Consider the following 72089-nt stretch of genomic DNA (forward strand, 5'->3'; position numbering starts at 1 on the left):
GTCGTGCTAATCTGATTTAAGTGATCTTGAAAAAGTCCATTCAGTACATTCCAAGGAAGTAACTTCGCGTTGTTAGGGAATATATCCTGTCCGTTCGACTTCGTAGCTCGAGCTGCACGATTCCGTGGCCCGCGAACCACGCGCGCTTTTCTTCGTCGGCCCTCACACCAATCACCATCACGCCACATTTCACTTTCGGCCCCACACGCCGATCATCATCACCGGGAGTCCGCGCACTTCAAATTCGGCACCGCACGCCGAACGACATGACGCCGACGCTCGTTCACCGTCCTCTTACCAAAGTATTCACAATAAACACAAAACAATATCCCCACGTTTTTAATTGTGCAGATGCTTCTTTAGGATTAATATGTGATGGCAAGAATGACAACCATAGATGACAACGTTCCAAGATGTCAGCGTTCTTGTGGTTAGCGGTCTCGGGGCCCAGCTTTTCCCCTATAGTCAGTGTATTAACTCTATGTCCGGGGAATGACGGCGACGGCGATTGCAAAAATCAGCCGAGAGTGTCCATATAATTGCTATCGCAATAAAAAGAAGGCAGCTTTCGCTTGCGAGTCGTCTTGGGTGAATGCAGAAGGGACCCTGTGAGTTTTTTTCTCCTCCTCCGAAGGAATCAACGCTAGTAGATGAGAAAGAAAGCTAGCTAATGAAAGTGGGGCTCGAGGCGTGAGAGCTGCGCGCTCACGTCGTCCTCGCGTAAGCGTGAAGCTATGGGTGATAAAGAAGAGGTGTAAAGAGGTGTTCAAGATGATGGTTATGAAAACATTTTATTGGAAGGGAAAAGGAATTAGTGGAAGGGCGGTCGGATCCTCATTCCGGGATTCGGTTGGCTCAAGGCCGCCGCCCTAGCTTTTTACGCGAGGGCTTGGTGGTCCTCGATGGTCGAGCTGAACAGGACTGCCTCCCATTTTTCCCACGTTGTCGGCTCTTTAGTGTATGAGGCATTACTAGCCGCTGCAAAAAAAAAACAGTTAAAAAAGTTCATCTGTGTAATTGCGTAATGTGTCTCACTGGTACGTATCAAAACTTGCCACATTCGTTCTTACGTGCCATCGTAGCACGCAGAACCAGTGGTGATGTAAAAAAAAAAAACTGAAAACAAGGCCGATGAATAAGCTTTAATGAATGCGCAATAGTTTTCGCCTTGAGTGTTCTTAGCGTTAGTTGCTGGACCCCAGAGATTTTCGAAACTGTGTTATAACTAGAGTGTACTTTAACTGTGTAGACACCCCTGGAGGAATATCGCCGTCGGCGTCGCTAGCGTCGCTGTGTCTCGCGATGATGATGATAGTGATGCTCCAAGAAATACTGGGTTTATCCACTCGGGAGAATTCGGCAAAAATTGGACGGTTATAACTCTGATTTTAAAGATATCAATTATATACTAAAACTGATTACGTCGATTAAAACGAATAGTTCTTAATGAACTATATTCGTTCGCAATCGTGACCTTGCAGGCATGTGACATGCCTTACAAGGTCACGATATGTGCACAACTACTAAACTTACACACAGTGACATCGATCCACCTGTAGTACTATAAAGCTAGGCTCAAAGCGGAAAATCCGGCACTGGCTGCTATTCGCTGACTGCTTCGCGTGAAACCGATTCCCACAACGTGTGGGATCTGCCGGAATTTTTATTCTCAGGTTGTAACCGACTATAGTTGCATCGTCACTGTGAGCAATGTTCGTAGCGTCACACGAACGTTTTCTAAACACAGAATCCCAGGTAGTCGAAATTATCCGGAACTCTCCGCTCTATGACGTCTGTCGTAGTCTGAGCTTCTTTGGGACGTTTGAGCTCCGTAAGATATAACCAACCATTTCTTTTCCTATGGGGCTTTAGCCGCAACAAGTGGTAAGGTACTCCTTCGAAAATTGTTTTTCATTAATAACGACTACATTGGCGTGTAGCTCATGGTCCGACGTAATAGTTGGCGGTTAGAGCAGAGATTCAAGCTTTATCGCCAAGTAGTGCACGCTACGGTTCGATGATGTGCATATATGATAAGTAGTGTTCGTCGGCGTATTCGAGCAACGCTTGACTATAGATTGCGTAGTAAATGTGTCAAGCGGGCAGCCAACACTGCAACCACAACTGGCGTTGCCCCGACGTGACCAAGAGCGTCCGCAGAACTTTTTGCATTGAGGTGCATCCGCAGAGGGGGGATGGGGGGGGGGGTAATTTAGCACTGGCAGCCTTTCTTTCACTGCCGTGACATGACAGGCAGATCAGTCGATAGCTTGTAACGTGCGAAATTGAATGGTAATTCTGAAGGCCAGAACCTGAGTGTGCTAATCGAGCTGTGTAGCTTATTGCTGCAGCATAGAAAAATGTTAGCCGCAATTCCCCCCCTTGTACCTCCCACCGGACGCCCATGGACATGACGCTTGTGTAGGGTCTTTTTGCCAAGAATTTTGAAGCAGTACCGTGGCGCTGTGGTAGAATACCTGACTGTCATGCAGAATGCCTGAGTCTCGAGTTGTGATTCTTACTTTTGCCTTCCATCGGGATTTTCCACTCGACAACACTGTCAATGCCGGCACCGGAGTTTCTGCGACACGAGCTCCTTAACACTTTCGCTTTAAGATTTCCGGTATATTCTCGCTGTTCCTGGGTTGATATATGCCGTGATCACCTGTGGCGCGTACCCCTATACCAAGGGCCGTGTTACGCGGGTATGTGCCACACGTGACTGGTTTATTTTTTTTATTTGTATATACTGGAGGCCTTTCACGGCCCATGCAGGAATGGGTACATGGATACGTGAAAAAAAAAAAAACGTACATTGTCAAAAATTCATGGTGCAAATTCTATACACTGTATGAGGTTCATGAATGAGTCAATGGTGGTACAACACACAATATCATTAGGTAAGGTATTCCAGAGGGAGATAGCCGACGGGAAATGTGCGCGTGTATATGTGCGCGTGTATACATACACATGCAAAAATTAAAAAAAAATTCGGGGAAATTTTATCAGATATAGTGTGGCATCATTGCTAAGCCAAATGTCATATTTTAGGCACAGGGGCGTCACCAGAATTTTTTTTCTGGAGGGGGGAGGGGGCTTAGACCCCCCCACCCACCTCTGGTTGCGCCAGCTGGTGTTTTGCTATCTCAGGTAAGGCCTCACCGTCTCCACTATATTACGCCCGAGAACCTCGATCATTGCAGCGCGTAAATACCATTGTTAAAGCATTCCACTCGCAGCGTACGCGTTTTATATCCTTTTGCACGATTATGCAATTTTGTAAGGAAAAATAATTACTGACGACTGCAATACTGCCTAATGCGAATTCTGAGCGCAGCTGTTTAGGTGTTTTGATTTTGCAATAGGCTGAGGCGCGACTGCCTCGGTCACCGGGAGAGCGCGGATGGCAGCGCGTGTGCGCTTTCCACAACAGCCGCCGCAGACAGGCCTCCGTTCATGCAGCGCTTTATTTCCATATGTGGTATCGGAGGACGCCCTCGCCGGATACCTTAGTGATTACGTCATCAGCGACCGCACGACGGCTCGCACGCTCGCACTACTGTGGCGCCGCGGGTGGCGGCCGCGGAACCCGTCGTCTCACCAGTCGTTCCCTCCTCCTCGCGTTCTCCTCACTATCGCCGTCTTTCATCCTCCGCGTTCGCTCTCTTTCGTCCTCGTTCACCCTGCCGGTTACGACGACGCCAACGCCGCTCAACGCAGGAACGGGCGCCTAAGAGCTGCGCTCTAAAACTTGTTTATTATGGACGAACTTTTGCCCGGAAAACTAGATGCAAAATCTAAAAGTCCGCTGGAGCGTTCCACACAGAAAGCGACCCTTCGACCAACGCACGTATTCTCGCAAGCCTCGCAGGTCAACCCGCTTTCTCGTGCCCGTGCGCAAGAGGAGGATTTTTTAGAAACCCCTCCTTGGTTGGAAAGGATGATTAAAAAAAAAAACCTTCTTTGTTGGAAAAAAGCTCGTTGAACATACAAAGCACAAAAAATGGAATGAATCGAGTTCAGCAAAAAAAAAAAAAAAGTACTCGCAGGATCCCCTACGCATTCGCCTCGGGTGGCTCGAAGGCGAAAACTTCCGGTGTGGCCGAGGAGTCTTCTTTTTTCTTTCTTTTAAAGTGAATTCTTTTTTAAAACCTCCGTGGGAGCAGGTATATTACCGGGCACTTTATATTCCGCTAACTTCACTTTTTCGTTTTCTTTCTTTTTTTTTTGTAACGCTAATGCCGCAATGACGAATCGTATCTTCAAACAGAGATCTAAGGCTTTCGTCCTAAAAAAAAAAGGAAACAAGGAAACTAACATTGCAGGTCAGCACCATATGCATTAAAGAAATACTTGTCAGGACACGAAATGCAACCTCGATATAACTGCTATTTCATAAGAGAAAAACAAATAAGATATCCTAAAAAGAGTCATAGCAAGGCGGGAGATGCACTAGCTAGCAATCCCAAGGTTCTAATAGCAGGTCACATCATACATGTGAAACACTAACATGTCAGTGCTAACATGAATGCATAGGCCGGCGCACGGGGTGAGGCAGGAGGGAGGGACCAATGACAGGCCCTCATGATAAACACGTCATCGCATCATTTTCATTTGGGCGAAGTTTCACCGCAGAGCCCTCCACCGGCCTCTTCACCCCACCCCCCTCCGGTAGCACGCCTAAGGTCTTTGATAGCTGTCATACGGATCGAGCGGGATGTTATAAAGACGAGCTGTTTTTTTGCTCTTTTTTGTTTAACGGTTCTTGACAAAACCAGCACCTCCGGGCCTCTTCTATTACGCACGATCGATGCAACGTCCTCTGACCTCACCCTTAGGCTGGGCGTGAAATACCGAAAGGAAGTACACGGTCAATTTGCACGGCGCGTGCGATACGGCCGACTGGACAGAAGGAAAAGAAAGAAAAAAGGAAAAAAGAAACGACGGGCGAGGCGCAGTGCGCGGAACAACCGCGCGTACGACTTCCGCCATACGCAAGGACCACAAACAACGTCGACGCTGCGTTGGCTGCGTACCGGACACCGTGACATCGTGATTCCGCTCTCTCTCTATCTCTCATACATACACACACACACACACGCGCGCGCGCACACAAATACGGTTCCGCAACAGCGCTGCTAGAGCGGCCGCCTTTGAATGAAACGACGGACCGTGCAGCAGGATGCCGGCAAAATAAAAAAAAATAGTGAAAGAAACAAAGCCCGCAGCGAACGCATCGCCGCGTCTCGCGCATCCATACCTCTCCAAAACCGCTCCAACCGCCAACCCAAAAATGGCGAGGGGAAGAAGGAAGGAGAGACGATGCTCTTCACAGCACAAACTGGTAAGCCAGCAGCGCGAAGAGTCGCGCCAACTTTATTTTTCCTCGCGTAAGCGCACGAAGTAGAGAACAAAAGATCACGCCAGAAAGGGGGGGGGGTGCCTCTCGTTTCAAGCAAGGTCAACTTCACTCCGGTGGCGGCCATATTTTCCCCTCTCACCCGCGAAACCGGACAGCGACGTTAAAGCGACGTCTAGCCCTGGCCGGTCGGCCGTACACGGCTTTGTAGAAATTTTGGTCCAGTTGCGTGCGTTTTTCTGTTTTTGTGTTCGCTCTGCACGCAAGAAAAGTTGCGTGTTTGTGTCACGCGTCCGTGTGTCACGCGGCGAGACAGCGACGACCATGCACGTGGAGTTGACAAAGCGCAACAGGTGAGTTTGTTGTGGATTTCTTCGAGCGTAACGACGCGGTACGTGGTACAGCCAGCCGTGCGCAGAAAAGCTGCGCGATCTCGAAACGTCTCAAACATTACGATGGAGCGCCAGCGCGCCAACCTATCTGCTGCAGCTAAATCTATGTGACAGCTATGTGACCCTGGCCGCTGCAGCGGTTTCTGACAGTTACGGACAGTTAGCTTCAAAAGTTTGTGGACCGCGAGACGCGAGAAAATGCCCGAATATTCCTCGCTGCTTCGGCAGGCAGCCTCGAATTTAGATTTCCGCAGCCCGTTCTAAAACGCGCTGACAGCATGTACTGTGCAGTTCGACCGATTGCACGCGCAATCCTGCAGTGGTATGTAAACTTAGTCGCCGACCGTCGCTCGCGTTGCAGAGTTAGCCTTGTGTGTTTTGTATGCTGGTAAATTGGGCAAATCGCGTGTTTGGCGAGTGAGAAAGAAAGAGAGGGGGAGCGTCAGGTCTTTGTCAACGCACACACTTTATACTGGTCTGCCTGGAATGTAAATTTCGTTATCGGTTTTAAAACAATGCATCGTGGCGAAAGCATGTCTAGAAGGAAACTAATTTCTCGACAAACGAGCCGCGACGGGTGCTCTTCCTGCCGTCTGCTACGCTATTTTACACGAAAACGAGTGGGAAAAAAAAAAAAAAAACGCGACGAAATCAACGTAACGCCATGAAAAAAAATATTGTTTAAAAGTAGCGCGTACGTCAGTGTTGACAAATTGGTATTTCTGCTTTAATTTGTTAGCAAATTTCGCCTAGGCAAGTGGTATGACATTATAGAAAGTCGATCGTCATACATTAATTGCGTACTGAGTGCTAAAGTAAGTTGACCTTTTTCCCACCCTTTTTTCGATTAACGTATCGAGGATTAATTTGTTATGGGCGGGTAAGCGCTAAAGGTCCTTCACTCGCCCACGTTGTATTGCTCTAGTAGCCGCCCACAATTTTGTTTTCTTTCTTTTTCTTCCGACTGCGAGAGGTACCGCCTTCGATTCGGCTGCAGCTTTTTTAATTACGGCTCACATAGTGTGGCTGCTTAGAAAAAGACGAAGATGTGAGACATCGGGAGCGCTGGTATAGCGAGGCCGTTCTGGGTTGCTTCATTTTACGGTATGATATTCGCTTTATACATGTGTTTCGTACGATATCTATGATTCGGTCTGATCTACGCCTGTGATTCCAATTAACGGCGTACAGCACATCTATATGATATGCTATATACATATCCTCCGTGTTATCGTGGCATTGCGCTGCGCGATATGTAATTATCGGGATCATTAATTAATGGAGCGGCAGTGTTCGTAAACGTTTATCACCCGCTATATGTGTGCGATATGTCAAGGCCATGCGCAGATTGCGCATTTCCTCCACATGACGTGTCTTTCCTAAACCAGTCAAGCCGTGCAGCTCTTATCAGATAAGCACACGCTGCGCCTAGTGTCAAAGTTCCGTTTGTGGTGTAAACAGAACGCGCGGATTGCGCTGGCAGAAGAGCTCAGTGTTTCACCGCGGCCACGGTGGACCGCGGCGTACGCATGCGACTGGCGTGCCTGCCTGGCTACGTTTGCAACGCGGTTTCTGGTTTTTGAGAGTTTTGTGTTTATCGCTCGCAGGTGGAGGCGTGACGCGCACAGCGGCGTCAGGTTGGACCCATGACCGACGAACGGGGCGAATTTGTCGAGTGGCGTTTCTGGCGCTTCCCACCGCCCAACGCCAGCCACCAGCGTTTCGGCGACGAGATCGCGAAGTTCGCAGCGGCCGCGGCTATCCCTTCACGTGCTGCTGGAACTGCGACCGTCGCCGGAAAAGCAGCCGTCGCTTGCGGGCAGCGAGACCGTGCGGCGGCGAAATGTAGTACGTCGTCGCCGCGGTGCTCGGTTTTCCTCGAGAAGCGACCGGCAGCCGTCTCCGTCCAAGATGAAAGCAGCAACAACCATAAGCATCCAGAAGAAAAGGCCGGCATTGCGCCGCCATCAGAACCCGACGCAACCTCCCTCGGAGCAGACGACGCCGCCAAAGCAGACGACACGTCAGTCGTCGTCACAACGGATTCGTTCCAGTCGAAGCGTAGCCACGGCGCGAGCCAACGAGACCCCGCGCCGGTGGTCTCGGTGGCCAGCGATTGGCGGAGGATCGCTAAGCCTAACCGCGTAGGTCGTCTGCTGCGAGACGCCGCCTCGGCAGCAGGTGATGCGTCGGCCGCCGAAGGCGGCGGCTGCGGTCGTGACGACGTCGCACCGTCGATCCCCTTGAAAGCGGCAGCTGCCGCGCCCGTGGGAGACGCCATGGGCAACAAGTCGAGCAGTAGCACCAGCGCCGAGAAGAGAGCCAAGGGCTCGAGCGACTGCTTGTCGGCCGAGACGCCCAAAGGTAGTCCCGGGTTGTTTCGGTTGGGCCGCGACGTCGTCAGGGGGAAGGTACGCAAGACTCCGCAGCCTGCGAGAAAGGCGGCCGCAGCCGCCGCTCAAGAAGACGACTTCGCCGTAGCTCAGGGAAAATGTCAAGGCACCGAATCTCACGTGGTTGTTGCGAGTGCGAACGGCACCCCGAAGAAGAGGAGCGAATCGAGTCCGGAGAGCTCGGTCTCGGGATCGGTCTACGTCGACACGGTCTCGCACCTGGCGGAGTCCGAAGACGGCGTGGTGGTCGCTGGTGATGCGTCGACCTCCAGAACGGCGGTGTCCGAGAGCGTCGAAGTCGTCGGGACGCCGACGACTCCGCCCCAGCGGTCTCCGAGCAACGCGAGCGATACGACCGTGTTCGGGGATGAAGTCGCACCAGACTTCGTCTTTCCGCGACCTCAGACCCCGCCTTCTTCGGCGCCCGTCACCACGAATGGCGCGGCGGCAGCGGTTACCGGCGGCGGCGGTCTACCGTCGTACAGGGCCTCCGGACTGCGCGTGCGGTCTCACAGTGAAGCCGACTCCACGACGCTCCTCTACTCGCGCGCACCGTCGTGCACGAGTCTGGGTCGCGGCGACGCCAACAAAGCGACCGTCGGCAGCGACAGCACGGCGGCGGGCTACGCCGCGCCCACTTTCACGTTGACGCAGCACCGCAAGGTTGTTCTTCCCAAATTCTCGGCGCCCTCGAGCGCGCTGTCTTCGGCTGCGGCAGCGGTCAGCGAAGAAAGTGGCGACGCCAAGCCCGGTAGTGCCCAAGTTTCCAGTGCCGCGGGTGGTGGTGGTGGACGTCGGCATTCGGCGTACGATGACGCGCCCCCTCTGGCCGGTAACGTGCTTCGTAAGGTCGCCTCCCTGACGCTGGAGCGAGCCGCCATCGAGGCCAAAGTGAACCGGCCCAAAGTGGTTCCCGAAAAGCTCGACTTCAGCATTTACGAAAAATTCGAAGGTATATATATACCTGCGCCCCCTTATTGGCCTGATTGCTTTTTGTGTCCGTTATACTTGCAGCCCCTTGTCTTGGCTGGCTAAAATGCATTTGAAATGCAGAGTGTGCTAATTGTTTAACGAGTGCCATTGGTGTTTGCGTCCTTAATAGCTCGTTGTGAAGGGCATTTGCATGAAAAACCAGTAATACGAAAGAAAGAAAACATGAGACAAGTCGACGTGAACAGCGTGTAAAACACACAAGGACGAGTAACCGACGAGGACTAGCGTTGTCCTCGTCAGTTACTCGTCCTTGTGTGTTTCACGCACTGTTCACGTCGCCGTGGAATACCAACTAGCCCAGTCACATACCTTGCATGAGACAAGTGCAGACTATCAACTGGAAATGTGCGCTTGTCTCGTGTTCTTTTTCTCTCATGTCCCGGGTTTTTTTGCGCAAATGCCCTTCACAATGGATTACCAACTCATCCAACGCTCTGTGCTGTAATAGCTTGCTTGCAAACTGCATTGTGTGTGTGGCACAGGTCATGCATATCATTGGGAACATGTAGGCACGTGCCTGATGCATAACTGAAAATACTGTGTGCACCGTAATTGAGAAAGCGGGAGCAACTTGTAGCAGTAGGCCGATTTCCTCGTACAGCTGTATTCACACGACAGAGCAAATCATGAGCCAAGCTCTCGGATAATGCATTGTGCAATCGTACATTACTCGTTCCTAGCAGCGCTCTTTAAGTCTGGGCAAGATGACATACACAAATCGGAGTTTGTATCTTCGGCAAGGAATGCAAAAATCCTGGTGTCGAAATGTAGTTCCTCTCTCTCTCCTGCTGTGTACGCTTGCTGTGGAGCAATCCGAATCGCGTTGCACGTCATGAGACTCATTCATTTACAATCAGGTCCGTTGTGCGAGTGCAGTCCAAGTCGCACTTGTCTAGAGCAGTCCAGTGCTGGCCCCATCCACAGCTGCAGCCTCGCGTTAGCTACAAGATTCTATTCATTCTTGAATTATAGCATCAGGACCTAGCATGCAATATGACTATGTTTGGTATGAGTACAGCGTCGGCCTCTGAATATTTTTGTTAAAAAAAAAAACGGTGGCTGAAGCAGCTGACTGGCTGCTCTAGACAAGTGTCATTCAGGCTGTACAACTTACAACACGCCAAACCGGATGCATGTGTTAGGCTCTGGCGATGACTGGTTGGTGGCGCACACTGTACCTTCAGTTATGCTCCAGCGCATAACACATTCCTGTTAACTTGCGAGCTCTGTACAAATGTCAAATCTGCCTAGAGCTCTCGAGCACTGCTTCATAGTGCAAAGATATGGATAGATATTACCGAAGATGTTAGCCTGGCTTGCAGCTGCACGTGTCGGGGGATGACTATGGTATATACAGTACTCGCCGATTGAAACACAAAAATTTATGGCTAAGTAATGCACATCCTTTTGTTTCTAGCATCTACAGTTTGTGTTGCATCGGCGTAATTTCGACTCTGACACAACATTACCTTCAGCGGTCGGATATGCAGCGACATGATGCGGTGACCACAAGCAGTTACTCATAGCAGTCGTTATAACAAAAAAACTGTGTTGTGTTTCAATCCGTGAGTACTGTTCAGTCATGGTTCAGTCATGCACACATACAAAATAGTAATTCGTAATGCTTTGTTCAGGTGTGTTGCTCTTATGAGCACCACCAGCAGCAGCATGATATAACAATAACTTAACAGTGTCTGAATGCAAGCCACTTGGTATTTATCCATAGGGAAAACGGTGCAAAATGAAGCAAGGACAAGTAGACACAGGACTAGTGCTGTCCACTGCTAGTCTTGTGTCTACTTCTCAAAGTTTCCCTTTGCGCTCTTTTTCCTATGCATAGCACTAATGCTACAGCGGTTAAAGACTCAAAACTGTGGGACCCATGTGTGTGGTTGTGGCATTTGTTTGAGAGCTGAAGACACCACAACGTTTTCTCTCAAACTAGCCAGCAGGCCTGCTTTTTGATCTGATTGCACCATGGCAAAGCACTTGACAGCTGGATAGACAGTGTAGATGTCCATTTGCTTCAACACACAGAGCGTCCTCAAGTGTGTTCAGTCATGGGTGAGAAAGAATAAACAATGCGTGTTCACTCATGACTAGAGCCCTTAACTTAACGCAGTGGAAAATTTCAAATTCTGCAAATGCAGACAGAGGAATCTGCAAAAATCTGCTACTACATTGAACAGACATCAGGTACAGTAATCACGGATTGAAATAGGACAATTTAGGGCTAAGTAATGCAAATGTTTTAGTTTCTACAGTCCTCAGTTCGGGTCATATCGGCGCAATTTCGACTCGAACCTATAGATGAGAGCCAACGTTATCTTGAGACCTGATTCGTTGCGACATGATGTGGTTATCTTGAGCAGTTGCACATACAAGTCGTTATACTAAAAATATTTGATATCTCACTTGAATCTGTGCTTGCTGTACATGTAACCTTTTATTTATTAAACACCTTGAGTCTCCATACATGCTTACATTAAATTAAAACTGAAGGAAACTGCTGTGGCTGAGCATCAGGTGATGCGACTTCTTCACTAAGATAAGGATGCTTGTAGGACATACTGTCACCGAATGAACGGTCTTTCTGCGTCAACAGAATTGATTGACATTGAGAGGTATCTAAGAGCAATGGGAAAAAGCGTCAATAGGAGTCGGGTGCGTCCCTGCCCAGAAAGCCAGAACATCAAAATCTACCGCAGACTTTTTTTTTGTGTGGAAAGAAATGGCGCTAAGTCCCTGTCACTAGTTGTGCTATTTTCATGCCTAAAGAACTAACACCAGTGCAGTGGGATGCAGGCTTAGAGCTTCTGAATGGGTACTTCAACAGTGGCAGCTATAGTGTGACCAAATTTTCATGTGATGCCAAGTGCTGAGGTTTTCGCGGACCTTGGACCATGGCAGCTGTACCGCAGTCGCGCACACATTGCAGACACTTATTTGGACAAATGTGCAGTGCAGATGAGCACATTCGCAAATTATGTGAAGCGTCTATTAATCCTGGAGTAATTGGTTACTGTGTTAATTGTATCTTTCGGGCCCTCATGGTTTGAATGATTGGTGATATTGCACGGTAAAAAATATCTCAAATTGTTACCATTCAATTTTGGAATAGTTTATTTGTGCCTCTTAAAACACTGCCAACATTTTCATACTTTCAAAGCTTCAATAAAGTATTTTCTGTTAATTTCTGATAGCTCATCTTAGTTAACATGTCATTTTCAGGTTATTTTTTCACATTTCTGTTGAGTTGCATTTCGTTCTTTTTCTTGTTTTTTTCTTTGCCATTGCATTTTTGTTTTTATTATGCACATTTTTTACTGTATTGCAGTTTATATCACATTATACTGCTTTGTAGTTTGTATTTTATTGGTATGTTCCCATTATTTCATATATTTGAACTGTTCTTGCATGTTAACCGCCTGCTAATCTATTGCCAATTTTATAATTCACATTTGTTGCAATTTTTAACAGAGGGTCCTGTCTTCAGTATTTATACTCTGGTACCCTCGACTGGATATAAGTATTATGTAACTTACGTATATGTAACCAATAACCTGAAACGAATGAGGGCAATGACAGTAAGCTTGATCAAAATGGTTCTGATGCAATACTAAGCTGTATGGCCCACAAATGTGCGATGATGCAAGGTGCAAGCGCAGAATATTATTTGTACCATAGTGTACCTGTGTGTAAATTTGACAGGCAAGATAAAACAGCTAAAGACAGGCAGAACACACAGAAAGACTCATAGATACGGTGTTGTATCTGTAAGTCTTTCTATGTGTTAAAGAATTCGTGAACATGGGATGTCACTGGAGCCTACACTTCGACAAACGGACTTGTCTTCTTCAAGGCTGCAACCTTGAAGAAAAGTCCGCTTGTCGAAATGTCGGCTCCAGTGACATCCCATGTTCACAAATCTTTCGTAGCTTCAAGCTTCTATTTTTTTTTCCTGAACTTCTGCCTTTTATGGATTTCTATGTGTTATATTTTTCTATGCTGTTTTATCTTTCCTCGGTATGAGCCAACTGTCCCAAGCATCCTTTTTACCTCCCAACTCAACAGGTGTCAACTTTGGCATGTTGACAGCTCGCATTGCACCAATGTTGCAGGCCAGATGCTGCTCAACTGGTTCTGCACCACGTTTCCGGAGGACCACTACCTCCGGTTCCTGCTGACCAAGCAGGACCTGAAGCTGCTGGCAGCTCAGTTCTGCACCCACTTGCTGGCCGCTGGGGTGCTGCGCCAAATTGAGGACGAGAACGCCCCGCTCGAATCTCTCTTTCGGGTGCGTCTCACTGCGCCAGCGGCGGCTTTTGCTTTCTGTGCGTTTGGGATGAACCGACAGACTCTCAGTGAAATGGATAAAGCAAGAGATGCATTGTTTTGATCGTTTGGGAGCTCGAAAAATAACATTGTATAGTGTTAGGGCATAATTCAAAATGACATACTACTTTCAAAATTTCAAAATATTTTTTTACTTTTTTAGGAATGCCAGCTGCCAGCAGATAATTATCGCATGTAATTTCAGGGGGTCATTGAATTCGGTTCAGCATGAAATATAGCATGACTGACTGTACAATAATCCAGTAATTATTTACACTGTAATCAGAATGAATTGCTGCAAAATAAACTATAATTTACTCTAACACTTGCACCTGCTTTAAATTTGATCTCCAGGACCTTGGCATCAAATTATGTAAATTTTATGCGCTTATAGATGGTCGTTCATAATGCTCGTCGCAAAGGGCTATGGTTAAGCGGCACTATTATAACATCGTAATGAAAATATCGAGTTGTTTGCAAGATGACAAGTCCGCAACCGCTTCACCTACAGCCTGATCTGATGTACTACTGGACACACTCGGAAGTTCCGGCGTGCCCAGCAAGCAACGTCGTGCCCGGCAAACTTACCACGGACTACTGGCCACCGCCGGACTCTGAAGGCGATGCCAGGCCTGGACTTCGATACACAGAAGCAGGTGAGGTCGTGGCAGCCGTTTCGTCGTTGCAGCTGCTCTTGAAAATTGCTCTTGTGTAAAGTGCTCTTGCAGCTTTTCTCGCAAGCATGTGCTGGCGTAAATGTTTGCAAGCATTTAAGTTTCATTTTTTCAGTGTGACATATTTCTCAGTGTTAACGGGCCAGTAAACAACCCCACAGTGCAAGATTTGCGGCGAAGAGGACACTATTGCATTTGTTCGGTTTGAACGTGCTGCCGCAAGAATTTTGCGAATAACTGGTGTAATAGTGAAGTTACTGGTGATAAAACAATCCTTTCGGCTATTTCAGCTCCTCGCTCGGCCTCCCCACCCTTCTCTGCTGCACAAAGGGGTAGGCATAGCCTATTGTCGTGACTACTCCCCCGTCGATAACGTAACACAATGTCGGCGATTACATCAACTACATGCAGCCATTTGTAGTTAGTGTCAGTTTTGCTTCAATCATTGGTCATTCCGCGTAGCGCGAACTGAATTGTTGCCAAAAGTGATCGTCTCTGAATAGGGCTCCAGAGCTAGGCTTGTGCGAATATTCGAGCACTTCGAATATTCGAATGAATATTACAGTATTCGAATTCGCTTCGATTTGAATTAAATTATTGGAAAGTTCCAAGTATTAGAACGAATAGGTGTATATTAGTCTTCATGTAACCCCTCTGTAAAGGTTGTTTCACTGCAGTGGACGGGTGCTATACTGTGAATACACCTATCCAGGGAAAATCCGCACTGCCGTGAAGCCCCACTTCAAGGTTAAATGAACATATTACCCTCACATCGATTAATCATTTTTTAAGTTTATAAGCTTGTTACATGGGCTTATATGCTCAAAGTATAGTAACTTTTAAAACTCAAGGTATTTTACAGGTTATCACTTGCGTTCTACCAAACGTCAAATCCTGCTGCTATTCAAAGTTGCTTCCACTTCCTTTGAACCAAAAAGAATGACATTTGCAATGCCTTGTTTCAATTAAAAAAAAAATATTGTGCAGGTTACTTTAGTCATGACAAATATGCTCATTTTTCTTTATCATATGTGATATATACTATTTGAATTCAATTCGAAATTATTAGACCAAATCACTATTCGCGTCGAGCCTAAAATTTACTATTCGCACAAGCCTATCCAGAACCCTTCGACACAAACGAAGTTCCACCTTTGTCACAATCTCAAGCTCGATGAAAATCCCTTGAAACAACAGCCCTTCACTGAACTTTAGCTTCAGCGGGTTGCACTGTTTATGCAATACAGCATTGCTTGTATGATGTGAACGTCTTAATGCCAGGTCACAATGCTCTTGTCGTCACTTGGTTTGCAGAGGCACAGCAGATGATCATGGGATTGAAGAAGGCCCACCGGAATGAGCTGGAGAAGCTTCAGGTTTGTTCCGTTGAATTCTCGAAGCTCGAGGCATGCTTCCTTGAAGTTTATCATCACAGGAGCAGTGAAGTTTGTGCTGTGGCCGGCTCATAAAGGCACTGCAAGAGCAAACACGCTTAACGATTTTAACTAATGTTTAATCCTCGATAAACCAAGCATTATGTTACGTAGTAGAGAGCAGAAAGGAGAGGTAGATGTCTCCGATGCCACTGAGCGCCAGGTTGGAATACCCTTGTCCCCATTAGGACCGATGAATGCCCTGTGGTACTGGTAAGCGAACCCAGTACCTTCTGCATTGGAGGCAGACACTCCACCACTTCACCGACCACTGTAAGGTGGAGTTTCCAAATGGGATGAGAGTTGGTGGATTTAAGGTACTGTCCTTCATACAGGTTATAGGTTCCAAACAGGAGAAAGTGCCTCAGATCAGGCTGGCCGACGTTTCGATAGGGGACCTATCTTTGTCAAAGGCACCTTGTCATCCCTGGCTGCGATGTCAACTCTGACATGGCAGACCCGAACGTGTTTGCAAACTCTCTTGAAATGTGGCAAGGGCTACACTCCTCTGCTTTCGAGTTTCTCTCTTTCCAGGCAGAAATTACCAACAGCAACAGACGCGCCACCGCTGGACATGTCATCACTAACCCCTTAAAACTAACACGCCAGGGATGACAAGGCGCATTTGACAAACATAGGTCCCCTATCGAAACGTCGGCCAGCCTGATCTGAGGCACTTTCTCCTGTTTTGAAACCTATAACGTGTATCCATCTGTCGGCTCCCTTCTTGATCTTGTCCTTCATACAGGTCATTTATACTCCGTTTTGTACATAAGGTGCAACTCTATGGAAGCTAGCAAGGCTTTTTTGAGTAGATGCGTTCGCACCAAAGTGCTTTCAGTGACTTCAAAGTGACTTTCAAAGTGCTCCAACCAAAAGATGGGTTTATTTCCCGACGTTTCGGAATCAACTCGATTCCTTCTTCAGGGGGAGTGACAGCGGAGGTGTCGAGGTGCGACTCTTAACTTCTCTTTCGAACCAGCTGGGGAGAAGGAGGGAAGGCGCGTCTTCTTTGGTGGTGAGAGTGTTGAGGGAGTTGCGGTTGCCACGGTTGCTGCGGTTGCGTGGATTTGATGGGCTGGGGCCGGCCGGGGACGGTTGTGCTCACTCGCGCCTTTGTTTGCATTGGTTTTCTTGCTGTGGTTAGTCCGTGAGACAGGAAAGTCTGTCAAAATTTTCAGCTTCAAGAAGTAGTTACATGATTTTACCGCCTGTAATTAGATTATTTTCTTTTTTTTTTCGTTTTTAGACTGAGTGATAAATGAGGACGCTTTGTGCCTTGGAAATAAACAAACGCAGTTACCTATATGTTCGTCAATAGGTTGTTCTGCATCACTTAGCGTATTTGTTTGCGCATCTTGGCCTCCGTGAAGGCCACGTTTGCAATGACGAAATACAGGCGCGAGACCTGCAAGCTTGCACATTTTGTTGACCGAACGTCTTGCATAGGTTCCACAGCATTGGACCTGATATATGAAACTGAGTATAATTTTTTAGGCTTTCGACTGTACACAGAAGGCTTACTAGGTGACAGCGATGGAAAACGGAAAGCGCTGAAATTCTTGCCGTTCTCTCTGCGACATCACGAAGTGGGGATGGCGCTGCAAGCATTCACCTGCTGCTACTAACAGGCCTCGTTCTTTACATTGTCTCGTTTAACTTATTCGTCTTCGTTTTCTTTTTACAGAAAGAGCACGAGTTGGCCCTGTTCTCCCTGCGAGGGGAGCAGGCTGCCAGGCTGACCGACTATGAGGGCCAAGTTGTTCGCCTGGAGCAAGAGGTGCGTTCAATACTTCCACACGTACAGCACTCACGAATTAAAATGCAAAAATTTAGTGCTGAGTAATGCACATACTTTCATTTTCAGTGTCTGCAGTTTATGTCATATTGGCGTAATTCTGACTTGAACACTTACATCAGAGACAACATAACCTTTGGCGGCCATATTTGCAGCAACATGATGTAGTTAATCACGAGCAGTTGCTCATAGCATTTCTTATACTAAAAAAATGATATCCGTGAGTACTGTGCAGCGTCTTAATTTCGAATGGAAGGATCTGGTTGCTACGGTGATGAAAATGTGGTGGATAAGAAGCTGAAGTCCATGTCTTGTCAGTTCTTCATCTTCCATCTCTCCATTGCACTAAAGAATATTCATGGCGACTGCTGACCCGAAGGTTGCGGGTTCGAATCCCGGCCGCGGCAGGCGCATTTTAATGGAGGCAAAAATGCTCGAGTCCCGTATACTTATATTTAGATGCATGTTAAAGAACCCCAGGTGGTGTAAATTTAGGGAGCCCTCCACTACGGCGTCCCTCATAATCATATCGTGGTTTTGGGACGTTAAACCTGAACAGTTATTTTTAAGAATATTCATGGAGACTAATTTCGTACGGAATTCGGTGGGGAGCTACGCAAAGGTTTGTTCTTACGTGGCAGTGGCAGCAGTGTGCAATGTTGTAGTCGGTATTAAGAAGGTACAGTACTCACAGAATGAACTATGTCAATTTAGGGCCAAGTAATGCACACGCTTTCATTTCAACCATCTTTAGTTTGTGTTACATTGGCATAATATTGGCTTGTTCATTTGCATCAGTGCCTTTAGTGGCCAGATTCATAGTGACGTGACATGGTTACTTGTAGCAGTTGTGCGTGCCATTATAGTGGACTCTCGTTAAATGGAACCTGAAGGGACCAGAAAAATATGTTCCATTTAACAGGAGTTCCGTTTGCTGAGAGATCAACAGGGGTGCAGAATACAAGTATGAAACCAATCACACTAGAGGCAGTAGTTCCAGTTAAACAGCAGTTCCGTGAGATTTCCATTTACTGAGAGTCTACTGTAGTTATGCTAAAATTATTGATGTCGCATTTCAGTCCATGAGCACTTCACAGCCACTTTTATAAAGGGCATGGCCAGCAGAGTAGGCCTGGTATAGTGTTAGGGAACTCGGATGTAGCGGAGAGTGCAAAAGAAGGCTTAAAGGTCATGAGGGGAGGCTGGGCTGGCCCCTTCATCAATATTAAACACCCCCCCCCCCCTGCCACTCCTGTCTTGCCTGGTGACCAACAGTTCATGCACACATACTCTCCCCCTCCTGATACTCACTCATACACAAGTAGAACCCCCCCCCCCCTCTCTCCCCGTCCTTGAGCAAAGGGAGACCTGAAAAGGGCCCTGCAACACTTTTCTAAGTAATCATCCAGTGAATTCACTAAAGGAGTTTATTGCTTCACAAATCAACTGCCGCCAAAAACCTTTAGAATCCGTCAAGTACGAGCGTAGTTAAGGGATTTGTCTCGTGCTTTAAGCGCTTTCGTTCTCCTATCGCACTAGTGTGCGCTGAAAGCTACATAGAAAGGGGGGGGGGATGAGAAGGGGACAAGAAGCTACATCAGTTTGTCAGTGGGCATCATGAGCTTGAGCACTTCCTTTATTTTTTTCTTTGAACCCATGCCTTATCTTTACTGTGATCACGGACACGTCACGACATCCTGCGGCGGCCACGGTAACCAAGCAGCTTGCAATGCTCAAATCAGCCAATGGCCATGGACCTTGTGTTTATGACATGGTCATTTTGGAATATGGCATCATTTGTCGAGAGCAGAGTGAGTGATTTCTAGCTGTCTTTGAAAATTAAGTGCAAATTCCAGGCCGCATGCTGTGATACGTTTGGCCTGCATCTTCTCAGGAGCCTCGACTACTGATCGGCAACGTTTTATGACCATGCTCAAAAAATGTTGCAGGGCCCCTTCAAGCACTGTGTAGACTTGCTGAGCTTTAATATACATTTGATGTGACGAAGTTGCACGTGTTGCCACATGTCTCTGACCACATGGCTGCTTCTTAGTGCCTCATGCTGAGGAGTGCTGACGTGTCAGTTTTTTGCACACTTAACCGTTCACTCTCTGTGAGAGATATACACTCAAACCTCGATATAACGAACATGGATATAACGAATTGTTGGTTATAACGAAGTAAATGAAGAATAGTCTTGTCATAGATACAGTGTTACAAATATACATTTATAACGAATTTTTGGATATAACGAAGTTATTTTCATATCAGATGCAACTTTGTTATAATGAGGTTTGAGTGTAATTCTTGCCTTCTAACTTTTCTTTTTTCTGCAGATCGACAAGTACCAAACCCTGGCCGGCATCGAAGAACTGACCAGGAAGGCGCGAGACATAGACGCGCCCCAGGCGACTCCGGCGCCCGCCGCCGCTGCGGCGGCGCCGGTGTCGCAGCGGTCCTGCGAGGTGCAGACCCTCTCAGCCGTGCTGCGGTCTTGCGAGGCGCAGACCGTCACACCAGCTACCTGTGATAAATGGGTCCAGGCGCAGTGGAGGTTCGCGGTGGGCATCGTTCAGACGGACGAGGCAGAATACGCGACCCAGGAATCTCAGACGCACATCGACACTTGTCACCAGGAATGCCAGACGGACGAGCAGGCCGTGAGTTCCTGCGCAATGGTTTTGCTTAAAAGCAGCTGTTTGTTTTGACCACGTAGTTCCCACCATGCACAGTTACAACCTAAGAAAAGAAAAATGTCAGCTTCGCCCACAAAATCGCGGAGCGCCTGCTTCTCGCCTGTTAGAAGCAGTCATGCTAGATGGTTTCCATCTAGCATGACTGCCTCTCTGGAATCCCGCAAGATGGTGGAAGGGCGGATGATTGACAACCACCTTTTTGTAGCACGAAGCCACTAGGATTCTAGGAAATCCATACGGATTTCTCTGAAAGGAAAGCTCCTTAGTTGAAGAAAAATTAGTCGTGGTCCGGGGATCGACTGGGACCTACGCCTTTCCGGGCTGGTTGCTCTACCATTTGAGCTAATCAGGATGCTAGCCATTGACACCACCAGGGCAAATTACCGTATTTATTCGACTCTAAGCTGATGTTTTTTTTCGAAAAAACTATCTGCAAAAGTGGGGAGTCGGCTTAGATTCGAGTATAGATTCGAGTACAATAATTAAGTTTCTTGTTTTTTTCTGGCCTTGCAAATTTCGGGGGTCGGCTTAGAATTGGCGCCGGCCTAGATTTGAGTAAATACGGTAGTCAGCAACTCGAAGCACATGGACACAGATTTCTGTGTCCAGGTGCCCAAAGCTTTGCATTAGCATTTGTCGCCACTATGCATGCACGATACGATAACCTCTTGGATGTGCACCTTATATTTCACATGTAGCATACGTACCCAAGCAACACAAACTCGGTGAACCCTACTTTGAAACTGCCTATTGACATCGGTAGCCAATCGGTCATAGGTGTCAAAGCAGTATTAGAGAAGCTAGTTGGGCTAGTTGATGCGTATTGACTGCGGACATATCTACTAGCGCGAAAAACACACAAAGGACGAGGTAAAAGACGGCAGACAGGGCAGACAGGATGGCAGACGTCCTGTCTGCCGTCTTTTACCTCATCCTTTGTGTGTTTTTGTGCTAGTAGTAGATATGTCCGCATTGTCAAAGCACTTGGTGTGAGAAAACATATCTAGGTCTCACAATTAGCATTAAAACTATGGTGGACAAGGTAGCTGTAGGCATAGTTTTCTATAGATACACTAGAGGGAACTCTGGCAATAGTGTCTATGGGGGCTGCAACGCATGGCGCTTCAGCCAGCATGGGAATGATGGGTAGTGCGGGTATTTGTCTAAACTTCGTTCTTTTGGCTCTGTTTGGCGCCGTGTCGCCAGCATCCGCTTTGTCTCAAGACGAAGTTCAGCAAAAGTCAGCAGTTCTACTGCACCACTTTAACCTTTTTAGGCTCACCAATTCAAATCTGGTCACGAAGTTCACAACGGTCCATTCTTTTATCCGAAATGAATCGCCAAAACACAGCAATAAACAAAGCCACAAGTGCGTTCGAAGCCGTAAACACGAAGATTAGGTAAATCCGTGCACTACCCATCATTCCCATGGTGGCTGAACGATTGCAACGCCAGAGTTCCCTCTAGGAATTGTAGCAAACTCTGTGGTCAGGGGGACATTCCTAGAAGCTTGGGTTAGCATTGCAGAGGCAACCAGAGGGCGTTAACTGCGGTGATTCGACACGTGCAGCATAGAGAGGTTGCTGGTGTTCATGAAGAAGAAAAGCACGACTGAATGCTCACAGAGACTTGGGCAGCTTGCTAGATGGTGGTTAGTTCGCAAAATGTTCGGGCTGAACGCTTTCTTTTCAGCACTATGACAACTTGGTTTTCATCAGGGTTTTGAAACTAGGCATAAATTCAGTGGATGATTAAGAGTTCAAGTTTTGTTTGTCTCATTTGGTGCAAAGTATATGAAAGTTCCGTTTGTTTACCTTTCTTGAAAAAGTTAAGATTTCTGTACATTGCTAAACAAAGTGTGAAGAGCTTGTGTGCGATCGAAGATATCTGCCCAAACCAACCTTGTTTTCTTTTGTCAGTTCTAACTCGAGTTTCGAGGTTTCAGAAAGAGGTTTAAAGATATTTCGGCCAGTTCCACACAATGAAAACAATCGGACAGCGAAGCTGTAAGCGTGCAAGTGTATTTGAGGGTAGACTGAGAGAGCTTAGTCTCATCTCGATTATCATCATCATAACTTCGTTTTATTTATTTCATTATTCCCTCCCTCTTCTGGTCATGTGACCTGCGTGACGCTGACTACTGCTACTATGCTACTACAATGATGGCATGGGGTAGACAATTAATACGTCTGTCACACCGGCAGCTTTAACTGCGGTTATGGTTAACTATGCTTACAGGATTAACTGCAGTTAACGCAAACGTGGGTTTGCCATTGCTACACAGGCTCAGTTAGCTGATTTGAGCAAGCTGACGTCACGTGCTGAGCATGTGGTCAGCAAGAAGTTTGGGCGCGTCCTTGGCAAGTTTCGTGGTATGAGACAGCACTTCTACACTTTCACTAGCCTCCACAACAGTGTATTGAGAATTGTCCCACCTTGAACTACATATTCAGCGTTTCCCTTCAAGCAATTCCCTTCAAGAAACATGTAGCGGGTGGGCTGTACCTTCTCGCCACCCCCGCTGAGGGTGGAATAATCTTTGTTATTAGCCGTTCCACTGCGAACCCCGTTTTCCATGACTGGAGTCGTGTTACGGGAGAATGCTCAAACAACATGAAGCTGCCGATTAACTTACGCTGCTTCATAGCTGGTGCACTCGCAACTCGTCGGCCATCTTGTCAGCTTCTCTGTTTGGGAGGGTAAACAGTGCTTGCCTAGTTCGGTTTGCAATAATCGCAGTTAGGAGACTAGCTGCGGTTACGTTCGCCATGTAGCTACCTCTGTTGTTAGCTGTAACCATAGTTAGCATAACCGTGGTTAAGTCTGTCCATGTAACAGTGGTATAAGACAGCTTGGTTGTAAAAAAAAGCTACATTTACAGTTGGTGACAAAGTCGTATTTCAAGTTCACCAGGCTTTATTGCCACACCTTGTGGCTCTTTGCAGGTCCCGCCCACCGTCATAGTGACGAGCACTGGAAGCTCGTCCACTGCAATAACAGTCTCCCAGGCGGAGCCACCGCCTCCTCCGCCCCCTCCTCCGCCGCCACCACCACCCCCTCCTCCGCCGCCATTTTCCTGCACTCCACCTCCTCCTCCGCCTCCCCCACCCCCGTTCCCGGGCATGGCCACGCCCCCTCCGCCGCCGCCTCCACCTCCCTTTCCCGGCATGGCCACGCCCCCACCCCCTCCCCCGTTGCCAGGAATGATGGGCACGCCCCCTCCGCCGCCCCCACTCCCCTCTTTCATGGCGCCAGTGCACGGCTCCCCGGCACCCCCTCCTCCTCCCCCGCCGGGACTGGGACCTGTGCCGATGCCAGCGCCACCTGTGGGTGGCTGGCACAGTGCCTACGCCATAGGTAAGCTCAACATTATGCATGTGTATTAAACTTGCAAAACGGGCTTGTTTGTATGGCATATTTTTTATTACTATGGTAGCACAAAGGAACAGGACTCAAGAAGGGCAATGAAGACGGTGCTGTGTGTGTATCTTCATTGTCTTCCTTTTGTGTCCCATTTCTTTTCACTATCCTAGTAATGAAAAATGGTGCATGTGTTGTTTCTTTGGCTAGAATGTACTTTTGTTCCTGTGATAAATGTTGCGGGCTATTGACAGCATTCGTCTCGCCTTGATGTACTGTCATACCATAAGAGAAATGTAAAGGCTCTATAAGACAAGCTTTTATTTTTTTCAGGTTTGCTGGTATGTATGACACTGTGGTGATTCGTTTGAAGGCTTAGTCCTTAGGGCCAAAGTGCACTCACTTCTCTCATTTCTGGCATAAGGGATGAACCTACGCCTAACTTTCAAGTAGGCAGGCTGAACTGACGGTTCTTATTTCTTTTGCAGGTTTTCATTTGGGTGTGAATGCACAGCACTCGTGTATTGAAACGCAACATTGTTTTCTTTTACTATAGCGACTGCTATATGAGCAATTGCAGGTGATAACCGCATCATGTCATTCCAGATATGGCCACTAAAGGTAATTGTGCCTCTGATGTAAGTGTTCGGGTCAAAATTACGCCGATATGACGTGAGCTGTAGATGCTGGAAACAAAAGTACACTTAACCCTCATTATAACAGTCGTATTTGACATGAAAATAACTTCTCTATATTTGAAAATTCGTTATAAGCGTACATTTGAACCACTGTATCTATTAATTTCCAAGGCTATACTTCAATTATTTCGTTATAACCGATAATTCGTTATATCCGGGTTCGTTATATCGAGGTTTGAGTGTATGTGCATTACCTAGCCCTAACTTTTCGCGTTTCAATCCACGAGTACTGTAGATGTCTAACAAAATTCACCATGGTTTAGGTAAAGGGAAACCCTTCATCGTGGTGGGCATCCCTATCCATGTTGAATAGAACGTTTCACAAATGAAACTGTAAAAGCAGTCTGTTGGCGGGTGCAGCATTTCTGTTGCTGCGCGTAACTAGTGAGCTTGGAACACTGCCGAGAACCTTGTTGGGCATATGCGCTGATGTGTCAAGCATCATTTGTTGCACGAAGTCTCGTGCAAGCAATCACGTGCCCGAAAGCGTTCATTTGAAAATATCATCCCAAGTAAACTCTAATAGAATATTTCATTCGTTGTTAGCCTACTTGCTAATCTGTTGATATTGGTGTGGCCATCATTACAGGTCATGGCACCATATCTTACTTATATATATGAGTTTATGGGTGATTTGGAACATTAGTAATCCATAAGTAAAAAAGTTCAAACCAAGCATAAATGAAAATGCACATGCACCTGTGTGTGACGTGCCTTTTTGTTTCGGGTTTGCCCGTCGTCGTTCTACATTGTAACTTGACATGCGATGTTGACATGACTTCTCATGAAAATTTGCTCTTTATTCTCTGTGTAGAGATCTTTGCTGGTGTGTTTACCGGAGTTAGCTTGTATTCAAATAAATGTTGAGTTGTCATACCATCGGAGAGTTGTTATACTGTTCACTCACCACAGACTTCTCGTTCCTTTTTTCACTCTGCTGGACCTTGTAACAATCCTCTTCAGTAGGTGGCACTGTAGCGTGTGAGTTGCCAAGTAATGGCTGCTGGCCAGCAACACCTTCTGCTTTTTGCATCGTTGAAACTTTTGAGAATTGAGCCGTCTGTCTGTGTGCTTGCTGCTGAAATGCACCTGTTGTGATGCTGTATTGTTCTAAAAACAAATGAAGCGATAGGTATGTTGTAACAATGCTGAGCATGAGGTGACAGATTCCATTCGCAAGCACAGCATTCACTTATTGAGGGGAGTAAAATGATAAATTATGCAAGTCATCTTGCTTTGCACTGTTGTGCAAGACAAGCTATAGGGATGCCAATGTGGCTTTTTGCGTGAGTTGGTTATATGCTTCAGAATGGGGCACAGCGCTAACACACACGGACGAGGAAGAGACAACAGGACAGGCGCTAACTTTCAACTGATTGTTTATTTTCGAAAGCAACAGTATAAATAGATCCGTACGCAAAAGTTCTACTCATCGCACATGAAAACCTGCCGTGTCAAGAAAGGCTAATTCATTAGCAGTCAGCGCCACCGACGGGCAGCTGACACAGCTACCACCGGCCCTCGCGATCAGGGCAGCTTCCACAATCTCTCTCGTAGTCTTATCGGCATTCCTATATACCACTGTGCACTCTTTGAACAACGCTTCACACCCACAGTCATTACAATGCACAGACACGTGCCCATCTCGATATCGGCCCAACTTGCACTCGCTCGAAAGAGAGTCTGTGCACTTGAGGGCTCATCTGTACGACGAAAGCAATCATTTGTCTTACGGGCCTTTCCTTTAACTCTGTGCACTCTGTACATGCAGATCATAAATCCTGTGCGCATTCTTGGCTTGGCATAGCACTCGTCGCAGGAAAGTAGCAGCCTTCAAATGTTCGGCAAGAACGTGACAGCCAAACAGATGACACCTATGATTCAGGGACAAAATACACCATAAATTGTGTGTTTTGTGATAAAAATGCTCTAGATGGTGTATGCTGGGATCAAATACTCTAAAGGGCATATTTTATAAATGGACCCGATGGGGTGTATTTTATTTTAAAATGCAATATGTACCAAAACGCACCCTCAAGGGTGTAAAGCGTGTAAACCACTAGTACCACCCAAAGAAAATTTATAACACTCATAGCACAGTTGCATTAGAACCACAGGGCTTTAGCATGATCAGTTGCGGATTACTATCGTTCTTTGGTATCGTGCATGTATTGGCTGTCGCCGGCAGTGCATTGTGCTTGCTCTTGCTTCATGCTGCATTTGCATTGCTTTCGTCTTTCGGATCGTTCATTTCTTCACCCTTGAGATAAAGCATGACTCGGCGCACCCGATTTCGTTCAGCTCGCAAGCAACCCGTGAACCCGAAGGCGCTGATGAAGCCCCTCTACTGGACGAGGATACAAGTGCCCACAACGAAGCAACCACAAGGTGCTCCGCCGGCGAGTCCAGAAAAGACAGCAGAGTATGTGTCGCAGCATGCGTATAGTTCTCTTGCAGACATCTTTCTTTCAGTTTGTTTAAGTTGACAATACATCTGATAGGCGGCTTGCATAAGCCGTGCTTTATCATTGGGTCTCTACAGACTGTCAAACCAAATAGATCAGTTGTATTGCAGGACACAGTTTAGCAGGCATCTCCTCTGCAGAGTATTTAGGTAGACAGTACATCTAGTAGACGGCTTGCACCAGCCCACCTGTAGCCTTGGACCTCTACAAGCCTGTCAGAGCAATAAAATTGTTTGAACACCATGTTGCACATGTCTGGAACATGACTCACCTGTGCTGCTTGGCTCACACGTTAATGGGGTTGATGTGCAAAAACACCTGTGTACTTTGATTTATGTGCACGATAAAGAAATCCAGATGGTTAAAAATAACTGAGTCCTCCACTTTGGTATATCATAATTGTATCCTGGTCTTGGCACGTAAAACCAGAGAATTTAGTTTCCTTTAATATAATGCATGTGCTTCTACACTGAAGCCACTCCCTTTTAACAAGACTCGACTTCTTTGCAGTAATGTGTTATCCTTAGGAGATCAAGTGTTTACTAATTTTAAAAGTGCAGTGTGTAGAGAAATCTTGTTGCTGTCATCATTGTGCTGATGGGCAGCTTTCTGGTGCTTGAGAGCCACCGTCTCATAGAAGACTGGGTGTGCAAACGTGGACACAAGAAAGAAGTCAAGACAGTGCAAACGCCGACTAACAACTGTCAGTTGGTGTTGACTAACAACTAACAAGAGTTGCTAGTCGGTGTTTGTGTTGTCTTGATGTCTGTCTTGTGTCCACGTCCGCACTCCCAGTCTTTTAACATAAATACCTACCAACTAGCTCAGCTCTCTGTTCTTCTAAAAATTATTTCTAGTACTCTGAGCCTTTTTAGTGTTCTCTTACTTACCTGAACAGTCCTGCTTCTTTGGCTTCTTCAATTACTAGTATTTGTTTTTGCGTGCTAAGTTGTTACTTGGCATTTCTGTTCTCTTGACTTCTCTCTTGTGTCCGTGTTTGCACGCCCAGTCTCTTAACATGAATACTTACCAACTAGCTCAGCTCTTTGTTACTCTGTCTCATACAGTTATGTTACCTATCTTGGTAATCCGGTCTCGTTCCAGACACAAGACGCTGTGGGAGAGCTTGGAGGAGACTCCCCCTTCTGACTGGGAGGAGTTTGAAAACTTGTTCTCGAGGCAAGTGCAGGAGAAGAAACCCACGGCAAAAACGAAAAGTGCCCAGGAAAAGACTAAGCAGGTACCCCTACGTCACCGTACTACTACGTCCGGACGTTTCAAGCTGTGATAATACGGGCATAAAAAGCTCTCCAGCATGTTGCCATCTCTGTAACACTTTAAGGTAGAAGCCTCTTGCAGACTTGGTCACGCGTTAAGTTATACAATCGGGGACTAGACTTCCTGCATTGCATAAAGAGCTGCAGTGTGAGAGGCATGGATTAAATTACCTTGATGTTCTCAGTCAATTGCATTGCCCCTCCTCTGAAGTTTTTTGTGCCTCGCATTGGGCTGTGCTACCTCCTGGATTGGCCTGCCTTTTACCAAGTGACGATGTCAGTTGATGATGTCGCGTGATGTCATCATATGATATGACAGTGTCGTCACAAATTTCAAAACGATCTGTGATGTCATGATGACGGCACAAGTGATACCACAGCATGACTCCATTAGTGATGTAGGTCACGTGAGTTAGTTTTTGTGCCACTTAATTCGCCCGCTGTGTTTCACTCAAGGGGCTGTGCAACGGGACACTTGAGGCTCTCGCCTTAAAATGTGCATAAGAAGGGCAGCAGATGCTTCGCACTACAGGAGTTGATGAAAGCGAAGCTTTGTGTATCGTTTGCATCGAGTGACAGTGGTGTTGGTTGCAAAAGTTAGTTGTACAGCACTTTGGTGCAGTTCGATACTGCTGACAAAACATTAAACGGAGAAAAATGTATGGGACGTAGTGGGTAGCAGATGTTGGTGCTTTGGGACAGCCCAGGAATATTGTGGTTCAGCGCCCACATCCATGTGCTCACAATGTTTATTTTTAATTCAAAGCGCTTTTGTTCATGTTTTAGTTCTAAAGGCATGCACTCAATCTTGTGATGTTTGATGTTTAAAAGTAGTGTCGCATATGTTCCCTGCAACACTCCTAAAATGCTTTCCTTATTTCAGTTTTCGTAAATTTAATCAACATTGCTTCCTTGAACGTAATTTTTTTTTTGTCCTCATAGGTGGCGAAGCTTCTCGACCAGAAACGTTCACAAAACGTTGGCATACTGATATCGAGTCTTCGCCTTGAAATATGCGATGTGGAGAATGGTAAGTGAAGTTATTAGTCTGTTTTTGTTGCTAGGAATAAAAAAGTGGGAAAAAAAAATAAAAACGAGACTGAGGAAACAAGTCTTCTCAGCGCTTCAGAAAAAGGCCAGCTGTGCATTCTTCTCTGTTCGTCAATATGTATGCTGTTTCTGAATGAGGACATCCGTTGGCTCTTTCAAGTGTGTAAACGTTGTTATATGTGAACCTGGTCATAGTTCGTTGAGTCGAGCTGTTGATGACCAAAACCGAAGACAGTACTTTCGCAAGGGGTCTCAAACGTTCTTGCTGACCGCGCTCAACACCATGAAAGACAGAGGCCAAATGAAACGCACGACAGGATGTGTGGGTTCGCGACAGCTTCCTTCCACCTTCATTCCGTGCACCATTAGAACAGTCTGCGAGACAAACCAAGTCACCCAGATGCCATGCAGTGCAGTAGACTCTCATTAACCGCCTGAGCCCTGGGTTAAAGTTAGGTGCACAAATTTTTTCAGAGAGTTCAGTATAGCTCGAATAGACCACCTAGGCCAAAAGTGTTAAGGGTTTGTATGTGGTGTATGGGGTTGTATGTGGTGGTTTGTATGCAAATATATTGGACGTCATGCCTTGACTTGGTCCTGTTGTTTAATATATTGGACATCTGGACCAAATAACACTGCAAAAATAACGTACTTAAAAGGTACTTTAAATATGATAAGGTACTTAAAAATGATAAGTAAGCAAACAACAGAAATGCAAGACAAATTACGTAGTTTGACGAGTGCGGCCGTAGAACACGTCACTGCTGACCGCTGCCATTTTGGACTAGTATTTCAGGCCCGCCGCTGCATTGATTTTGCCCACGCTTGACATAGGGCGCTAGTAGACGTTGAAAAAAACTAAAAAATATAGTTTTCAACGGCAAATAGTGGGTGCTGGGGTTGGAGCAGACAACAATGAGTTGTCCAATATATTGGACAATTCTCCATAGTTGGGACTAAAAAGGTTAAACAGAACATAAAGGAACGAGGAAATTGTTACATTTAACAGGAGTTCCGTTTACTAAGAGACGGACAAGGACGCTGACTTCAAGTACGAGACCAGTCGTATTGGAGGCAATTCCATCTAAGCAGCAATTCAATTTTTAGAGATTTCCAATTACTGAGAATATACTGTACGTAGTAATGCTTCACTCGGTCCTTTTGTACGTTGGAGATTGAAACATGGGAAGATTACACCTATATCAAATGTCATCAGCCACTGTTGGCATGCACTGTTCTGGCCTTTTTTGCAGTTGTGACGTATCTTTGTGATCGTTGTTTTTTACAGCCATCTACAACTTTGACACATCAGTTGTGAGCTTGGACACCCTTCAAGCACTGTACGAAATTGTAAGCCTATTCTTTCATTCTCCTGTATGTTTTGAATGCAAAAGGTGGCTCGTTAAAGTGCAGCTTGTTTGCGGGAACAACTGTTTGTTTACTTGTCGTGCTCGTTTCTCGCGGAATTGTTGAATGCAAGCGTCTGCTACGATGACGTTGTTGGTCTTTTCGCAGTGACGGGAACTTCATGTGGCACTGAATAAGAATTTAAAAAGTTTTATTCGTTAGTATATTACGCTTCTGCAATGCCACAAAAGCCACTCTTACTACAGCAGGCCCATGGGAAATGAAAAGTACTTCGTTAAGTAGAAACTTCAGACTTAAGTTTTGCAGTGTCAACCTTTCACTGTAGTCGGTGTTCTGCAAAGACCCAGCGGGATCGTGTAGTGGTTAAAATGGTGAACCGCTGACCCGAAGGTCGCGGGATTGAATCCCAACTGCGATGGCCGCATTTTGGTGGAGCGAAATGCTAGAGTCCCGTGTACTCAGATTTAGGTGCATGTTAAAGAACACCAGATGACCAAAATTTCCGGAGCCCTCTGCTACGGCGTCCCTCGTAATCATATCGTGGTTTGAAGGCACAAAACCCCAACAATTCTTATTATTAGTGTTCTGCGTAGATGTCCGCTGGTAGACCCCCTGTGGGCATCTGTCATTCCTGCGTACTCCATGCAGCGCCCTACAAACGAAGAGCTGAAGCTGATCCAGGACCACCTAGCGCTGAAACCCGAAGTTCCGTTGGACAAGCCGGAGCGCTTCCTGTTGGACCTGTCTCGCATTCCGGAGTATGCCGACCGCGTCGGATGCATCATGTTCCAGTCGACCTACACGGAGTCCATCAGCATCGTCGAAAACAAACTGAACAACCTCAAGATGACGTGCGAGGTAAGGATCTTGGAGGCAGTGCCACTAGATTGCAGTGAAGGTTAACGACTTGGAGCATAACGAAGTTGCATTTAATTAATAACCAGATAAAGTGCTGTGGACCAATAGAATACAGTACTTTATTTCAGAAAGAATTCTTGTGGAAAGTTATGTACGATTTTATTTGGAATTCTAGCTCAGGGCTTGCTGTGTGTGTACACGTTATAACAATTTACGGTGCACAAAGTAATTATTCTCATAAGTGTAACCTCTCTCCACTGCATGATTAATAAGACCTCTCGCTAAGGTGTCCAATCACCATTGTCTTGATCTAGCTGATAATTTTTACACATTTCTGGAAATCTCCTAATTTCATCCCACTGCCTTGATTCTCTGCCATCTTCGACTACCCTGCCTTTGTCTTGGCACCGATTCTGATACTGTTATAGACCAGTAAGTTACCTGCTCACTGTACGACGGCCACAGTAATTATAGTCTGGATCATTTCTGTTGGTACGTTTCATCCCAATTGGATGCTCCTACTCTCAACTTCATCTTTAAAAGGCCTTTGTCTTTTTTTTTTTTATGTCTCTGCTGCAGGCATTACTACACAGCAAGGAAGTGCGCACAATCCTGGGGCTTATATTAGCTCTAGGCAACTACATGAATGGAGGTAAGATGTTAAACTTGATCAATCAATCAATCAGTTGCTATAAACAGCATTTAAAAGATACAAGATTGTCTCAAGTGACAGTTGAGATTGGTGAGTGGCCGGTCCACTAATTGATTAAGGGGGTGGTATTTGATTAGAATAGAAGGTGTGTGTGTCTGTGTTCTTTGAGGTGAACACGTGTTTTTGGTTGCTTACAAAAGTGAGTGTTCTTTAATAAAACCTTCAGTTGTTATAGTTACGCACTCGTCCTGTAGCTTCCTTTGCCTTGTTTCAAGTTATTTTGCGCTCATTCTCTTCATGATAAATTACCAACTCGCGCAACAGTCTATTCTGTGTGATATGCTGAAGCTCTTGCTGGTACAAGTTTCACCCTTGTACACAATACTAAGGCGTGGGTCAGTGTCCCACCTTTACATTCATTACGTCATCAATTCCTTATTTCAACATTATGCATGGGGAAAAAAATAACGAATAGATGAAGCTCGAAACATGAGCGTTCATAGCTTTTTCTTTGACATTCTTTTTTGCGCTGTTCAATACGCTAAGACGTGTACCCCCACGAACTCATTCATTTGACAGTCTTAACAAAGTACCTAGTACTCTCGCACCTTTCCCTGCAGTAGACTGTTTATTACGGCATGATGTGCAAATTGTGTAACGGCTGCGTAACGTTTGCGTCGCAGGGAATAGGAGTCGTGGACAAGCCGATGGCTTTGGCCTTGAGATCTTGGCCAAGTTGAAGGACGTCAAGAGCAAGGTTGGTTGACTGGCACTCGCCAACTCGTTAGCGTAATTCCATCAGCTGTGAACTGATTAACGTTGCTTCCGTTTCCCGTTTTGCAGGACAACTCTTTGACTCTTCTTCATTACATTGTCCGAGTCTATATAAGCAAGTTCCAGGAGGTAAGGGCTTTGAAATATTACCTTCTTTCTAATAATTTATGGCTAATAACTTAAAACTATCTCTTGTACTCTTCCAGCTACTTCCAGAGCAGCCCTGTGCCGTTAGTATTAAGTACAGTGCCGAATGCACTCTGATCTGTTTTCGTTGTGTGCAGTAGTTAAGCTGTGCTTTTTTTTTTAATGCTCTGGCATTTATTTGTGCCAGTAGTTAGATACACCATTACCGTCTGTTTGGTGTACTGTTGGTAGGTGCATCTGCACAAACTTGCTTAAGCGTATGTGTTTTAAGAAAGATGTTATCTAGCATAGTTATTCGTATGTACTACTGTATTCGAACGGTGTGTAGTCATATTTGATTGGGATCTGTTCAGATCTGTTAGCAGAGACATGCGATTGTGTTAGTATTGTGTTACAATTCTAATTAAATTTTCGTAAATAATATACAAGGGCCTTTTGCATAATTAGTGGCTTGTACTGAGCAGGAATTAACATGAATGCGTCATGGTTAAAGAGTGAAGACTTGCTGCATGCATTTAACGTGCAGCTTGCCAGGGGTACAGCCTCTGTATTTACGTAAATCTAACTTCATCACAACAAAGTCACATGTGACACAAAAGTAGCTTCATTTTTTCCCTAAAATTTGTTATGGATGAATATTAGGAACACCGCATGAATGACGCGACTTATTTTTCATTTACTTCATTATAACCAAGAGTTCGTTCTATCAGTGTTGGCTATGGTATCCAGGTTTGACTGTATATATGTGTTTTTGTATGCCTATGTATAGACACACAAATTGCAATTTGTGGTGAAGGGGTTTCCCCTTGCACTACACCACTGTAGCTTATGTAGTTGAGATTTTCATTTGCCTGGTAAAACCAAGCAGAAAATTGCTCTTCTAGAACGATATAAAAACAAATACGAGAAACCCTTGCTAACTACATTAGTAAAGTTCATGTGGAAATGTTAACGGGTGTTTGCTACAGTCGGAGACATCGTAAAAGAAAACGAAAACTCAAGAAACGTGTTCATTAGACAACCTACGAGTCTAGAATGATATTTATTGAATTCAAGGGAAAAAAAGCTTAATTTTTCACTGACATGCCAGGGGTCTTATCTTATTTTTGCTTCTGTGGGTTTATATTTGTCAGACCTGAATTGCAGTATGTCTAGTGGCACTGCTAAAGACAACCAGACTTGAATGTGGCTTTGTTTTGATTGGATGACTGTCTCACAGTAAAGTGATGTCTCCTGTAAATTGGAATGTCTGTGAAAAGAAAATTTTTCGCAATTTTTCATCATATGGTTTTCTTGTTGATGCAGGACGTTTCCCAGGAGAAGGCGAAATTTCCTTTGCCTGAGCCGACCGACATGGAACGTGCTGGACTCGTGAACTTCGACGACATCAGGGCGGACCTCAAGAAGCTCGACGCTCAGATCAAGAGTGAGTGTCTATTGTTGAGGAGCTCTCCGCGTTTCCAACTTGCACCACCAAGGTGCATCTTGTCCCAGTGTTGGTTTCTTGTAGTAGGCTGGAGTTTTTCTCAAAGTTAGGAAAAAGCCTTGTTGCACTGCACCCAGGAAACAAAAAAAAATTAGAGAGGCACTGAAGCCTCCTCACGTGCACTGAATGCGTAAGCATGCCGTGCCTGGCCTTGTAAGCTGTATCAATGTCCGCCCTTATTGCAATGACTGCACCGATCTATGTCCATATGTCACGTCACATCGTGTCACGATGTGATCACTTCATCATGTGCCTTTCCAACTTAATGTTCTTTTCTGGTCACATGACTGCCACCTGACGTCATCACCTGGTCATGTACTCGGATTGAGTCGGCTCAACTTTTTAACCTTGCATGTCACACAACTTAATCATGCGACATAGTCACGTCATCATGTGACTGTCTTGCAATGTGGTTGCTTGATAATGTGCTTGAATTGTGTCTTCCCAATTTTAAGTTGTCACATGACTGTCACATGATCATCCCTTGGTCATGTGACTATGCAACTTAACCACGTGACAGCAAGAGAGAGAAAGCTGTTTAATGAAAAAGAATTTTGCCGGCATATACAAAGTTGCCTACATGCTACTCGTATAGGGGAAGGGAATTGAGGACAGAAAGGCCCCAGGAGGAAGAGGATGTCGTCATGTGGCTATGCTGCGTGACATGACCACTTGGTCATGTGCTCGATTTGGATGAACTCTGTTTTTGGATTGGGCACCAAATCCCGCGTGACGTCGTCACTTGGTCATGCGAGTCTTCTTTGCCACCGAACTTTCAATGCCGATGCTTACCGGATTTTCCGCTTCACGGGGCACGTAATGCTTTTGCATAAAAGAAATTACAGTAGAGGCTGTCTATTGTCGTCTGCTGCAGTCTGTGCACATAGCACAGACACCTGAGCGTGACATGAACGCGAAGTTTTGAGAACAAATTGCACTACACTCCAAACTTCTTGCTCATCCATTTGAACAACCACTTTAGAACATTCAGTTGGCATTGTGAAGTGAGGGTGTGCGATGAAATTTTGAACTGAATTGAACGCATATTGAATATCAACAACACCAAGTCGAATACGAATCGAGTACTGTTCGAATAGTTTTTGAGTAGTAAGGCAACCATTTTCAAAGCAGCCCCTAGAATGCTAATATATAGCCATTTTCTAAACAGCCCAAGAATTTACAGCATTTTATTTGAAGCAAATATCCACAAGCTTTAATAAAGGAACATTGCGAGAAGTTATAACTGACAAAAAGTACCACAATTATGTAAACTGAGGCAAGCTTGTATACAGCAGCAACTTGAGCCTTAAAAATAATTTGTAACTGCAGGTTGAAATACAGGAGTGATTACAGTATTCAAGGTGGCATTTTGTCAACAGCTTTTAAATAAAAGAGCTATATTTAAATATTAAACTATTTGTGGCTCAACATCATTATGAATGTCATGACGAAGATAGTGGATTGATGACTCTGTCGCTTTGGGAACAAAGGAGTTTTAAGCAAAAAGCACCTTTATCCTGTGATTAATGAACTGTCAATAGTTCCGTAAAACCTTGGGCTACATGCATCTTGGTAATCCGATGATTAAAACAAGAAACGTTGCCCCTCTCTGTTCCAACATTTCATTCCTTTCAGGTTTTTTCATCAGCACTTATTGTTCGAAAAATATTCATTATTTCTGATCTGCGCTATTTGATTCGAGTACCAAATCATATAAAATACTATTCGATTCATTATTTGAAATTTTTTAATATTCGCACACCCCTCTTGTGAAGATGTGCCAAGTGTCTCTGCATGCTGGCTTGCACGAAGAGTTTCTCCGTAAATCATCCCAGTTGTTGTAAATGCATTTGCTTGCGCATGGGAACATCCTTAAAGGTGTTCCATATGTGACAGCAAGTTTGTGCGAGAACTTCTGGGTGTACTTGCTGCCCCCGTCTCTTCCCTGTTGTAGTACTTTATTGGTGCTGCCATGAGCATAGTCTTATCCTCAGCAAGAGGCATCTTTTCGGTACTCTAGGAGAGAAGTGATTTACTAGCGGAAGTAAATTATTGTTTTCACTATCGCTTTAAGGCGTTCGGGTGTTAAAGCAGTCTGGCACTTCAAGTGGCGAAGTTAGGGGGCGTCAAAGGACCACTGTAATGCTTGCTTGCCTGCTCAGGTTGCGAGACCAAGGTCCAGAAGGTGCTGAATAACTCAGACAGTGAGCACCAGGAACCTTTTAGGGAGCAGATGACAACGTTCCTGCAGAAGGCACACCAGGAGCAGAAGGAGCAGGAGGAGAACCTCGAGGAGACCAGGATCAAGTGAGTGGTGGCTAGCTGCGGAGCTGTTCTCGATGTGTCCATCGAATGGACTGTCCATTTCGGCCGCCGTTGATTGGCTGGAGCTCGGCGAGCAGCGCGCCCCCTGTTTTCAGTTCTTCCGTAACTTCATTTTGACGTCGTGGAGCTTCAAAACTTACGACGCCCGTGAGAGAGACGGAATGCGCTTCAACGCAAAAAACGCAGCCTCCAGAGATCCGCTTTTGGCGGCGCAAATCGCAGAGGCTGTGCATGAACTCTGATTCTGGGATTGCATTAGCCCTTGAATTAGGTTTCATGCGGCCGTCCGCCTAACGCACCTGTGAAGGTTGGTGCGCATTCCCTGCATCATTCTCAAGCATCTGGGACACGCTCATGGGACACGCAAGGGCAGACTTGTCAAGTTTAGGTTTTGTTACCGTTCATTTCGTTCACTTTTTCTTCTTACACTGGCAGTGTGCTGTGCGAGTTCGGCGCGACCTGCATTTGAGTCAACTTATAATCGTGTAAATACAGTACTGTTGCTTAGTGGTTTTAGTGCATTTTGATGGCCTGTGCTGGTGACGTTCATTCGAGTTCTCTGCTGCTTCCCATTCTCAGGTTTCTGGAGACCAAGGACTACTTCCTCCTGCAGCCCAAGTCCAAGAACGAGTCTGAGTGGCCGAAGGAGCTGTTCACTCCGTGGGTGCCTTTCTGTAACGACTTCAAGAACATCTGGAAGAAGGAGGTTCAGCGCAAGATCAAGCTCGAGTAAGCTGCGCTCGCGAAGCTGCAGGATGCCTCTGAACAATTCGTTCAGTTAAAAAATTGTCTGAGATCAGCTAAGCTTCACAGCAGGTGCCGTTGCAACTTTTACCGGCTATGGCGTCTCGCCGCTAAGCTCGATGATGTGGGTATGGCGTCGTTGTTCCTACCTATCACGATACGTCGTACGCTGTCGTGTCTTTGCACTGCTGGGCTTGACGTTGCAGCTTTGGGCTCAGCCATGTTGGCTTCATGTTGAGAGGGATGAAATGTGCAAAATACCGCTGTACATAAACTTGAGCTGCAAATACAAAACACACAAACGCACAGGTGCTTAATGAAACCAGAATGAAGCCAAGGAAAGTATAGGGGCATAATTTGTAGTCTTTAAATGTAATGTAGTAATTATGATATAAAGGTAAAGAAATCAAAGTACAGTAATACAGTAGAACCCCGCTGCTACGTTCCTCACTGCTGCGTTTTCCCGGCTGTTACGTCGTTTTCCGCCGGTCCCGGCATATCTCCCATAGGATACAATGTATTGGGAACCCCGCTGTTACGTCGTAACTGTCGGACCGTTCCCGTATGATACGTCGCGAAGTGCGCTCGGAGCCGACCGAGTGACTACCATGGTGCAGTTTCACGCAGCTTGGCCTCGTTTGACCGTAATATTAGCCGCATGAGAGGCGCAAGCAACAGAATCTTTCAATTGATGCAAACAAAAGCATCGCCTTCGAGCTTCAAATTGCAAAGATGGCGTCTATGACGTAACTGCTCGCGAAAGCAAGGCCTCCGAGATTGGCATTTACTATTGACAAAAGCATAGCCTTTGAGATTTGTATTGCACAAACATGGCGTGTATGACGTATTGCTTGCGAAAGCAAGGCCTTCGAGATTGGCATTCACTTCTGCCATCGCGTTGGCGTAGACTCATCATCATCGTTATTTGTCTGAGAGCGGGAGGAGTTCGAGCTGGTTGGAGCTCGCACGGTCGTGCGTGCGGTTCGCGGTCGGACTCGCCGCGCCGGTCGTGATTGCGTGTGCTTAGTTCTTTCATGCCTACAGCTGTTGGTGTTAAAAAAATCACATACGTTGATTACATTTCTGTGGATGAGGCCGTCCTAAGCTCCGCGTTTCTATCCATCAACTAGATCGCGGCTGAGCGCGCCAATTTTCGTGCTGCTCGTAAGAATTGAAATAAAATTCTGTACCACTAAATATTTTGCCGTTTTTCCTGTTTTTCGGCTCTTACGTTTCCCGTCTCTTACGTTTATTTCCTACGGTCCCTTCAAAAACGTATCAGCGGGGTTCTACTGTACTTCGTTAAGTTGAAGCAGTAAAAACCAGAAAAAATTTCGAGTTAAGCAGATTTTCGAGATAAGCAAAGCTGCGCAAGTTCTATTGAGAAGTCCAGTTCTATCTAAAAACGTCACTGCTGGCCAGTTTTTTAACAGGAGTGCCTAACTAGCTCTTTGTGAAGGATTTAAAGAAAAATAATGACATACCAGAGCTGTCAACCAGCTCTGTTTTTTGGTACTGCCTTTTTATTTAGTGCAGAAAGACCGACTAAGACTGGTCTGCCTCGCAGTAACACTTGCACCTAGCAAAGCTTTCCCAAGTTGCTTAACACATTGCACGTGGTGATCATCTGCACCGCTGCACTCAACTTTATTTCGCATCAAGCGAAGCATGTTTCTTGTTTCGGCTGATGTCGTCGGCCCTTGAGTAGCTGCGTCGACACTGCCGCGATCACCGTGCGTGACGCCGTTGTTTAACTTAATGGTCAAGCCAGCTGATGTTGCAGGCGAGATCAATGTAGTCCACCGCTAAGTCCAGCGAATCTGCCTTCTCTGTCAATGTTGCGACTGGAAGGGGCTCCTCTCGCACATCTCGCACGGTGCAACCACACAATCAGCGCCGTTTTGACGTTCGGAAACTTCGAGCCTTGAATCCGCTTCTTTAATTAGGGCTACCTTTCTTTGCAGCACCAGTGACTTGCTTTGCTTTGGCGGCGTTATCCTCACCACATCGCACGGCCAACGAAAAAATCCGCGCGACGTGTCTTGCGTAAATAACATGCTGAAATCGCATCTCTGACGTTAAACAAAACGACCTGTGCGACCCATGCTATTTTGCAGGGCCTGCCTCTGTGCACGTCCATAGCGTCGCATGACATGACACAGGGTTGCTTGACAAAGTTGTTATGCCGCTAGGTTTCGACTTCACTTTCGGGAACAGTGTCCACTTCGTCGTAAGCGCGGCAGCCTCGCGCGTACCTTGTGACACTTGCAACATTTTGCCGCTAGCACTTTGTGAAACGGTTTGGCGGCTAAATTTTTGTTCCACTCTAACTCGAGATTTCGAGATAACCGAAAGTGGGCACGGAAATACTTCGAGATAAAGGGCAATAAATACATTGCACCAATGGGAAATCGTTCGGTACCGCGGAATATTTCGACTTAGCCGATTTTTTGAGATATGCGAGTTCGAGTTAACGAGGTATTACTGTAGACGAAAAGACACCTTGGTGGGTAACACTGCCAGCTTTACATGCACAGAAAAATCCAATAAAGTGGGCGGGAGGACAAACACCGGTGCAGCTCGACTGGTAGAGCATCAGATGCATTATCCAAAGATTGTACGCGCAGACCCTACCAGCGGCAAGTTGTCTTTTCATCCACTGTAATTTTTCTACGTTTGTCACATAATTACTACATTACGTTTCAAGACTACAAATAATGCCGCTATACTTTCTTTGGCCTCATTGCCTGTTGGTTTCATTAGGTCCATCAGATTTAGGTCTAGGGTATTAGGGATTTAGGGCATTAGGTTTCATGAGACAAAAAGCGAATAGGGATGGGTGAATAGTAAATTTGAGGTTCGAAGCGAATAGTGATTTGGTCGAATAATTTCGAATCGAATAGTTCGAATTGTATTTACCGCATATTATTAAGAAAAATGAGCATTTTCGTCATGACCCTTGCACAATATTTTTAAGGATTGGAACTAGGTATGAGTGAATGTCAAGTTTTTGGTTTGAAATGAAGTGGAAGCAGCCTTGAATAGTATCAAGATTTGAATAGCAGTAGGGTGCAAGTTATAAGTGGTGCAATACGTTACAATTTAAAAATTACTATACTTGGCGCATATAAGCCCATATAACATGCTTTTAAGCTTAAAAAAAAGATATGTACATTTACCTTGAAGTGTGGCTTCGCGGCAGTGCAGATTTCCCCTCGATGGGTTGTTTCACGGCACAGCAACCAGACGCTGCAGTGAAACCACGTTTGCAGAGGGTTTAATGCGGTCAAATGTATACATATATTTGTTCATTTCGAATACTTCGAAATTTTGAATAATCTAAATTCGCATCGAAGCGAATTCAAATAATTTAATATTCGTTCGAATGTTCGAAACGCCCGAATGCTCGCCCATCCCTAAAAACGAGCCCTTGATCAATTGCCCTTCCTTCGTTGGCACAGATGCTTGTGACTAATGTAGAATCACGCACTACAGTGTGCCTCGTAATCGTGTTGAGGTACTCGCATGCAGGGCCCTGTGAATTTATAGATTTTTTTTTTGTTTGTTTTCGTTCCGTAGCCTTGAGGCAGCTAGGAAGAAGGTCAAGGACCTGCAGGAAGCCAAGAAATCTAGCGTCATGTCTGAGGTGGTGAAGGTCCGGAGCAGCAGACCCTCTGGCCTGGTAAGCCCATGCCTGATTGTCCTAATCACACCGTAACAAAAATCACGGAGTAGGCTGGTTTGATCGTCACAATCGATCTGGTGTAAATCATGGGGGGGGGAGGGAGGGAGGGGAGGGGAGGGGAAGAGGAGGGTCAGGGGAGTCCTGGTCCTGACCCCCCTTGTGTTCAGGCTGAGGGGGGCATCCCTTGCAAGTGTCCCCCCTTTCAGATGTATCTCTGAAACATCATACTTAAATTGCTTGACAGAAGCATAGTGTGCTCTCCATAAAACGAACTCTGCGATCTGAAGCCCTTCCAATGAACAGAAATGAAGTAAAAAGGTGAAAACTGCTGTTTGTTACAAAAGTTACTGTAGAGCATGAGCTTTCTGAAATGCTGCGGGTTGATATGCCACAATGTTTTGATTATGCTGGACTGTAAGATGCGAAGTAAATAAAAAAAAATCCCCAATCGTCTATAGTTACTTGTTTGGACGATTTTGGTGGAAGCATTGGAGTATGAACTCGATTGCTCGACTATGGTCATGTTATTTTTTAAAATAAGGTTTGTTTTTTGCTGTATTTCAGCTCTAATTTTTATGTGATTAAAAATTAAACCAATTTTGATAAAACCAAATGGCCGTCATGGCAAGATGTGTCCCACCTTGTGATTTTTCTGGATTTACACAACACTGCACAATCGTAAGTGCTTTAGCACAAACAGGACAAGAGCAGAAGAAAGACAAAGTCCTGTCGTTACTTGTTGTTAAGGGCAAACAAGATGAGGACAGAAGAAAGACTCATAACAACAGAAGGAACTATAGTTGCGTGTCCTTATTGTGTCCTTCGTCTTGTGGCCCTGTTAGAGGAGAAGCTCGTTAATTCGGATTTCACGGGACCGGAAAAAATTCATCAATTAACTGAGTTCCGAAATATCGAAAGTATCAAAAAAACAGTAAGCAAATGTCTATTACGTCAATACACTTTAATTCTCTTGATGAACATGTAAATCCCGTACTTACTTTGCATAAGAGCAGTGCCAAAGCCGCAATTTTCGCATCTCGCAACTTTGTTCACAATGCTACCGTGGCACAAGACCCCTATGTCTTAACTAACCCGAAACGCGCTAGCCCGAAATTAACTCGAGACGACATTACCATTGTTACCGTACAGTTCATGCCAATGAAGATGGCAATGCGCTCTGCGCCGCCTCATTTTAGTTGTCCACAAAGGCTGTTTTCGCACCTTTGCATCGCACATTTGCGGCGCTTCGCGCTCTGTGCGCTCTGCAAATCGTGCGAATTAACCGGATTGCGGCCAAATATGACCGAATTAATGAGAGTTAAACAATGCATAGGCTTGCTGACACCAGGGAACACGTCCGAATTACGAGATTTTCTGAATTAAGGGATGGCGAATTAACGAGCTTTTACTGTATCTGTCTTTGTCAAGTCCTCGTCTGGTTTGCACTAAAACACTTATGTTCACACTGCAACCTCAGGTTAATCTTAGATCAATGCAAAATTAACGCATTAACTCAACAAGATTTAAAAATTTGGCTTCTGTAATAACGAATTCATCACGCGTAGCTTCGGTAGGCGAGGAAATGACGAAAATGAAATAAATCTGATTTAATAATGTCACTTTGCGTGCTGATCTTTTGTCTTGCATTTCACTTTCTCTCTTTGCACAGAAAGCAAAAATGACGAAACGGATGCAGCAACTCGGACAGAGCTTTCCTTCGCCCGGAGCACCCTAAAAGAAACGGAACGATCTGCGAAAATAGATCTGATTTTTGTAGCTCGCAGTGCGGCAAAAGCGAGCGTACAAGTTATATATATTGTATACATACATATATACATAGTGTGACATACTATTTTTAACGAGAGATTAATACCGTTAGGGTGGTGCACACAGTTGTTGTTCGTTGTTCCGTGTAAAGCGTAGTACGTCTTCTGGCTACTTTCGCGGTGGTATGGTTCGTCAGCTCCTGCGAGGTTGCGTGGATATCGCGAATCTGTTTGTCGAATGCGTCTGATGGCTTCACGAGCCAGGGTAGTGTTTCCGTTTTTCTTGTTTGTCCTTATGTGATGTGCACGTATTGGTGCAATAGATGGGGGGCCCGTAACGCGTAAGGATTTCTTTCTGCGAGTTCTATTCATTTCTTACCACTGGTCGCAGCGAACGGAATATCATTTGCTGTAATCGACCAGAGAAAAAGGGCGAAAGGTTGGGAGTACGGAAAGAATTCTTAGGCAAATGGAAATGTTTTGAGGCTTTACTTTTGCGGATGTCTCGGAGGTGGTAGTGCAAGGTTGACGAAACAGGTGCAGACAAAAAAGAAAACCCGTTATTTACTGCAAGCTCTCGATCAGCGGTGATCGGGAAAGCTGCCACAGTTGGTTGTGAGTTAATTGCACGAGTTTTATTGTAACCTAGTTTGATTTATCAAGAGAAACAAAGTAGACACTTAAAACTGCGTAGGGAGGAGCATTTCATTGATGTTGCCAAATTTATAAGTCGTTGTTGTGGAAGTACCTAGTATGCAACTGATACAGAACATGGGTAAGGATTTTTACAGAACGTATTGTAGATGATGTTCGGAAATTTTCCTCTAAATACAGAAGTGTTTCGATGGGAAATTCGGATTTACTTTGGCAGTGCATTCGTACACTTCGGAGAAGGCGATGCCCTGTGTTGAGAACTCATGACCAAATATGTGAGAAAACGTTCAGGCTATAAATCTTTTTTTAAATAAACAGTTGGAGATTAACTGTGGTATTCTGTTAGTGGCTGTTATGCAAGATTAAATACGACTTACTTTTCAGAAATTATTTAGAAGTATTTTTAGTTTGAAATTCTTATGGTGTTATTTAACGGAGTGCCCTGTGATTCTTGTGTGTATTTTGACTGAACCATTTTCTGTTTCATTTACTAAACTGTAATTTACTAAACACCGTAGGTTAAGGGCATAATTTTGTCTCGAGGACATCGGTCGGCCATATTACATGCATTTTCTATCATTAACACTGCACACCAAGTACATTTCTTGGTGTGACACAAAATCCACGCCAAGCTTTACATGCTTAAAACTGCCTATGCTACTGACGCTCGAGAAAAAAACCAGCGACAGGTTTCTTCTTCATAGTAGAATTTTTGTCGCTCTAAGAGAAGTCTGTTCTTTTATAAAATGGCACACATGTCCAACCTCGATACAACGAAGTCCATCTGACACGAAAATAGTTTCGTTGTATTAAAGAATTTATTATATAAACGTTTACTCATGACGCCGTCTAAATGGCAACAGTATGCTTCATTTTAGTCGTTTTCGTTATATCAAGGTTAAACGGTATGATCAATGGCAGCTGCAGGTCCGTGTACGTGCACAAAGTGGTCATTTCTTTCAAGCACGTTTGGATAGAAATATTTTTACTTATCTGACTGGCAAGATAAGAATAAGTGAGTCGCTCCTGTGTTGGTACTTCAGTGCGCAGTGCAATCTGATGATGTTAGAAGTGTTTTAGAATTATACCATATTCTTGCAAAGTAGTAGCCACATCTCTTCAAAGAAATGGCGACAAGGTGTGTCATTGGGTACACGATGCCACATGCTTTGTGTTGTAACTGACATTTCTGTCACTTAAAGACGAATGACAGTGTCTACAAGTGATGAAAACAGGGTCTCAGGGGCGTGCTTATTATAAGTATTCATTTTTCATATTCGTTATATCGAGGTTATACTGTATTAGACAAAGCTGGCGCAGGATCGAAAGGCATGTCATTTGTTCACTGTGTGTGACTTTTGAGCACGAGGTCGTGTGTTGATTAAGCCTGTTTATTCAAGGACAATGTGCCACATTCTGCACTTCTTATTTGAAGTTCAACCATTGCTACCTTATCTGTTCAGTCTTAACCAAACTTCATTTTGACTGTCTCATCTATTCAGACTCAAGTAGCCTGAATGTGTGCATTTGATAATGCAGCTTTTTCTTATCAACACTTCTCAGTCAAAGAGTACATTTTCTATCCAGTCCGTTCTTTGGATTGATTGAACTGCCAGCCAGGCAAGAGTGTCAAGCAGTACGAAACTCCTTGAAATGCCACTGCAAGCATTCGTTGTTAATTATCTGCCAGTGTTTAGATCTCCTAACCTTTTGCAGCACTACATCTACAATTGGGCTTACTAAATGCCAGCGTAAGACTGTAATCTGAGCTACTGGAACCAACAGCCAGTAAAAAAGTGATGCTTCATTATTCTTTTTTCTATATCTTAGGAGAGTGCTTGTCAGACTTATCACGGGCCAAGATTGTTAGAATAAAAATCAGAACAATGTCTTTTCCAGCAGTCTGTAGGTGAAAAGTGTGTTTTTTTTTGTTCCAATTGCATGTTAAAATGTTTTTGGAATGGATTTTGGAGTTCATGCTTAGTTTTTGTACATTTGTAAAGACTTGCCTTTCTGGCTGAAAAATTCTCAGTGTGTTTTACTGCTTTTGGTGTTGCCTGTTTTTAACAGTGCTATCAAAGGAGGAAAACTTAAATAGAACAAAATGTTGTGTGCGCAAAAAATTTATGTTCTAAATTATTTCGAGAGGATGCTTTATGTTTGAAATGTGCCTAGTTTGAAGGGATTCTATTTATTGTATGTCTCAAGTTGTGTCTGACTAAATAAGATCAAATTGAATGCACAAATGAGAAAGTGTCGCCAAGTTTAACTCTGCGTAATCGACAGCTTCTGTAATTTTGCAGTTTTGGTTTGGTTCGTTTCGATGCAGCGTTGTCACTAGCAGCTTTTTTTTTTTTTTTTTTTTGTCAGAAATGGCCTGTAGTACATCTGCAAGAATACTCTCACTGCTATTAACTGCGATCAAAGTTACATTTTTGTATGAAAACGTTTCTGTCCATATAATTTGTACATGCCCCCTATACTGTGATCACTTTACGTTGTTCAGAGTTCTCTGTTACTGTTGCTACGAGAAATACCACATCATGGCCACTTCCCAAATGGCCGACATATCATTCTGAGGCATCTGTGAAGTGCTCCTATGGATTTTCCTCATTTTGTATTTGTTAATGGTTTGGCATTGAATGGTACTTTAAGTGTAAATAGGGTCCTTCATTTCTGGGCGAGACCAGATTTCTTTCATTAATTAATGCATACATTTAACTGACTTGATAAGAATTACAATGCGTATTGGGTATTTGTAGTCATTTAAATGATACAGTAGCACAGTTTATTGTTCTCATCTGTAAAAGTAGTGTCGTCTCCGGGATCGGCTTTTAAAAGCACGCTTAATGCACACTTAAGAGTGATGAAGTTTGTGATACGCAAAAGTGCTAAATCCAATTTACCTTTGTAAAAGTTGGTGCTGCTCAGCTCTCCCCTGATAAAGATTATTTGGTAAAGTCAAATGTCTTACCTCTACTACAAGCTATTAAGTGGCATCGCGCTTAATGTACACTTAAGAGTGACAGTTTATTCTACCCACCAGGAGTTGTGAATGCAATTTTTCTTTTTTGGTAAAATTTACTGGCACATAGCTCTTCCCTGAAAGAGATTACTTCTGGAGGTCAAATGTCCTATCTCTACTACAAACTGTTAAAATGAACAGCGTCACGCTTAACACACACTTAAGGGTGATGAGGCTTGTCATGCCCTACAGGAGCACCGATTTTGGTTCTCTTTGGTAACATTTGCTTCACAGTTTTAACTGGAAGATTTTAGTTTGGAATAGTGAAATTTCGCGTCTCGGCGACTTCGCTACTATTAAAATAATGCTTGATCTTCTTACTCCCCACTTAATCGATAAACTTCGAAGCCCAAAAATGAAGGGCCCTTATTAACACTGTACAGTGCATTCCACATATAAGGGATATTTTGTAGTGTATGAGTGACGTGCTCTAGATGATCTATTTTTGATCGTACGCAAAAGTTGTCTTGCAGCAGCTGTTTTAAGCTTGTGTAAATGTTGCGATTGTATAGTATGGCTGGCTGTTTCGACGAGACGTTGGTGGACTCTGCCAAAGATGTTCTACTCTGAACCTTTTTTATTTGAAACTTGGTGCAGTGCAGTTTTTGGTTGGGGAATGTAGTTGTGTAACAGCTTCTTCTTGCACGAGCTCTTTGGGTGACGAAAGCTTTCTTGTTTCTAAAGGCAGCACTTATTGACTTTGACGAGAAGCACATTCCACTGTTTCTTTTCTTTGTTTACGCACGACGTTCATTCCTTCGAGATGTATTTATTTAATTTATATTTATTTATAATATTTTAAAGACAAATAAAGCTCTTTACACGCTTTGCATAGTGTCTGAATCAGTCTTTCTTAACATTTATATGTAGTTAGCCACGGTGGTACAATGGTTACGGTGCTTGGCTGCTGACTGGAATGTTGCGGGTTCGATACCGGTGCATTTAGATGGTGGCGAAATGCTAGAGGCCCATACTGTGCAATGTCAAAAAACACCAGATGGTCGAATTTTCCAGAGCCCTCCACTACGGCGTGCCTCATAATCACATAGTGGTTTTGGCGCGTAAAACCCTACAAATTGTATTTTGAAGCAGTGCAAGGTTCTGGGTTCGACTGTCCCCAACTGTGTGTGCGTGCTACTGATCGCAGAATACAAACATGATTGCGTACTGTGTTTTGGTACGAGGTAAAAAGCCGCAGGGATATTTACAGCGACGTCTGTCGACAAACCCATAAGCTCAAACCGCCATGTTTTGTTGGGCGCGAAAACGATACCAGACGCGTATCGCAGCGTTTCAGGTCCTAGCTACTGGAATTTTATCTTCGTTCTGCGATGACTTTCCAATGCTTCGAGCGCTGTTCAGGCAACGAGGAAGCCCTGACAATGCCGGGAACAAGGTAACACTATTATTAATTGAATTTATCAGTTACCTGAACCACGGCCGGTCTGGAGGCGCGCGCCGCCTCCAGACCAGCCGTGCCTGAACGAAGGAAAAGAATTTATGTACCGATGCGAACTTGTTTCGTCTACAGGATTGGCACTGTGCTTTGGTTCGGAAATGACCACCGTTCTGAACAGCGCTCTTCAACCTTGGTTCTTATTTCACTGTGCAATTGCGTTGCTCGCCTGCATGCAACATAAGCTAGACTTGCAGAACAATACATCACGATATATGCATTTGAAAATAGACGCTGTCCGACGTCGCACACGCGCGAAGGAGCATGGTTGATCAAAATTAGCTTATTGATGGTGTTGCAGATCGACGAAAGCAATGATTTACGTATATAAACGTGTGTAGGCACTAGGCAGTGCCACAGACGCTGCTGCGCGCGTCCGCGGTAAATCAGCTTTGCGAAGCGGTGCTCCTCTTGCAGCTGCCGTCCGAATGAGATTTGAAGCGCGCAGAGCTCCGATATTGAGTTCTCGTTGATTTGTGGCAGCGCAATGAGGTCCGCTGACCGTTCGGCGTTGAATGACGAAAGAAACAGCTGCTTTTTTTTTTTTGTCCGAAAGCTTCTCGAACGACTGCGGCTCAATCTCTCCATGGCCTCTCCTCATGGAGACGCTAGCAGACGATTCCGCGTCGGCGCCCGACAAAAAAATGGCGGACGCGCCCAGTGCTGCCGTTTAGCCACTGTAGTAGCCACTGTAACTGTAGCCACTGTACTGCCGTAGCACTACTACGGAGCACCAAGCATTATGAATATTCCCTATTAGCCAGAGCCTTCTCTAAAATCAAACCTTGTAACTCGAACGTTTTTTAAAGCAGTGCTGTCGCAATCGAAGGTTTGCGACATCAAAGTCGTAAACGCCATTCAGCAAGCCTCAGATACCTTCAGTTTCGGTTTCATTTCCTGGAAGCGTGTAGTGACGTCATGACGTCGAAGCTGGTCACGTGGGAGTCACGTGTTATTTTTGCGCGCCATTTCGCCAGGTTCTAACGCGCGCAACGCATAGAGATGCGAAAGAAACGAACATGCGAAGCCGAAAAGCTTGTGAGGTGTCGAACAGTGGACGTGGGAGACCAACACATCCGTAAATGCGGATGAAGTGAGCCCCTCGGACATTCATTCCCTACGTAACTCGGCGGTGTCGCCAGGAGGACCAATTTCCCTCCCCCAGAAACTACAGGTAAGAACTTTCCCGGGTTTTGCTGCGGGCTTCTGCTCTTTGAACACAAGTGATCCTGGTTACATATATAGGCATGCGGAGGGTTCTCCATTTGGGACGGGGGGGGGGGGCAGTTTCACCCCCCCGCCTCCCCTTCCGAGTGCCCCCACCTATATTCGTCGAGTGCGAAAATAAGCTTCGCATTGCATGCAAGCATTAAAATGAAACGATGAAGGGCTACTCACAACGGCCTGCCTTCGATTCCCGGCTTTCCGAGGGTATAGGTGGGAATTGTAAGCAGTTCTCAATGCAATGCAACATCAGGGGTCCTCACAGGCCCGCAGCCGGGGGGAGGGGTCTAGGGGCACGACACCCCCCCCCCCCAAAAAAAAAAATCGATGAAGTACGTCTTTTTACCAAAAATAAATAATTAACATAGGTGTTTTCCTCAAATAGTCAAGGTTCTCAGAAAGTGCCCCCCCCCCCCCGAGAAAAATTCCTGGCTACGGGACTTGGTCCTCAGCAGCCGTTATGGCAAAAAACCTGCATGGCCATAACACTGCATTAAAGAATGACGGTACAGGTCCGACTGAATAAGGCTATGGAACAGACTTGCCCCCCCCCCCCTCCCCTTCTGTTGTATAGAGGGTGTCGAGGCACGGTTTCCTGAAAATCAAGGACCTGAAAAGCTTCTTCCGCCAATCAGCGCTTCAGAAAAGCAGAAAGGTCATCAAAGCGAACTGCGGGTACAATGCAAAAGAAGCTTCAATTATTTCGGCGCGCTGTAACTCGCAAGTACAAGCGAACATCGCACGACATCGAGTTCGAAGCAAGCCCTTCGACGTCCGTTCTGTAGCGCCTAAATGCTTTAAATTTGGGTATATACATAATGCCAAAGCGATGAAGTACATTTTGTTAGCTATGTATCTTACGATCAGTGGCACAAAGCTCGCCCACGGACGAATGGCCCCGGCGACTTTCGCCTTTTCAGTTGCATTCTTCCTTCAGCTCTCGCTTCTTGTGCGTTGGACTGTTTTTTTTACGCACCCTCGAATGCTCTGTTGTCGGTTTGCTTCCGTTTGTATATACTGCAAATGGGGATACGTGCGTGTCCACTTTCGCGGGGTACAACAACAAAAGGCAAAACCGTGGCCTCCGAGATTAGCTCCGGCAATCACGGAGGCCATGGGCAAAACGAACCTGAAGGGTTTTGCGCCCAACATTTTGCGATTTACTTGTATGACGCACGTGTTGGCGTTTGCTTGTTAAAACCGGAACTTTGAGCCTTCAAAACGTATACGTGCGTGGGAGGTCGCGGTGGGCGTGATATCTATCACGCGCCTTCAGTCTGCCATCTAGCTGCTCACACCGTGTTACACGGCACGCACCGCGGTCAGAGGCTCTGCTGAGCTTCGTAGTCAAGGTTACCACGGTTCTCCGTCAGGGCTACGCAAAACAATAACAGCTGAGCCACATCGTCACACTTTCTCGTGCGACCGGCTGTGGAGAACGCGAGTAATTCGCTTACCCAACGCGTTCGCAAAGGCCTCTACCCAGCTAGCGCTCTTTCTGCTTCGTACGACAGCTATGGAAATCGGTAAAACTGAACGTTGTTATTCAGTCTTTTGCGTCCGTGCTCTTTCACAACGCAACAGTAGTGTTGATTTCGGCTTTCCTTCGTAGCGCGTCTGCATGGGTCGCCGTCGTTCTGGCGAGTGATCCGGCGACCCATGCAAGCACTTCATGGCGGTTCGGTGGCGCGTCCGACTAGCGGAGAGAAATTCATAGCTCTCTTTCTCGGTGTTAAATGCGCAAACACACGCAATATTAAGCTCAGTCGTTGTTTCGCACTCGCTATTTGCACCTGGTTCCACAGCAAACTTTGCAAGGGAGTCGGACTTTGCACTACCCAATACTGCTCCGACAGGTGGCGCCACGCGTCCAAAATTCATGATTAACCCCCCCCCCCCCCCCCCGTGCTACTCTCTGTGCACTAGCGCTCGTACACTCTACACTCTAAGAAAAGAAAAATCGAGTATTTGGAGAGTATTTCTGCCGCGCAACTATAACAGTCCACTACCTCGCGTACTCATTATCACCGAGGTCCCGGCACTTCCCGGTAGCGGCGTAGGCAGAAATTTTTTTCGGAGGGGCACCTTGATCCGACATTGGGTCTGGACAGATAAGTGTGGTCGAGTGTCATTTTGTGCTCTGTATTCAATGGAAAAAAAATTCGGGGAGGGGCACGGGCCCGGTGTTATTGTTCAGAGTTATTGCATCCACGTGATTGCATCCCATGCCGGACAAATCGGCGCACGTGTTCTGTGTGCGAAGATGAAGAAGAGGACGAAGAGAACGCGTGCCTGTTCACGGTGATGATGGTTTTCCGTTCGCTCTGCACGGACTTACCATCGGCTTTTCAACAGCTCCGTCGTTAAAAGGCGCCCGTTTTTGCGCAATTGCAATTGTCGTTTTAAGGAAGGAAATGGTTTCTGAATTTCCCCATTGACTGCCATCTCCCCTACTTATTCACTTATACGACAGCTTCCTCATTGAAGTTCCCCATTGCCGCCTATGGCGACCTTCAGAAATTATTTTCTTCCTTAAAGCTAAAAAAAAATTTAGTGATAAAACTTGCCATATAAGAACGTTGGGATATAAATCCGATTTTTAATTGGAGCATCACATGGTGTAAATTGCGTGACAGTTGAACCAAAATGAAGATTTTTCTCAAATTCGTAATTTTTTTTTCGTACGGTTTACAAACTTCATTCAGTGGTCTGAAAATATTTTTCACGCAAAATGTACCTTCCGTAGTGTAGGCAGGGCTTAAAGTCAAGGGGAGGGGGGGCACCATATTTAACGAAGAGTCCCCACCTCCTCTCCCCCCCCTCTCGCCCCCTCGGCAGGTCAGTTGTAGCACGGGGCACCCATTTGATAAACGCTGTAGTTGATTTTCTTTTTTCTTTCTTTTTTTTTTGAAGTAGTGCTTTGTTCGAGGAAGTTATACCTCTCCAATTTTCCGAATAATGATTTGATCGCGATAATTTGGTTGACGGGGATTCAACAAAACAGAATTCCCCGAGGCACTCCGCACCACGGGTCACCACCTTGTTCGACTAAGCTTCTTGGCACAGCATACTGTTTTTGGTTAACCTTTGTCTCTTTAGGTTACCGCTCAATTTTCATTCGTTCAGTTGTGCGTTATGAGTCTGGTGTAACGCCATGGAGACATGCACTTCGACCACTTTTTTAGCCAAGTATAGATGTGAAAATCGTCGTGCCGGAGCTTCTCAACACAGTGAGTCAACTAATGTTATTCGCTTTGAATTCTTTGCTTTGAGCTTGCATATCTTTAACCCTTTACATCCCGCGTAACATTTTGTGAAGCCAATTTCTTTATATATGTATATGTATATTATTGGCATTACATATTTTGTTCTGTACTACACATGCAATATTATAAAATTCAATTCCGGTGTTTTGTTCGAGTCCGGCCCGAATGCGCTTTTATTTGTTTTTGTTTAACCTTTCACGAGGTAAAACCATGGTGTGAGCAAAAAATACGTACCTTTAAGAAAGGCGAGGAGAAAAGATCGCTAAGAATATTCAAGAGAACAACAGGCCTGAGACGTTAGAGAGTATATACAACTGCAAAAATAAACAAACAAAAAAAGTGATGCGCTCGCCGACATAGTGGCGCCGGCGCCAATGTGAATCGCGCCGGCGACGCGTCGGGGAACTACGTCCGGGATGTATTCCTGCAGCCCGATTGTTGGCCCACCTCTATTAGGGGCCTGCGCATATTCGCTCGCTGCAGGCTAGTGCGGCGCGTATCCCGTCGCATTATCAGCGGCGGCGATCCGCCGCTTTCAAGAGCAAGCAAGCGCATAGTTATAATACCACCGCAGCCTCTCCTTCATTTAGACTATTTTTCTTCGCACGTTCTCTCCCTCTCTCTTTGTTCTTTTGCGTGTGACGCCATCTCTTCTTCTTCGTTATTGTTATTATTATTCTGTTTTTCCTCCTTCATCCGCTTTCCCTACCGTTGATGCGGTGGCGGCAGGGCTCGATATTCGAGGGTGTGGTCCCCCGTTCCGTGTGCCAGAGTGCGCACTCTACGGGCACACGAGAGTCTGTCGGCCGCCCGCCGCTCGGAGGTGAGCAGGGTGACGGGAGCTGCGCCCGTCCGGCGGTTTGGAGTGGCCGTGCGCCGATTTGCACGCCGCTGAATGAAGTGCGCGTGAACGAGATTTAGTTTTTCCCGCAAAACTTTGCAGTGTTTGAGGACTATCGCGTGGCCGAAGCGTACAGAGTCGCACCAGGCGTCACACCGCGTGAATTGCGTAAAGGCCTGACCTCACGTATACGCGTTGCAGCGCGTGTCGTGTAGACACGCCGCCGCGCCCTTTCCCTATGGAGGGAAAGGGCGCGCGGCTACACGAAGCTGCGCGACACGCGCTTCAACGCGCGCGTGTGGTGAGGCCTTAAGGAGTGAATTGTGTGAAAATTCCCGCATATTACAAAGGGTTCAGCTACAGTGCACTGAAATATACTGCACTGTACTAGAATGTATTTATATTCTAGCCCACGGTAGCTCAGGTTCAGCTTCGCTACTTCGAAAATAGTGAATTATGGCGTAGTGGGTAAACTGTACTTGCAGTAGCCGCCATAGGGGAGAGAGAGAGAGAGAGAGAGAAATTAACCTTATTTTTGACAACGCTTCTTGTAGTTCAGCCCATAGGTAAGCCTGCTCAGTCCAGGTAGTCATGGATCGCTGCCGCTGCCCGAGCCCTGTTCACCAATCGTAGCTGGTTGCCAGGTTCTTTTTCTCCAGCAAAGCCTCCCACTGATCTTCGAATTCTTCTTCATGGATATCCGCTCCTTTCTCTTCGTTTTCGCGTAGGGGTGATGTAGGTACGGATGATTCTTGCACTCCAGCCCCATGTGGCGCAGGTTGTTGCGCGTGTCCGGTGGTGAAAACATGCAGTTCCGGCCGCCCGTAGGCCCCTGGATACATTGCGTGCATCAATGTTCCATGCGGGTAATTTCCGGTCACCGCTTGTTTCCTACTCAGAATCTTGTGTGCCGGCGGGTACCGATTGAACTACGGGTAGACAGCGCTACAACGGGACAAAGAAAAAAGGAACAGTGACCAAGCGCTGATCCCTTCCTTCTTTCTTTGTTCCGTTGTAGCCGGCTCCCTGTAATGCGCCAATATGTCTGAGTACTTACACGCTGCTTTTCTCACTGCACGGTTGAGCAGTCCGCGGTTGAGGAGGCGATTGCGAACGTGGCCCGAAATGCTGTCACGTTGCGCTCTTCAATGCGAAGCTTAAGCCTCATCCAATAATGTATTCATGGTTCTTCTTCTGTCCGAGTCTGAAATAAGAAAGCAACATTAAGCGACGACACGCTGCTCTCAGCGGCCTGCCTTTGGTCCTGGGCTTTCCTGGCCCTACACACAGGTCCGACTGAGCAACGGTATGGAGCAGTTGGTAACCCCCTTAGATCATTTGGGGGGCGCTACACCCCCCCCCCCCCCACACACACACTTTGTGAGCACGCCCATGTGTATCTTAGCAAGCATCCGAGATCGGGCTAATTGGTGCTGATCCATAGCTTCTGAAAGCGCAAAAAAACAACAACAACAACAACAAAAATACTCGATACCAGAACAACACAAGACAAGCGCCTTTGTTCTTCTCTCGGGGTATCGCGCTTCTTTCTTTTTTTTTTTGCGCATTCGGAAGCTATGAATGTATGTACTGTGGGGATGGAAAGAAACGCGAACATGCGGCATCTACATTCTCTGCTGTTTCGCATTTATTTTCAAGCGGCCGTAGCCTGGATGGTGATAAAAAGCCACCAGAGTCATCCATGATACATGGATGACTCACCATACATGATGCCGCCGCTGCAGCGAACCGAATTAACACTAGCCATCGACAGCCAATGTTTATCGCCGGTCTTCGACCCGCCAGACATGTTAATCGGCGACACGGTAGGCATGTCGCCTGCAAAAACGGAGTGCGACTTCACCGTATAGCTGTGGTTGCTAGCCAGACCTATGCGCATCTCTGCTACCTAAAGGTAGCATACTATACAGTCAAACTCTAATGACGATATCCGCGCAGCGCCACTCCGCGCAGAGCCATATACCTCCCGACGGATTAAGCGGCGTGCTCCCACGCCAGGAAAAAGGGAAGCTCCGTGCCGCACCCTCGGAGCCTCTCTGGGTGCGGCGGCGGCGCTCATTCATCGTGGTGGTGGCGTCGCTTCTTCTCGTGCCGACGCCGAAAGTTCCTCCGCGGCGGCGGATGCGTGTGCGTGTGTACGACGTCGACGCTGCCACTGCTGCTACTACTACTAGCGGATCACGCGTTTATTCTTCTTCCGCGAGCGGGGACCTCCTCTCGCTACAGTTTTTCTGTAGCATACCGTATATACTCGTGGGTATGTCGGCAAAAAGTGTGGAGCTCACTCGGACTCACTCAAGGAATATATTTAAAGGGACACTAAAGAGCAAAACTATTTTTCTCGCATTAGTAAAGTAGCCTTCCACGATACCAAAAACACCCCGCTTGCTGCGAGAAGGCGCTTAATAAGCGAGAAAACGCGCAAAAAGAAAATACAGGTGGCGACGCCACTTTGGAATTCCCGCACCATTTGCCGTGACGTCACATATTTTTGACGGCGCCTGCTTGGGTCTACGTACTTCCTAATCGGCTAAATCGAAGTACATTGTCCTCTGAGGTGGCCAGAGACTTGACATAACGAGTTTGTGGAAATTTCGTCGAGCCAGTGGCGCCAAAATACGTTAAATGCTCTTTGAAATCCTTTACGTCACGAATTACAAAGTTCGGCGCGAAATTTAAAAATGAAACTTTGAACTTGGTTTTCTCCTCTAATAATAAACCTATGGTGGTGAAATAAACTACACAAGAGTTCTCCGAGCACATTTTATCAATCTAAACCAATTCATTGTTTCTCTTTAGTGTCCCTTTAACGTGAAAGCCTTAGATGGCTCATCAAACATGAAAATTGACCGTAGGTGGCGCTAGGACGAGTGATACAAAATATTGTCACGTGATGACGCCACAGATCGACAAAATTTAGTACGTCATCACGACGTCACTACCACGTCATCATGATTTGACATAACGTGACGCATCACAGGATGACGTCATCACACGACATCGTCGTTTGGCCGAAGGTGGGCCGATCGCAGAGGCCAGGTGAGATGCAGAGAGCTTGCAATGCCTCCGATCCTGGAGGCTGTCGAGAACCACGTTAACTGCAGAAAACATTCGGATGGGGTCGTGGTAGGATCAATGCATCAACTGAGAAGAAAAAGAAGATGGCTTTCGCTTTCGAGTCGTCTTAGGCTAATACAAAAGGGACCCTGTGAGTTTTTTTTCCCCGTTTTTGCTTAGGGCTCACTCAGACTCAGGCTCGCCAAAACTTTCCTCAACCGGACTCTCTCGGACTCAAATACACCAAAATATTACTGACCCGGACTCACTCAGACTCGGACTCACAGCTCGATCTGAGTCTGAGTGAGTTGACTCATGAGTGCGTTAACGTAGATCAACTTTTTCGATCATAGTGTCAGTGCACTTCGAAGCCAATATCTCACATAATGGGCACTCTACGTGGCGCCTGATGATTTCGTACCTTCAAAATTTTGAATATATATTTTTTGGGGAAACGGAAGAACAAAAGTTTATTTAATGGAAGGGGTAGAAAAGTGGGAGCTCAGTATCATATTGGGTGGGGCCCCAAGTACAGAACCCCACTGGCTTGCGCTGCTCGCCTAACATGACTCAGAAGGCCTCTCTCATAACCATATCGTGGTTTTGGGACGTTAAACCCCATCAATTATTATTAACGCGACTCAGAAGTGCTAGGTCCGAGCTGTCGAGTTGTGCCTCCCACTGTTCCATAACTGTTTATAAGGCATGTTACCTAAAAATGTCTTTAAATTGTCTGGCTTTCGGCCACCTTCCCGTGAGATGTTGTACAATGTTGGCGAACTGCCGCGCCACGTAACTTTTTGAGAAACTCCTGGGTGCGGCTTTTACACGGGTGCGGCCACAACACGAGGATATACGTTATATGTACGCTCTGTACTCTCGCGGTGGTTGCAATTGCCTCACCCCCGCCAGGCTGGTCTGGCCACCATGGAAAAAGAGTACCGCGCGCGGGCGCCAAGCTGGCGACGTCCGGCTCATCACCGCTGGCTTGAAATGCCGGTAGCGAGACCCGTTGAATAATGCGCGGAGTGGCGGCGCCATGGAGCCCGAGGAATGTCGACGACGGTTCCTCACGCGCATGCGCGCGACAAATTACGTACGCTGCGTGCAGGCTTGGTAGCAATGGGATTATAGTAATGGACTTACATCAATTAAAGGATATACTGATATGAAAATTTTCAGTTTATTGTTTTGAGTCACTTGAAATACTAAGTCCTCAAGAGCCTAAAAAAATGTAGTGGTAAAGCGTGAGTGAACCCCGAAAATGTTATTACTATAAAGGCGTTTATTGACAGCACTAGTCGACGAAGCACAACGGCGACAGTCAAGACAGAGCGCGGGCTCTGAGCGCGAGGAGCGGAGCCGAAGGGGACGACCCACTAGAAAGCGCTCGAGAGGGCGACCCATTACAGACTAACAACACTTCGCTACAATTACCCCGGGTACGAAAAAGGGAGCCGCCTGGCGACCTAACTGCTTGTCACTATGAGCGGGTCATGATAGGGCTTAAGGCGCTCGACGTTGACAATGTCGCGCCCTCGACGGCGCATGTCCGAAGATGGTTCAATGGGCTCGGTCAGGTAGTTGACCGGGGATGTGCGTTCGACGACACGGTAGGGGCCGTCGTACTTGGGCAGCAGTTTGGAAGAGAGGCCAGGTGCAGTGGTAGGGACTGAGAGCCATACGAGTGCTCCAGGGTTGAACGTGGGCGAAGAAGTGGTGGTGTCACCGCGAATGCTCTTTTGCCGCTCTTGGTCATGCGTAGTAAACGTCTTGGCAAGCTCCCGACACTCCTCAGCAAGTCTGGCTGTGGCAGAAATAGGCGCACACTCAGACGGATCCGGCTTGTATGGAAGGATTGTGTCGATTGTGTGCGACGGGTGTCTGCCGTACAATAAGAAAAAGGGGGAGAAACCAGTAGTGCTCTGAGGGGCGGTATTATAGGCGTAGGTGACGAAAGGCAGAATGGCATCCCAATTGGTGTGATCGGCGGCGACGTACATCGAGAGCATGTCGCCGAGCGTGCGGTTAAAGCGTTCGGTGAGGCCATTCGTCTGCGGGTGGTAAGCAGTAGTTTTCCGGTGAACAACGTTGCACTCTTTCAGGATGGCTTCGACGACTTCCGACAAGAAGACACGACCTCGATCGCTGAGCAGCTCCTGGGGTGGACCGTGACGCAGCATGAATCGGTGAAGCAGGAAGGAAGCAACATCGCGCGCTGTAGCCGCTGGGAGGGCGGCAGTTTCGGCGTATCGCGTAAGGTGGTCAACAGCGACGATGGCCCAGCGGTTACCAGCCGACGTTAGAGGAAGTGGTCCATACAAGTCTATGCCAACGCGCCCGAACGGCCGGTCAGGGCAAGGCAGAGGTTGCAGAACTGCCGGCGACAGGTGCGTTGATGTTTTGCGGCGCTGACAATCAATGCAGGAGCGAACGAACTTCTGCACGTAGCGGTACATCCCTCGCCAAAAGTACCGTTGGCGAATGCGGTGGTAGGTTTTCGATACCCCAGAGTGTGCGCACTGCGGATCAGAGTGGAACGATTCGCATATGTCGGAACGCAGACTGCGGGGTATTACGAGTAGCCACTGGCGGCCGTCGCCGTAATTGCGTCGGTGGAGGAGGTCGTCGCGAACGGCGAAATGGTGGGCTTGACGACGCAACGCGCGAGTGGATGGTGTCGCCGATGGATCAGTCAGCAAGTCTATCAATGAGGCGATCCAGTGATCCTTGCGCTGTTCAGTAGCGATGGTGTGAATGTCGATAGAAGAAACAGCATTGTGAGACACTGAGCTATGGGTATTGTCGTCAGGCAAGGGGGAGCGCGAGAGTGCGTCGGCGTCAGCATGCTGGCGTCCATTGCGGTACAGCACGCGGATATCGTAGTCCTGCAGGCGAAGTGCCCAGCGGGCGAGGCGACCTGAGGGATCCTTCAGTGACGACAACCAGCATAGTGCATGATGGTCGGTGATCACATCAAATGGGCGACCATACAAATAAGGTCGGAATTTCGTAAGGGCCCAGATGATCGCCAGGCATTCCTTTTCGATGACGGTGTAATTGGTCTCGGCTTTAGTAAGCGTACGACTTGCATATGCCACGACATATTCAGGGAACCCTGGTTTGCGCTGCGCAAGGACAGCGCCAAGGCCAACACCGCTAGCGTCTGTGTGTACCTCTGTAGGAGCCGTAGGGTCGTAGTGGCGTAGTATGGGAGGCGACGTCAACAAACGGCGGTAAACGCTGTTCGGCTTGCAGTTTACGTACGGCAGGTCGGCCAAACACGTTGATGATGGCGGTCTTGAAATCGGACCACATGAGGAAATCGGTTGCGTGGTTGTTGTACCACAGGCTTGCCACACCCGCGAGGTAGAAAACCAGGTTGCTCAGCTTTCCTGCCTCATCCCATTTGTTGGGTACGCTCACGCGCTCGTATATCGCGAGCCAGTCCTCCACGTCAGTGCCATCCGCGCCGGTGAATATAGGAGGGTCGCGGATGCGGGGGGAACCGGAGCATGGTGTCGGTACAGGGGGAAGCGTTTGCTGGGCGGCGTCTTGAGGCATGGTAGAGGGCACGGTACGGGATCGAAGCGCCAGGGGCATCGAACGGACCGAAGCTGGTTGGACGGCGCAGCACTCTCCACCAAATTATAAAGGCGTTTATTGACAGCACTAGTCGACGAAGCACAACGGCGACAGTCAAGACAGAGCGCGGGCTCTGAGCGCGAGGAGCGAAGCCGAAGGGGACGACCCACTAGAAAGCGCTCGAGAGGGCGACCCATTACGCTTCGCTACATTACTGCATTCTTTTAGGGACCCCTGACACCAAAATTGAAACCTCCACATGTTTGTGTTCTTTGATTGTCTTGTACACGTGGGCTCTTCTGACCGATTATTAGTGGCGAACGTTGCCTTTAAGAGAGCCCCGTCATGGTGGTCTAGTGGTTATGGCGCTCGACTGCTGACCCGAAGGTCGCGGGATCGAATCCCGGCCGCGGCGGCTGCATTTTCGATGGAGGCGAAAATGTTTGAGGCCCGTCTGCTTAGATTTAGGTGCACGTTAAAGAACCCCAGGTGGTCGAAATTTCCAGAGCCCTCCACTACGGCGTCTCTCGTAATCATATCGTGGTTTTGAGACGTAGATATTATTATGCCTTTAAGATATTTTAATTTGGCTTTAAAGTAAGCGTGAGTGCTCATCTGAGTTGGCAGCACCTCGCGACATCGCCACTCGTGTGACGCAGATAGCGGCCCTGTGTGATGATCAGTGTTGGCGGTAACGCGTTACAAGTAATGGCGTTACCGGTAACGCGTTACGTTTTCCAGTAACTTAGTAACGTACTCGTTACTATTACGGAACTCTAACGGGTAACGTACTTTCGTTATCATTTTCCGGTAACGTTAGGTGTCACGTTACTCGTTACTTTTCATTCCTATTATCCTCGCAGTCTCACACAAAATTCATTAGTCTTGTAGGAGCGTCTTTCTCAGAGCTCGCCCCGACGTTATTTTGTCGCTGCGGCAGGCTGCTCTTGGCCCGCAAAGCGTTGACAAAGCGACAAAACGACCCCGCACGGGGTTCTTTCTTGCGCGGGGGGGGGGGGGGGGGTATTGCAATAGGGAGCAAATTGCTGAAAGTTATTGAATGTATCTGCTATAGTTTCGGCTACCTTGCTATCGAGATTCAAGTTGTCGTTGATTGTCGATGAAGCGAACTGTAATGCTGTCCTCGTAACCGTCAAATCGAGCTGTCGAGACCTGCTCGGCTTGTGGACATCAATACTCGGTGTGAGCTCCCGCGCAAAGGAGGATGACTTCTTCGGAAGTGCCTTCTGAACGTGATCGCAAAACTGAAGATGAGCGACTGTCTCGATACCTTTGCCTGCACATGGCATCGCCATGAGCGGGCTCAAGGAAAGCATTCCGCGCGTTCACCAACTCTTCCTTAAAGTGAATACAGGAGTACCATATAGTGCGTCCGTCGTCTCCTAGTGAGCATAGGCGCGGACGTATTCGCTAATAAGCGAGTCAAGCTCACCGATCAAAGTTTTGAAACGCAGCTGTTGCTTATATTCAGCGGTTTGTAGTTACATTAGGAAACTGTTCCCGCACTACTCTAGCACTGTTTATCTAACTCTAGCCACAGAGTTAGAAGCGATCACATGTAACTATACAGGCAACTTTAGGCCACTATAGTACTGCCAAGACGCGGCAGATTTGTGCAACTTGTTCTCGTTTAAAGGGACACTAAAGACAAATATTAAGTCGACGTTGATTGTTGAAATTGCGGTCCAGAAACCTCGTAGTGCTACTTTTATGCTAAGGAAGTGCTTATTTTGAAATAAAATCACGTTTTAGTGGTCCGCATCGCGTTAGCGCACTTCAAATCACCCGCCTGAAATCCGACTTTCATACGTCACTGCTGCCGTGCCCAACGTTGTCCGCCTTTACTGCGCGGCCGCCGACACTCGTAGCAGCAGAGCGAAAGTAGCGGGACCCACAGCAGCAACAACGGCCATCGAAGCCATCGAAGCTTGCCGCAATCGCCGCAATTGATATGGACGGAGAATTTGACAACGAGACATTGGCTCGCGACGATGGGCTCGAATTCAGCGATTTGAGCCCCGATGAACGCGATATGCTGCTGAGGGCTCGAAGTGCCGGCGTCGTTGCATGCGGCATTTTGTCGAACTTTCTGTCAGAGCGATTTTCACGAGCGCGCAAAACACACGCGGCAGTACGCGATCCCAAAACTACCACTGAGACGCGACCGCGTGAGCGAAGCAGGGCGCCGGGCGAAGCGCAGTTCGGCGAAAACGGAACCTTTGAACCACGCGCGCCGTTTCCCATGGCAACGCCACAGAGGTCCTTTTTTCCATGAATCAAACGGAAATGAACAAACAGAATTTTATTACGTATTTTGATGCACGGAAGGTTCTTTTTTTATTGCTGCTAGTTTGATAACTAGGGATTTACTGTAGGCAGACTCTCATACGTCATCGGGATCACTTCGAAAATGTCCCACTCGTGGCGCTCGTCATGTGATACATTTAGCTTAATTTCTCGGTAAGTAGGGCACTGCTGTTGATAATATTGCCGTTTTAGAAGTTGTCATATATTGAGCTTTCACTCTGACATGAATTGTTATTTGTCTTTAGTGTCCCTTTAACCAGTATTTCGGGTAAATTTTGTTTGGGTGACAACTTTAATGTGACATATAAATATGAGTTGTATAAAGTTGCTATTGTAGGTTCTTGGGGCGAGGACATACTGATTAAGATTTCTGACTAAGGGGTAACGGCAGAAGTAACGTCCGTTACTTTTTTTCGGTAACTGTAACGGTAACACGTTAACTTTTTTGGGGGGTAACGCAGGGCGGTAACGCGTTCCTTTTTCTTTAGCGTAACGAGTAACGTATTTAGTTACTTTTTTCGGTAACGCATACAACACTGGTGATGATATAGTGCCTAGAATATAGTGACGTTCCACGAGTCGACGCCACAAAAGACTTGCGGGGCACACACAATACCACGACTGGCAGCTGGCGAGCAACCCTCTCGCTCTGTTGTCGGACTGCTCTCAAGGCAGTTCTCGCTGCTTAGGCCAGGAATGCTTTTCTTTTTCGTGAGGTGACACATTTAACAAGCTTAACTCATACTGAAGCACCCCACATCGTTTCCATCTTTACAGGGCCCCGTTTTGAAAACAGCGCTTTCAACGTCACCGCAACTTGAGCGCACGTGATCTCAATCGCTCTACTGCGGTGGGGCATTATTTTATTATTATTTTAGGCGGGCGTTTCGAAGTGACACTAAAATGGTCACAATTATCGACGCTAGCATTAATTATATGATACGTTAGAACATTTACGATGTCGTAATCGCTGTGTCTAGTCATCTCAAGATGTCTCACACCACAGAAAAAAAGTAATTATGAAGGCAGTGAGCAAATAGTCTAGTTCCCTTATTTTTGATGATCTTCAGAAACATTTCTTGAAGCACCCTGTAATAAAGAATCTATAATGGCATACGCTACCTCGAAGGGTCTCCGCTCTTGCACTAGTTTGCCTTCAGGTTTTGCCAGCAAGCATATTTCATCATGTTGAACAACGCAAACGACAAGGTACGGTTGAAAAGAGAACGGGACAGGCCCTGACTCGCGTGTCTTGTTCCGATCGATATATTCCGATCGTATGTGATTAATCTTAGTTGCGAGTCAGCGCCTGTCCTGTTTCCTTTTCAACCGTCCCTTGTCCTTTGCGTTGTGTATTACGCGAGAGTTATCTCTCGCGTAATACCGCATTTTTGACCGATAGACAAGTGGCGCTTCTTACTTGGTAATCACGCACAGGTGAGTTTTGTGTGTACATTCTTTCCCGCCACTGTGCGTCGCGTTCAGCTAATTTCCGGCGTTTAAATTTGTTGTCGCGTTCTCTTCCGTTGGGTCCATCTTTGCGCGCCCACCATTCTTCGTGATGAATACTTGTGAACTAGCGCGTCTTTCTGCCGTTCTAAGCTTTAGAAAGGTATTCATCTTTTTTTTTTTTTAGCTTAAAGGATATCAAGCAAGCGAAAAGCAAACCGCCACCACTTCTTAAGTTGTATGTAAATAATTTAACGTTAGTAAGAAACTTGGATAAAATCTGCGGAATGAACTGGAACGACAATGGCGGCTTTTGAAAATAACGTATACCTAGCCGTGCCGCAATTGTGTCGGCATATGAGCAGTAAAACCGCGGTGTTGCTGTATCGTACCGTAGCGGGCGTATCACACTGATACCCAAGAAAGACTCCCAACCCACGCGACCCGAAGATTGGCGCCCATCACCTTTTTAAAGGGCCCCTCACCAGGTGACCTAAAGAATTTTAGTTAGACATTGCAAGTTGTCGCGAGCCCAATTAAGAGCATTATGCCACAAGAATATTTCTAATCGGTCGGTTAGAAGCTGAGAAAAACAATAATTTGTAGCGGCGCGAAACCATGATGCGAGGAGGCGAGCTGCAAACCCTTGCCGCTCGCCCCGCGTAGCCTTCGCAGGCCAAATCCCTTCCCTGCCCTCTTCGGCACGCGAGCAGGAGGATCACATAACGCATACGCATGAACACGTCATGCGCACAAAATGTCACGAGCGCATGACGTGCCCGAACCAGCCCGAGCCCCCGAGACGCGAGCTGTGTTGTGGCGGCGTTCTTTGAGCTTCATCTCTGCAAGCTATGCCGAATGCACCCTCGCCGATCACTTGGCTTTTCAACCTATTACTGAGCACGAAAGCTGCAACATTTTTACGGACGCGAGACTAGCGGTGTGCCGCAGGAACATCTAGTTAGACGCGGGAGGATAAATGAGCCTAATGAGTGCTGGAACGCACTAGAAAATTAGTTTCGTTGTTAACGGTGGCGTCTGCACGATGCGCAAAGCGCGAGAACACGAACGCGTGCGAAACGGAGGTAGATTAGTCTCGAATCTCGCTGCGATTCGCAGTTAAAATGAAAACAGAAAACGCACACATTCCGCTTGGGTGTTTCATTATTGCTCTCAAGTTTTATTTATCCAATCAAGCAACAAATTACACCAACTACACGTCGTGTCAAATAATTATTGCAGTGTCACGTGCTACTGTTAGCGACGTCAGAGCACAGTCGTCTACGAAGAGGAGCGACGTCACAGCACTTCCATATACGTAGGGCCATTCTCTCATGTACGTCATCCCCTCATTCTCTGGGCGCGCGGCCGCGAGAAGAAGGGCAAGCGGCGTTCAGCTTGAAATTTGACCCATTTACGTGGCGCGTAGCGTTGCAAATTTTGGCAGACGTAATCGTGAACGCCCAGTGCATGCATTGCGCTCGTCAGCTCAAAATTGTCAAACCTGGTGAGGGGCCCTTTAAATGTGGATTACAAACTCCTCGCTAACATTCTGGTACGCCGCACCAGTCCGTCTCTTCCATCGCTAATAGCTCCCCACCAAGTCTGTTCCATTCCAGGCCGCGACATTCATAGCAGAGCATTGAAGGACTTTGTTCATAGTCATACCTGGTTCACGCGTGACATAATACAGTACACCATTGGACGATGCGCCCAGGGGTTACTGGTTTCCTTAGATCAGGAAAAATCTTTTGATTTCGTTGAACATACCTATTTATACAACGTCTTACAAGCGTTCCGTTTTCCAATACCAAGTTCATCCGCCTCATTCATGCTATGTACGCTAGCTCCGAGAGTACCCTTTTCCTAGATTCGCGCGAGAGCCGCCCATTCCAGGTTACACGAGGAGTCCGTCAAGGTTGTCCTCTCTCCCCCGTCTTATTCGTCCTTGCCTTGGAACCCTTTTTAAAGGCTATCGAACGAGATCCACAGCTTCGTGGCTTATCCCTCCATGGCCGCACTGAAGTTAAAGTAACTGCATATGCCGATGATATTACTCTGTACATAAACAACGAACAGTCACTGCAGCACGTCCTGAATGCCTTTTCCCACTTCGGTGTGATTTCCGGTGCTCGTTTAAACTCGCCAAAAGTCAGTATTTATTCATTGGAAACCCTGCCGGACGTATTAACATCACGTTGACTTTGCAATGGTCCCCCACCATAGAGATACTAGGTGTCACAACGCTCTCGGTATACAGGAAAATATCTGGGCATTCTGCAGTGTCGTAATTTTTTAGTTTGAGTTTGAGTTCTTGTACAATTACGTAAATTACATTCACTATAACATCTGTTGCACATATATGCCTGCATGTTCACTGAGTCATGTATATTGTGTGAAGATATGTTTGTGATAAACGTGTGTATGTTAGTTCTTATTAGCATGCGTTATGGACATAATGTGTACTTTGACATTTCTGTAAAAAAATTCATGCACGTAGTACTTAGTTATTTGTATGCGTTACTGTCCTTCCTGCATAAACACTGTACCCACTGTGTTCTTATAGCGTCCTACGTCGAAACAAACTTTTTCCGAACACATGCTACCCATGAAGCACAGCTTACCGCTCCTGCACAGTGCACGGAATCGTCAACCGTTTCTGTCAAACATATCAAATGCAGGGGCAGCCGCGGGTGCTCTCCCATTGTAATGCTGTAAATCAGCGGTCTCAAGCCGCACGGCACGTGAGCTGCATGCGGCGCATCGACCTTTCAATGGTGGCCCGGCCCGCAGATGACTGTCTTCGCTGACTGAACTGAACTGAACTTTATTTGGTCCTGAGAAGAGCGAGTCAGGGCTCGTCCGCGGGCCGCGTCCACGACGGGACCGGGAGGTTAAACTCGACGGCCAGGTCGTGGGCTCTCTGGACAGCCCGAAGTTGGTCGTCCTCTTGGGGACTGGTGAGGAGAGTGGTCCATTCTTCTTCAGTGGCTGGAGACCCTGCAGCCGCGCGCAGCATGGGGCATTGCCACAGCATATGTTGTAAATTACATCTCGGGAGCCCACATCGAAGGCAACCCGGCTTTATTTCACTTATGAATCGTGAATAAATGATACGTGAAGGGTAAGCACCTGTTTGTAACAATCGTAAAGCGAGAGTTTGCTCCATATTTTTTTTGATGACACAAGGGGATGTGTATGTTAATAATAATAATATTTGGGGTTTAACGTCCCAAAACCAAGATATGATTATGAGAGACGCCGTAGTGGAGGGCTCCGGAAATTTCGACCGCCTGGGGTTCTTTAACGTGCACCTAAATCTAAGTACACGGGCCTCAAACATTTTCGCCTCCATCGAAAATGCAGCCGCCGCGGCCGGGATTCGATCCCGCGACCTTCGGGTCAGCAGTCGAGCGCCATAACCACTAGACCACCGTGGCGGGGCGATGTGTATGTTAGTTCTTAGTAGCATGTTTAAGCGTTTTTTTTATGACTTTGGGACTAAAAATCCGTGGCTTGCTAAGTGGTACTCGCTTTATTTTCTCACCTATTGCGATTAATGACTATTTCTTCGGGTAAGAAACACAGGCGTGATGGCCTCAAGCATGTCTTTTTTTTTTTTTTTTTTGTCAAGCACTTCCTGCGGTAACCGTGTATTGAAACTTCTGCGATGTAGGCTGCGCGCAGGACGCAGACTTCGCCAACCCAGTGAACTGTGTTGACTCGTCGAGATAATGTCCATTGCGGTGGGGCTGGCTTGCGCACGCTGGGTGACGAAAACTTTAAAGTCAGTGTAAAATGTTTTATACGTGTTGTCTGGCTCCCGTGTGTGGAGGGCGTTGATAGTGCACATCACGGAAACGAAAAATGTCGCTTTTGGGGTGCCTCAAAATCGTGTCAGTACTCCTTTAGGCTAACGTGACCAAACGCAAAGTCTGAAGCACTCGTCTCCTAAATGTGATGATAGAGAAATGAAAAGCAGCTGCAACAGAAGACAACTTCATAGATCCAACCTGCGGTAAACACCGGGGCCACACGTGCTTGAGCGGTCACTTTTTTGTCTGTAATGAGCAATGTAATGAATCACTTCAACCGAGTAATTTCAACAAAATGACTCATGTCTTTCTCAGTTACTTTTGACTAAAATATGGCATTTCCGCTTTCCTTGTGGCATAACTAAAAAATTGACAAAAAAATGTTAAAAATTTGCCAAAGCTTGCACTAAGCACTAAGCCGCGCGAGCCTTGAAACAGCGAAACTGGACGATTCCGAAAACCAATCTGTTTGCTTCTAGGTTGTTTCTAGGCCTTAGCTAGGTGATGGAGATTGTTTCTAGGTTGCTTCTAGGACGTTGCTAAGCTTTAGCTAGGTGATGCTAGGTTGTTTCTACGTTGATTCTCAGCGCTATAGAGGTTCGAGTTAAACCGCAGACAGTCACAGACACGACACGGATGTCCAAACTTCAGACAGAAACTCGCGCTGAGACCAAGCGCTCGTACCTCTCATAGATCTACGGGCACGTCGTTGTTGGCGTAGGCCTTCCATCGCTTCGGGGTCTCCTCGCAGCCGCCGTTGCCTTTCCCGTTCCCTAGTGTTGGGCTAACGGTTGCCTTCTTCCTTTTTAGTGGACCAGTGGTGAGTATAGTGGGATTTACACAATTTCTGTGGCACATACCCGTTTATGAATCGTGGTATGGCATACAAAGTACGGCTAGCTTAAACAGCTTCGCTCTTTAAAAACAGAGAAGTTAATCTGAGTGTCAAACGTCAAGCGTGGTATCGACTCAGGCTCGCAGAAAAGCTGCGTAGCGTCCGAACTCGATGCCTTTGAAAAGTCACATGGACCCTTAGGCATTTCCTAAGTCGACTGGAAGGCTAAATTCATCTTTCTCTTTAAGTCGACTGTACTGGTTCCCCCCCGAAAGCTTTCTGCACACAGCGTGGTTTTGCACTGCATCTGGGGGATCGGACGCATTGGAAGCTTTTTTGTACCTCATTTAGTTTTCCACGTCATGACTATACGTAATTGTGACGTCATATTGTGATGATTTTTCGCATCAATCGCCTTGACGACGCCGATGGTCACTCTTGCATGGAGGAAGAAAAAAAGGGAGGAGCGAGCATTGCGCAATGCGACTGTATGGAGCCCACCGTGTCGGCCCAACACGTGATCAAAACGTCAGAGCGCGCGGTAGGTTTTAGTATACTACCGGTGGAGTTCTGTTTTTTACAGTGTATGTTTTTGAACCTCCTCCGTGAGCCGGCCGGTCTGGGCCGAACGAGCGCGCTTCGATTAAAAGCTACCGGGCTCCATACCCGAAGTCTCACAAAATCTCATTTCTTGCATGATCTTGACGCAAAAGGTCACGCGTTGGGCCGACACTGCTGGCTTCAAAACGAGTTGCCTTGCCAAGGCTGGCTGCGTGACGTAATGCTCCCTCCTATCTTTTCCCTTCCTCCGTGCACTATGTCTTTCGCTTCCATAATGTTGCTGGAAGGCCACGGCCCTCGCAGCTTCAGGCAAAAGGTTGGTCGACGACGGCTATACGCTTTGCTGGCTGTCGGACAGCCCAGCAACATGAGGCAGAGGTTTCAGATCCGTAACCATGTCTTTCCGTGTGGGAGGTCTTTTTTCTTTATCAAATGTATATAAGCAGAGGTTGGTGCCATGCGTAGCGCCGGCTGTTCCTCTTCGCTTGCACAATGTTGTCTTCGCAAAGTAGAAAACAAACACAAGGATATGCAAAGGCACATAGTACAACACTGACGCACACGGTCCAAGTACTTCAATACAAAAATCTGTCCACGCCACAGAAAAGTTGACAAAACACAAGTATTCACGCAATTGAAATGTCCACACATATCATAAAAGTTCGCTAAAATGTTGTCATAGCTGATCATAGGTCACTTGGGTATTGACTCTTCAGTGCGGCACTGTAACTGCAACAATTATGTTTTCACAAAGAATTCTCAGCTAAAACGATAGGTTCTGTGGTCCCAGGTCTCTCCGCCGCCCCACTGTATGGTCAAGCACGCATCAATGATGAACACTTTTAGAGCGCAAGCTCTATACACCTACATGTCTCGCAAGGTCATTCATCGCGTCGCGTTGACCTTCAGCCGTCGCAGCGCTTGTGTTCCAGATGTGACATAACGGTAAGTGATCAGCAGCTGTACCACGTGACTATAGGCGAAGGTTTAACGGCATGCAAACGGATACACTCATAAGGGAACCAATACGCGCAAGCGCTGGAGGTAGTTATACAACAATTAAACTGTTAAGAAAAAATTCCGCAGATCCCACGTACCGTGGGAATCGATGTTATGCGAAGCATACGCGGGATGGTGACTGCGTAATTTTTCACATTGAGCGAAAAGTTACAGAATGACGCTAGAGAAATATGGAAGTGGCATACGCACACTTATATTTTGATGAGTCGTATACGTATTATATAGCCAGTTGTTTACAGTTGCGTAATGATGGCAACATCAACATGGGTGTTACGAACACCAGACGCGGTATAGTGCTTTTATTCTTCAATACTGGATAGCGCGAATCCGAACAGGACAAAGAAAGAATATATAATGTCTGGGGTTTAACGTCCCGAAACGACGATATGATTATGAGAGACGCCGTAGTGGAGGGATCCGGAAATTTCGACCACCTGGGGTTCTCTAACGTTCACCTACATCTAAGTACACGGGCCTCAAACATTTTCGCCTCCATCGAAAATGCAGCCGCCGCGGCCGGGATACCAAAGAAGGGACACAGATGCACAGGACAGGCGTTACTCGCAACTAAGCTTCATTCAGGAAAGTTTCCCTAGATGTATACACAGCCGAGTGGCACGCGCAGGCGCATTGCACGTACGTTACAGTCACAGTTACAGTTGTTATGCTTATACTTGTCCGTTATGACGGAGAACGTATGCACGTTTCAAGAACCCGTGTGTATGTGTAGAACTTGACGGTAAAACTGGTAAGCGCAAATAAGCAAGACAGGGACACAGGAAGAATGAACATGGACTGGCGCTATCCATGTGTAGAAGGTGTTCTTGGCAGTTCTCGAATAAGGTCATCATCACCGTGATCAGTGATCACCAGCAGCTGGAACGAACTTGTTAATCGGATTTCTTCGTGATCGCGGCTATGAGGAATCTAAGTGTAGTGAAGGGCGAGGTGTAGTGCAGCTGGTGGAAATCCTGGATGCCTGTTACGATGAAATTATCTATGATGCATCCTGTCGTGGACGTGGCAGCGAGGTGTTTTGATGCACTGTCCACATCCAATCCGTCTTTCACGCAGTATAAGAACCAGTCGTTGTTGGGTCTTGATAAATCAATGTTGATGTCACCGGTATGAAGAGAGGATTCTCTCAGCAGAATTATTGTAGGAAGCATTGACGCCGGTTTTTGCGCAATCCACGTGGTCCGCGTTGCGTAGCACGTGTACGAGTGGATAGTAGTTGAGCGTCTCCCAGGGGTGTTCTGTCTTCTGTTTCTTCACTTTCCTTGCGTCCGCCGCGGTGGTGTAGCGGTTAAGATGCTCGGCTGCTGACCCAAAGGTCGCGGGTTAGAGCTCGGCCGCGGCGGTCGCATTTCGATGGGGGCAGTATGCATGCTAGATGCCCGTGTTCTGTGCGATATCGGTACACGTTAAAGAATACGTACCCGATGTTCAAAATTTCCGGAGCCCTTCGCAAAGACGCCTCTCATAATCATATCGTGGTTCTGGGTCATAAAATCCCAACAATTATAATTATTAACACTTTCCTTGCGTGTCAATGTGTGTGTTCGCGGTTACTGCATGTGTTGCTTGAGACGCTGTATCACCTGTGGCACATACCCGCACAACATTAACTCTGGTTTACGGGTATGTGCCACGCGTGACTGAGAGAAAGGGTTTCATGACGTTCGCGACAGGTATTTTGCGTTATGCATGTCATGACCAGTGGATCGTGTTCGTCATACACTGATCCCCTGCTATGCCAATTTTGGTATATTGTAAGTTATGGAGACGACCACGAGAGCGCCCAGACGGCCAGATAGAGAGATAGATACGTAGATAGAAACAGCCAAAGTGGCTGAGGTTCGCTAAGAAATGCTTCGCATTTAAAAATTTATTTATACTATGTACAGAGCATACATTATGCGTGGCATATCAGTGTTCAGGGATACATTCACATTTTCACCATTGTACATCGCAAAAACTAACACTTTTTCGTAGGGCGAATAGCAGAAGTGTGATCAACATAACAACAAACGCACATAGCTTGTTGACACAATTGACACAATTGGGAATAGGCAGGTGTGCATACTCTTCCATCGTGTACATCAACATAGTGGTAACTTCACCAGGACACGAGATACCAAGGTTGCGAACACAGATCGGAAGGGCGAGGAGACAAGCACATCAACTGTGTGTTTAGAAAAATCACAGCATATCCACGGAGTGA

At 46.5% G+C, this 72089-nt stretch overlaps 1 protein-coding gene across 1 annotated transcript; it reads left to right on the plus strand.

The window, feature by feature from the left end:
- The first annotated feature begins 5632 nt into the window (after window positions 1–5632).
- Window positions 5633–47237, plus strand: LOC119374165 (protein cappuccino). Its single transcript, XM_037644227.2, has 21 exons — window positions 5633–5712; window positions 7359–9096; window positions 13259–13434; window positions 13984–14128; window positions 15461–15522; window positions 17267–17359; window positions 19714–20037; window positions 23019–23430; window positions 26433–26553; window positions 27701–27836; window positions 28816–28903; window positions 30212–30273; window positions 30940–31149; window positions 31729–31801; window positions 32485–32558; window positions 32645–32704; window positions 34028–34148; window positions 36371–36515; window positions 37113–37262; window positions 40857–40959; window positions 42632–47237. Exons 2-21 carry the CDS (start codon window positions 7398–7400, stop codon window positions 42695–42697), a joined length of 4320 nt encoding a protein of 1439 aa, XP_037500155.1. The 5' UTR covers window positions 5633–5712; window positions 7359–7397; the 3' UTR covers window positions 42698–47237.
- Window positions 47238–72089: the final 24852 nt, after the last annotated feature.

The sequence above is a fragment of the Rhipicephalus sanguineus genome, chromosome 11, assembly GCF_013339695.2.
Source record: "Rhipicephalus sanguineus isolate Rsan-2018 chromosome 11, BIME_Rsan_1.4, whole genome shotgun sequence".
NCBI lineage: Eukaryota > Metazoa > Arthropoda > Arachnida > Ixodida > Ixodidae > Rhipicephalus > Rhipicephalus sanguineus.

Excerpts from the sequence above, each read along its gene's own strand:
- LOC119374165 (XM_037644227.2), top strand. The coding sequence starts at position 7,398 with ATGACCGACGAACGGGGCGAATTTGTCGAGTGGCGTTTCTGGCGCTTC. Across the intron at positions 28,904-30,211 it reads AATATGCGATGTGGAGAATG|CCATCTACAACTTTGACACA; the intron begins GTAAGTGAAGTT and ends TGTTTTTTACAG. Across the intron at positions 31,802-32,484 it reads AGGCAACTACATGAATGGAG|GGAATAGGAGTCGTGGACAA; the intron begins GTAAGATGTTAA and ends TTTGCGTCGCAG.